Here is a 72089-nt window from a genome sequence, read left to right as displayed (position 1 = left end):
AATGACATTAATGGTTTTCTCGTAGTCACGGTAACAAAACTGTTGGGCGTGTTTTGTATATTTTGTATTGACATTTGGTAAATGCAAGCATTGTTTCGGCTTGTATTAAGGTTGGACTTATTCATAATTACGTTGAACAGAATATTTGTTTATTTTGGTTTGGAAGTTTAAAAAACAAACGTCCAATAATATAACTATAGCATGTCGAACATTCTCAGAACAGCCAAAGTTTTATGTCAAATTAGTGAGTTTTAACAGGAAAATATTTAATGTTATGCGGTAGTTTAAACTAAAAGCGACACTTTTAAGTCCTTCACTCCTCCGGTTCCCTTTTGTAAGTTTTACTTATTGTAAATCTTTGCTACTCCTTATGGTGTTCTTTCGTCAAGGCTTCTGCTTCCCATGGGACCGATTTCCTGGAACCGTGCCTTCTATTTTCATCTTTCCCAGTTCCTTGTGAAATATGCCCAGAACGTATCTCATATTTCTGTTCTTGACTGTACAACGAGGAGACGCGACACTCATAAATTCCTCACAAACTAAACCGTTGTTCGCTAAGCTAGCGTATAGAAGCGTATGATGTTTATATGATAGTATTTTTATTTTGGTAGAAAACACGACGTTGGTCTGTTTTCTTTGGGCATACTAATTTACTCTGTTTATAAGTTGTTGCTTGTCAATTTACTATTGCCCATATAAACTGCAGAGCAGCTTGTAACATGTCCCAAACCCTCCAGGATTCAACATATTTCAGTGTCCAACTCTTCCCCGTGTCCATATGTCGTCCCCCTCATCAATTCTACCATTTCCTGACGGTAGAATAATTCTTCAGTGTGTATATAATATTCTTACTGCAATCGCATCCAGACCCAAAACACATTACTTTAATTACATAGATTGCTCACACACACACACACATTATTTATTTATTTTTTACCTGTACGTAAATCTTTTTTTCTATTTGCATACACGCGATAACCGTTGGCACGGTTCTGATATTGAAAAACTTCTGTGTTATTGAAAACAACTATTTATACCGCGCTGTATACGTTCCTGTAGGAAAACTCATTCACAAATGGATGTAGACATTCAGACATTCACAAACGAGGTTTTAAAAGCCATTACTTCGAACTATGCAAATACATAACCAGCTTATGTATAGGTCGTCGTGAACCATACCGATGAGGTTCTCTCTCTCTCTCTCCACTTCATGAATAACAAGACGCAGGAGGGACAATGGAACGTGGTTGTATGAAAAGGTTTTAAACACTACGTGAATCTAATACCATCTTTTACACATATCTGCTTAGTTACAAAATGTGTAAATGCCTTAGGAAGTGAGGTTTTCGTCCCAAATGAGAGGGTGTGGAGCTTGTTCGCCCGTTATTACTAGCTTCCGGATGTCAGCTAAGAGATGCACGCACGTATCATGGCTTCTCAAATGACAAGGACATTGACTCCATGTAGTGTGCGTTGCTCTACGTACACGGGAAAATGTGGAGAAGTGATACGCCTATGTTATATAGGCACTGGCCTGCTGGTCGCCGAGCAGACGTTAAAAAAATATTCAAAAAGGAATATACGAGGGATAAAAAAAAAAAAAAGGTCCAGGGCATCCTTTTCGGTTGGAGAGGGTCATTGTCTTGTGCCGTCTTGGTGGTCCAGGATGAAAAGAGAGAGTTTTTGTGACCACTAGCCACAAGTAGGTCGCCCTCACGTGAGAATTAATGCAGTGGCGATATGTGTAGCGTGTTATTTTAGTTGACTGCGGAACACTTTCTGTTCGTGGGTTGGAGAAGTTACAAGTTCCACTCTGTTCATGTGGTACATGGCCCGTTACGAGGCCGTAATGACATAGGACCCAAATCCAACGCATACATGTATGGAGTTAATATACAATGGGGTATCATGTTCACGTAAAAAAACAAAGGAAACATCCTAGTGCGCGTACACTTGTTTTAATGTACTGTTTACTACGTATAACAATATGTAATGTACTGTTTACTACGTATAACAATATGTAGTAAATTTAGAAACGTGATTTTTTTTTTTCAAATCTATGTGCGTGTTTCACCATTTATCACTTGGCAGGTTAGGTCTGTAGGCCTTCACTATACAAATTAAAAAAAGCTGAAGTATGTTGGCTCTCGCGCGAGGGAGGCCCAAACTACAAGTCTGGGGTCATGTGAACCTGATATATGTGATTTCAGTCTCAAGCAGTGAAGCGTGGGTGGGGTAGAGGTTATGGTTTCTACCAGCTGTTCTGTTCAGTGGTTTGTCAATAGTGCAATGAACTGTTATATATATATATATATATATATATATATATATAACTGGAAAGCTTTCTTTACAGGTTATGGCTTCTACCAGCTGTTCTGTTCAGTGGTTTGTCAACAGTGTAATGAACTGTTACATATGTAACTGGAAGGCTTTCTTTACAGGTTATGGCTTCTACCAGCTGTTCTGTTCAGTGGTTTTCAACAGTGTAATGAACTGTTACATATGTAACTGGAAGGCTTTCTTTACAGGTTATGGCTTCTACCAGCTGTTCTGTTGAGTGGTTTTTCAACAGTGTAATGAACTGTTACATATGTAACTGGAAGGCTTTCTTTACAGGTTATGGCTTCTACCAGCTGTTCTGTTCAGTGGTTTGTCAACAGTGTAATGAACTGTTACATATGTAACTGGAAGGCTTTCTTTACAGGTTATGGCTTCTACCAGCTGTTCTGTTCAGTGGTTTCTCAATAGTGCAATGAACTGTTACATATGTAACTGGAAGGCTTTCTTTACAGGTTATGGCTTCTACCAGCTGTTCTGTTGAGTGGTTTTTCAACAGTGTAATGAACTGTTACATATGTAACTGGAAGGCTTTCTTTACAGGTTATGGCTTCTACCAGCTGTTCTGTTGAGTGGTTTTTCAACAGTGTAATGAACTGTTACATATGTAACTGGAAGGCTTTCTTTACAGGTTATGGCTTCTACCAGCTGTTCTGTTCAGTGGTTTGTAAACAGTGTAATGAACTGTTACATATGTAACTGGAAGGCTTTCTTTACAGGTTATGGCTTCTACCAGCTGTTCTGTTCAGTGGTTTCTCAATAGTGCAATGAACTGTTACATATGTAACTGGAAGGCTTTCTTTACAGGTTATGGCTTCTACCAGCTGTTCTGTTGAGTGGTTTTTCAACAGTGTAATGAACTGTTACATATGTAACTGGAAGGCTTTCTTTACAGGTTATGGCTTCTACCAGCTGTTCTGTTCAGTGGTTTGTCAACAGTGTAATGAACTGTTACATATGTAACTGGAAGGCTTTCTTTACAGGTTATAGCTTCTACCAGCTGTTCTGTTCAGTGGTTTCTCAATAGTGCAATGAACTGTTACATATGTAACTTTCTTTACCACGTATTAGCAGTTAATTTTTACTTTTGTGTGCCAAAGTTTTTTTGCTTCAATGTTAAATTCAAATTTCCAACATCCATTTCATGAAACACGCATAATGTTTACGAATGTTGAGGTTTTCGCTGGCGTTATGCGAGTCTAACTTTGTGTAAGTTCAGTGTTCATTTATTAAATCTTGAAATGTCTTGCGGTACGAACAGTTCATCTTGATAATCTTATAGATTTCCGCTTGGCGACCCATAACCTCGTCTGGCGAAGTTGTACACAGTAACTCAGCTGTGGTTAGTTCTGTGTATAGGTCTACAAAAAAACAGATGCGACACGTTTCTTCTACATTTTAATGGTTTAAAACTCGTGAACAATCTCGGTTTGTAAAAACAAGCTACATAAAGTGCTACCTGCGCTCCGTCCCCCACGGGTATCGAAACCCGGTTTCTAGCGGTGTGACTCCGTAGACATGTCGCTGTGTCACTAGAGGGCAGCTATAAAAAATATTGAGAAAGTTATAACTCAGTCTGTTGACATAGATAATAACAGTATTTCGTGTTTCTTGTTTGTTTTTTTATTTCAGATTTTTGAGCTAAACTTACATAGGGCTATCTGTACGCGTCGACCATATTCTCTAACAGAGTAGAGAAAAGGCAGCTAGCCATCAGCACCCACCGTCTACTCTTGAAAAATTACTCTAATGGAATAGTGGGATTCGACTGTCACCTTTATAGCGCACTTAAGGGCTCAAAATGCGGATCGCGATATTCCGACAATGGGAGATCTTCGAATGCACAGTTCGTCATGTTAACCCTAAGGCCATGCTCGGCCCATTATTTTATTGTAGAATATAAGTTTATTACTGCTTCACTAACTTTGTGTACGACGTAAAACTGCTGAAAGGTCCAATCTTTTGGGACTAGATAGATGATGGTTGGTTACTGTTACGTGTCAGATGTACACGTATTTCACCAAGTAAGTGTTAATAGTTAATATTCCACAGTAGTAATTTTATATTTTATATTGGCAAGATAATTATTTTGTGATATTAGACGTGGATATAATGGGGGGGGGGGGGAATATTCCTTTTGTGTGTGTGTGCGCGCATCTGAAACCGCGCGCCAAACTTTAATTGCTGCAACACTTGGTATTCGTATATAACATTATCATGGATGGATGATAGAGCGGAAACGTTTTGTTTAACGTTGCGGCAGGTTAGAGACTTCCCAAAACGCATAAACGATGCCGTTTCTTCATGAATACTTGTTGAAAACTAAGAGAAAAAAAATCCGAAGGTAATTACGAGCGAAAAAACGCACTTAACAACTTTCGATCTGGTTTCGCGGGTACCCTTTTCACGTCGGCGTCTGACCAATAAACAACAACAAACAATTACAATGGTAGCAATAAATCTGAATAGACAGATGGCTGCTTTCCTGCACAAAGGCGTTTCGATTTACTGCACAGAAGTCTTTTTTTTTTTTCACGTAATTAGTCCTAATAATTCCTGTTTACCGATTCATTTCAAAAATAAATGGAACATGAAAAAACCACTTTGTTTAGTGGTTTTAAACATCCATTATTCATCAACTTTGTTTAGTGGTTTTAAACATCCATTATTCATCAACTATGTTTAGTGGTTTTAAACATCCATTATTCATCAACTTTGTTCAGTGGTTTTAAACATCCATTATTCATCAACTTTGTTTAGTGGTTTTAAACATCCATTATTTCATCAACTTTGTTCAGTGGTTTTAAACATCCATTATTCATCAACTTTGTTTAGTGGTTTTAAACATCCATTATTCATCAACTTTGTTCAGTGGTTTTAAACATCCATTATTCATCAACTTTGTTTAGTGGTTTTAAACATCCATTATTTATCAACTTTGTTCAGTGGTTTTAAACATCCATTATTCATCAACTTTGTTTAGTGGTTTTAAACATCCATTATTCATCAACTTTGTTTAGTGGTTTTTGCTGGTGAAAGAAAACACTGGATTAGAAAAAAGTCTTGTATCAAAACTATTTTAAAAGTTCAAGTAATGACTGAAATAATTAAAAACATCTTTTTCTCCATATTCTATGCAACGTAAAGCTATAACATTGGAAAGTTCTCACCAGTTTTGTACCCAAAAATAACCAAATCTTCGAAACGTCCGTATTAACTTTCGAAACAAAAGTGCTAACGTGGCCAACCAGTGCCCAAACTCTCGTATGTTATCAAAAGTTATTTCAAACTAAAGGTGGCCAGTCAGTACCCACACGAATAAGTTTTATCCACAGTTACGTCAGAGTTTATTACCGTCCATGTAGTAGATATTATACGTGCGTATTATTTTTACTGCATTAATAGGATGATGAGAATTACGATTTTGATTTAACAGCAAAAATAAAAAATAAACAGGGGGAGCCACTGATGTAGTAAACAGCAAGACATAGAATAACGACAGTGTGTAAAGAACTTAAGGCTGTTATCGCTTACAGTAATTTAAGATTATTGGAAAACATTTCTGTACAGTCTAATTTTCCCAGAGTATGTAAATCTAAGTAAAGACAAAAATGTATGTAAAAAATTTACGCACAGTACATTAAAAGTTAAAACTTGCAAATAATAACAAATCGGTGGTAATATTATTCATATATTTGTTTGGTTAGCGGAAAAGCTACACAATACATTATCAGTGATCTCTTCATCATGAGAAATCAAATTCCGGATTTTAACGTTGTAAGCTCGAACATACTGCTTGGGGACCAGTAGAACTCGCTGTTGTTGTTTGTTTTCTTAATGCAAATTGGTTATCTGCACTCTCGTCCGCTGCGGAGTAATCGAACCCCTCGATTTTAGTGTTCCAAGTTCGTAACTTTATTGCACAGTCATTGGAGGACTAGTTATATGTATTGTATACCACATCTGAGGAGATATAAAGTTTTTTTGTTTTGTTTTTCCTTCTGCGATGTATTCTAAGTTCCTAAATGTGTAGGGGATGCATGGCTTGAGAAATGTATTTTAATATAACGTTAAAGTATAAATCAAACTAACAGAAAACGAACACTTACTTAAAGTACATTTCAAAAATAGAAATTAAAAATCTGCATAAGGAAAAGATTTAGAATTTTGGGAACTACTTGAAATATAATGAGTTAAACCTAATTTGAACCATATGCTTTTAGAACATCATCACCAAATTGTATTCACAATGAGTATATCACTATTCAAAACCTACAAAACGAACGCATTTTAACAACACAAGTTAAAAAAAAACTAAACACCACCACCACCAAAGACAGGGAAACAAAATCACGTGTCTAAAGGACACATTTCCCCTAATGTTAATGTGTGTACGTGTTTTCGTTTAGCACAGCTACATCGGGCTATAGGCTGTGTCCCAAGAGGGGAATCGAACCTCTGATTTTAGCATTGTGAATCCGTAGACTCAGTGATATTCCAGAGTAGAACACAAATTTTAGAAAGTTAAAAATTGGATAGTAATTCAGTCCATGTTTAGGACCTGGGAAGGCCCTGTTCATTTATACTGCTTGTTTGAATTTCGCGCAAAGCTACCCGAGGGCTATCTGCGCTAACCGTCCCTAATTTAGCAGTGATGGGCTAGCGTAAATACAATTAGTTAGTCAACACCACCCACCGCCAACTTTTTGGTTACTCTTTCACCATTCAACTACAATGCCCTTACAGCTAAAAGGGCAAGCATTTCGACGACTTGGGTTCGAACCACTGATCCGCAGTTGCAAGCCAATCATTCTAACTACCAGGCCACGCTAGACGTTTTCAATGATATAAACAAACTATTAGGAGCTTTACATAATGGGGCTATAAATGTGAGTTTTCCTTAACTTCCTGTGGCCGGCATGGCCAGATAGGTAAAGGCGTTCGACTCATCCTTTGAGGGTCGCGGGTTCGAATCCCCATCGCACCAAACATGCTCGCTCTTTCAGCCGTGGGGGCGTTATAATGCGACAGTCAATCCCACTCTTCGTTGGTAAAAGAGTAGCCCAACAGTTGGCGGTGGGTGGTGATGACTAGATGCCTTCCCTCTAGTGTTACACTGTAAAATTAGGGACGGCTAGCGCAGATATCCCTCGTGTAGCTTTGCGCGAAATTCAAAAACAAAACAAACCTGATGACTACGCATTAACGCCATATTGGGAATTTTAAGAGAGGGTACCACTTTTTTATTTGTGCCCCAGAAAAGAAAGACGACGAAAGTGACAAACAGCCTTGTTAAACCCAACCCCATCTTCGACTGTAAGTTACCGAAGAAGGAATGAGAACGCTAATACTGAACTAGGAAACCACCCAACCTTCCGAAAAACATTACAGCAACCCCATATTAAACGTGTATTTGTGTAAAAAATTAATGTATTTTTGTCTGTATGAAGGTTGGTCAACAGTCACAGCAACCCCTGTTTAAAACGTGTATTTGTGTGACAGTGAATATGTTTTTATCTGTGTGAGGCTTGGTTGACAGACTATTTTTTTTAGAGCAGTACATCCATGACGGTCCTCTACGTTTTCTAAGAGTTTTACAAGCGACCAAAAACCTTTGCGTCTGTAGTTTACTACTACTACATGCTCAGCACTCGTTGCGGTGTCAAATTTCGAGAGGCCCACACCGGTAGATTCTGAAACCTCGTCGGTCCGACAGATTCTCACGTTCTTCAGGACTCAATTCTGCCGAAAAGGTCCTGCCCGGAACTAACCTATCGGCCCTTTTAGATCAGCTCCCGGGTCGTGCTACGGCGGAAGTACTCTCCTCCCAAATTCGGGTTGGGCAAGGGCGCCAACGCCCTGTAGTGTAGACTAAGTGTAGCTTTTCCATTGAGAACAAATGATGCCACGTCCTTGAGACTCGAAATATTCAAAACCAAAGTGACTTCCAATAATAATAACTGAATATTTTTTTTTATTTTATATTTCAGTAGACCATTGTCCCTCTTCTGGAAACTCCATTTTCCTTAATGTTCAAAAAACACGAGCTAAAATTAATTTGAAAACTGGATTAACAAATTTTGTGCAGCCACTAGAGAGAGTGGCTTTCAACGCAACCACTTTTATTATTATTATTCTAATTTCTTGCATGGATGTCGCATACATAGTTATTAGTTTCAAAATGAATAACGTATGTTTTTAAGACATTACAATAATATTTAATTTATTTTTAACGAACGTTTTATGAAACTTCAGTTTATAATTAACAACGTTTTACTTTAACAATTAGCAATATATTTAATTCAATATTTTATTCTCATTTTAATAAATTGTGGTTAGAAAAAAAAATCCTTTAGTTACATGAATAACGAATTGGATAACCACGTGCTTCCTTCTCGCGACAAGTGCGATAAACTACTCGTATTTTCTTTCTGTTTAAGTTGAGTGAGAAGTCCTGTTTTTTTCCCCGTGAATGAAATTGTTTGTTTTGAGACGACAAATTAAAAATTAAAGAAAAAAAATTAGTGGTAGCTCGAGCGAGTAAAATGTAAACAATCATCTATCTCTCTTCGTAGCGATAGATTTTTCCGATAACCGCTCCCTAATAAGTACTTCTTTCAGGGCAAACTCGATAGTGACTCATGAAGACGATAGCAATAGATGAGGTTAAACTTCCAGTTGCCATGGCGCAAATAAAAAGGACAACTCTAATCTTTCAACCTTCACGTCATCCGGAAAATATTTGTACGGCAACAGCAAGAGAATCGAAGTGTTGGACTTCGCACGTGTATCTCACCAATGGATTAGTTCATGGATTATGATCAAAATTAGGAACAGCTAGCGCAGATAGTTCTCGACCTCGAGTTGTTTGGCGCGAAATCAGACAAATAATAAATATTTGTGTCCACAATACTTGAAACAAAGTTTTAGCGCCATCTAGGCTAATGTGAATTATGTTGATGCTCCATCTTGATTCTGTTTTCGACACAAAGTATTAAAAATATAGGTTAAGCGATGAAGTTAATCCTTATCTCGACTGTGATTGCACTTACATTGGAAATAGTAAGTCGGTTACAGAAGTGAGATATACGAAGTGTAGTAATGATAGCGACACACCAGTTTGCAGGAAACGTTTATAACTCATTCAGTATGTGCCCAAACAAGAACACATTAAAATATAATAACATTTGTTATATTATCGAATGCGTATTGAACACTTAAGACGTGTAACCGCATAGTCTTAGACCCATATTGTTGTTGTTTTTTAGGTTTTCCTTTTGAGATTAATATCTAAAGATATTATAGAAAAGGTTTAACTTTCGGTATGATCCCAGTGGTTCAGTGATAAGTCAGCAGGCTTACGAAGCTAAAAATAGGGTTTCAATACCTGTTGTGGGCATAACACAAATATCCCATAGTGTAATATTTTGCTTAAAAGCAAGCAAGTAATCAACTTTCGATGTTAAAGTTACGTAGTGTAATTATGATGCAAAACTAAATCGATAGATGGCACTACATACATTGCAATATGATTTGTTACTGGGAGTTGTTTCAAAACTAATGATAATGTAAAGCATTAACCTGTACATGATGACAGGTTTATTACTTTTCTCATAACAGATGTTTAAGTTTGGCGCAGTGAAACAATTTTGTTTTATTAATAATCTAACTGAACAACGGTAAGTTTACGAACTTATAACATAGAATACCAGGTTAGATTCGTCATGGAGAAGAGCAGGTAGCTGGTGTGGTATTGTTATAAAACAAACAAGATTGTTATTCGTTGTCAACTTTTTGTAAGTTGTATTTTTAATTTAGTTGATTTAATTTATTTTATTATTTATTTATTATTCGCCTACTTATTTTTGAAAAGGTAAATACACTGGATTATTAAGAAACAGATACAAGTCACTTGATGCAAGTGCACTTTAAAACAATTTTTTTAAAAAATTAATATAGTGTAGTCCATGAAAACGCTTGTGTTGTTATAAATAGTCAAATATCAAAGCTTTTCGTGAACGTGTTCGAACCTAAACGGATATACATACTTTACACATTATATTTCGAAAATTTGAGTAAATTTACACAAGGTTATCTGCGCCACCTGTCGTTAATTTAGAAGGAAGGCAACTGTTTAACAGTACTTGCTGCCATTCTTGTGTTTCCAATCGAACAGTAGGATTTGAATATCTTTTATAACACACTTACGCGACAAGAACTTTTTCAGTAACGGAGCGTGAACTATGAACCCTGGGATTCGCAGTACAGAACTTTAACTATTAGACTCCACATTCATTACAAAATATTAATTCAATTTTTCCTGTTGCAATAAACGCTCGATAGTGTACAGTTCTAAATAATTTAGTAAAATAATAAAGATCTTCGATGGGGAAAGGAGGCGTCAGTTAAGAACAGTTTGGTAGAAATCCAAAATTACGTGTAGTGTTGGACTTTAATAAAAAAAAATCAATACTCATCATTGCTGTCAATATTATTAAATACGCTATCATTACGAATTATTTTCAAGAATTGTATCGGCATAATTACGTTGCAAGATTAGTGTTTCTAACTTCTGTAGTTATATTATCTGTTTATAGGTGGCGCTTCATGCGAAGTTATTTGAATTGTGTAGTTTTTCTCTTGATATGCTATTAAAATAATTGTGATAGCTCTAGAGATATTTTGCCCAAAATACTTTACACCAGCACCTATTCAAACTCTTTTTATATATTTTTTCTGTTTAACTTTAGATGTTTTATATAAAAAAAATCTACATTTTAGTAGCCCGCTATTCTCACTAGAACATTTATTTATTTTTACACGGCTAATAGAAACCCTTGAATGTTATCTTTTAATAAAGATTATTAAATGTTTATTGTTTTTTATTTATTTTGCGACCAAAAAAAGTAGACTTGTCCTTAAAAAATGTTATTATTAGTCTATTTTATCCTGATACGTTTATTTCTTGGTTGCTTGTTCCTGTAAAAAGAACAGGTTTATGTTTAAAAAAACAACACGTTTTTTAATTAATAAATGCAATCATTACAACCATTACCATTATTACTAATTATAATTGGCAGCTTTTAGATTGTACCTGTATAATAGTTGCATTTTGGTTTTTATTCTCACGAAAATACTAACTGCCGTCTTAACGTGGATGCAAGGGTAAAAAGTTGTTCTAATGGTTTTCACTTCACGAAAACAGGTTTTTAGAAATCTTTCGGTACAAGTAATATAGAAGTTACATAAATTTGATTTTTCTCAAATGGCGGATATTTAATTTAAAATTTTTCTCTTTTTACAATTGGAATACACATTTCGTACTTTATTAAAGAACAAATATTCACGTGGATTTTTTTTTTCAACGTGAACGAATTATTACTAATCTTAAAGGCTAAGACAATCAAAGTGAATAACCCGATATACTCTCCGAAATAGTAAAATAAATCAGTTAAAGCTTTAATATCAACTACGAAGATATAGTATAATACATTTAATTAGGGTGTTAATATAATCTATTACAAATTAGCATAATAAATCAATTGAGGCTTTAATGTAATCTATTAAGAACTAGTGTAATGATTAATTAAGGTGTTAATATAATCTATTAAGAAATAACATAATGAACGAACAGCACGAGGTTAACTGTACAAGGTGATATCTAGACATGCTTTTATAGTCCGTTTCATTCAACCAATACTGATTTAGTTTTTCTTTGGCACTATTTCTTTTCGTGTAGTTTTACATACAGCATTTATGTGATAGTTATATCCTTCACAAACGAATATGCACCGTATCCTAGGATCTGTTTGAAAACTTTATGTACAAAGATCTGTCATTACGATGTAAGCTAGTATGTATATACGATAGCATTCTATGTAGGAAAGACCAGAAAGGCACCCAGAGAATAAAACCCCGGCCTTGCAACAGTTTTTAGTTTTCACAGTAACCAACTTAAAATATACAACATTTTCTAATGTATGTACCAATGTCAAAATACTCTTTCAAATTATTCACGGGTTTTTCAGTTTTTTCAAAATTTTCTGTTTGCTACCATTATAACGAAATTGGGTGATCTTGACCTCTGAGTTCCATTCACCAAAACTTAAACAATTGGCCATTTAGATGAGAGTGAAACAGTGGTAGGTTTACGAACTTATAGCGCTAAATTACAGGGTTTTATTCCCCTAGCCCAATGTGACTTTTTATCAAAAATAAGTCCTTGGGTTAAATTCAATCTTTTGTGCGAAGTTTGACAAAATTACAAACTTTTCGAGCTATGCAGTTGACATTTGTTTCAATCTTGACCTTTGACCTACGTTTACCGAAAGTTAATGAATTGATCCTTGAGGGGCAATCAACCTTTTGTGTCATATTTATTAAATTAAGATATAAACATTTCGAGTTAAACCCTTCACGTACAGAGAATTGTTTCTTTGAAAATCAAGTGCAAAGCTAAATCCATAGGCTATCTATGCTCTGCCCACCACGGGTATCGAAACCAGGTTTCTAAAGGTGCGAGTCCGCAGGCACACAGCAGTGCCATTGAGGGGCAACAGAGCAGCGGGTGGTGTAAAAGTTAATCTGAACTGTGGTACATATATCTTGTTCATTATATATTCCTGCATGATATTTGTATGGTTTATTTTAAAATGTATGTATTATGTATGCAAAGTTCTCATTAAAACCCATGAACTTGATCTCCGAGACGAAGTTACGTTAACACATTCATTGTGTTTAATGTGCACGTGACTCGCGAGCTTCTTGTAATACGTAGCGTTTGACGGTTCATAGAACCAGAACTAAGGTACAAAGTCAAAATTTGTAGTTTTACTGTTACATCAGTGAACTTCTACGCAATAATTGTTCGGGTAAAACAAATATAGGATGTCCATGTTAACACCAAGATTGAATAAGCTGCCTTTTACTATTGTGTTGTCGAGATCTTGAATGATAAAAAAGACAACAATAAATTTATACATTGTTATTCATAGACTATCTGAGGTTGCAGTACCCATGTATATCATTGTTATTCTTTGTCTACAACGCAGTAAATGTAGACGTTACTTATCAGGCAACATGGTTACAATGTATCATCCACCTAGGTTAGAGTATATTGAAATGTTTTTTTATGCATCTGTTCAGGCTACGGTACAATACTTGATACCACTGTATATCTCCAATTGACAATATGGTATATCCAGGATAACTTTCTTGCAGGAAATTAACAGTTATTCATATATCATTATTTGTGTATACTTTGTTCAAAATGGCTTCCATGTGGACCATGTCTTACATAAAGCTACAGAAAAAAAGAAAAAAAAAACTGCCCAGTTACATGACATTACAAACTACAGCATTTGTTCATGTTATGCATTTACTAAGTCCAGTACCATTCTGGAGTTCTGTTGACCAAAAATAACTGGAGACTCTCCAAACTTAACTGTTGGCTTGCTACTGTATGTTTGCAATAGTTGTTTTGAATGTCTTTCCTTGTTGCTGATTTTTGATAATAGGAGTATTTTTTTTTATTAAAACAAATATCAAACTGTATTTACATGGATGATTTGTGAAACATGTATAACTAAGATTATTCAAGCTCACTTAACAAATGAAATATTTTATAAAATTCAGCTACAAGATATGAAAATCTGTATTCAGTAATAATTCAGTCCTTTATTACTGAAAATCAGTATAGTTGTAGATATAATTATAAAGTCGTCAGTGAAAATTTTGTACCTTGAATTACATCAGGCAACATCAATAAATATTAATCTGTTTGGAATATCATACGTTTATATTTAAAGTTTGTAATACACTGATAGTTATTATTATATCAGAAGTCTGGGTGAAGAACACTGGAAATGAGAGAACTGCATTATGGGAAGCTACATTATTTATTCTCAGTGTAATATTAGCCTGTGCTATATGAACTTAAAGCTCCTGCATGTTCTACAGTGTATACATTCAGTATTATCTTGTGAGCCTGAGGCACTCCCATTTATCTCTGGGTCACCATATTATCAACTCTGATAGCTTTCCTTCCTTCCTACCACTTTCCTTATTGCTTCTTTTATACCTTCTCTCTCGCCCATGTATCTAAAAATAGATTTTCAAAACCAGTGAATTTCCACTAGTTGGTTAAAAAAAACAACTATAAAAATTAAAATAAAAACATCGTATGTAAATCCACAATGTTTCCAAATGTGATGATTATATTATTTCAATCACATGAAAATGCCTTAGGCCAATAGATAAGTCAACAAAGGGAACATTTATTATCAGTAATGTCATTAATTTGTGTTTATAGTACATCTAGGTTCATTAACGTTTTGATATATCAGCCAATAATGCAATGAAAGTTATTGGTACCTCATTAACTGGTATTTACTACATATGGAATGATATTTTGTGCTTATATGCAGCCTATAATAAATTTTTTAGTTACTGTTATATCAATAACTTTCTGTTGTGAGCTATCAAGAAACAGTTTCTTCTAGTGAAGCATGTTCCAGAACATTTCATAATTTCTTATTTAAGATCAGATCTGTTGAACAAGCTTACAGTACATTTCCAATTTTAAGTGTATCTATCATTTTTTGATACAGTATATCGAGGATAAATTATGTGTGTTAAATCTGCCATCTGGAAATTCTTACCGTTTAGAATATTCCTAAACCTGTCTTATGGCATCTATAAGATATTACTACATTAATTTGTACTGAACCTTTCCTCTTCTGCACAATATTTTAGTTTTTAGTATGTTAATTTATGTTAGTGTCTCTAGGATCTATTCTTTGTATCAAATCTAGCTTCTTTCATTTATAGTTTTTGTATATCATTTACTCTGTTACATTTATTTCTAGAATCCATTATCTGGGTTCAATGTGCCTTCTACACATTTTTAGATTTTAGCACGTTCTCATATTTAAGTTTACAGTATGTATAGGGCTCATTCTGTAAACTGAATTTGCCTTTTGTCCATTTACACTTTTTAATATAACACTTAATTTATGCTTTTGGTTTTTCTAGGATCCATTATTTATGTTAAATCTACCTCATGTACCTTTTTAGTTTCAAGTATGTTACAAAACTTGCATTTATAGTATCTCTAGGATATTAGTATATCGCTTCATGTTGAATTTCCCTTCTGTATATTTTAGTTTTTAGTTCATCACTTAATTTGGGTTAGAGTATTTTCATAATCTATCTTTTATGTTAAATCTGTCTTCTGTATACTTCTATTTTTAGCATCTTATTTTCTCTGTGTAGCAGCACCTCTTGGATACTCTGTGTGCATTGAATCTGTCTTCTGTACACTTCTAGTTTTTATGTCATTTATATTACAGTATCTCTAGAATCCATCCTTTACATTAAGTCTTCCTTTTGTACCTTTCATTTTTAGTAGGTCACTCGATTTTTTTATTTAGAACCATAATTTGGGTTGTATATCTCTTGTGTACATTCATAGTTTTAGACCATTGGTAAATTTGTGTTTTTAAATTATCTCTAGGACCCATTATTTGGGTTAAGCCTGTCTTCTGTGCATTTCTTGTTTCTATCATGTCCTTAAATGTGTGTTATGGTATTCCTAAAATATTAGCATTTCACTTTATGTTTGATCTCCCTTCTGTATATTTCTAGTTTTTATTAGGTCACTATGTGTGTTATGATATTCCTAAAATATTAGCATTTCACTTTGTGTTTGATCTCATGTTTTTAACTTTTGAATGTTTTTTGTATGTCATTTAATTGCTAAAATCCAGTTTTACTGCTAATTCTGCCTTCTATATATTTCTTGCGTTTTAATGTGTTGTTACATTTGTATTACAGTATTTTTAGGATCCATTCTTTGTGTTAACTATGCTTTCTGTACATGCCTAGTTTCTAGTATGCTACTTAATTTGTGCTACAATGTCTCTAGGGTCAATTTTGTGTTAAATCTCACTTCTATACATTTAGAGTTGTTGGAATACTACTTAATTAGTATTAGTGTATTTCTAGGATCCATTCTTCATGTCAGATTTGCCTTTTGTATATTTTTAGTTTTTAATGTACCACTTAATCTATGATACAATATCTCTAAAGTTAAATTATTTCTTTTGAATTAGTCTATATTAGACTTGTAGTTATTAGTGTACCATTGCTCTGAGCTGCAGCATATTTGTAACTCAAAACATTGTGTTGTGTCAACCTATAGAACACTTCCAGTCCTAGGTTTATTTCTGTTTGTTTTGTAACATTTCCAAGACTCATTGCTAAAGTTTTATGATAGTACAATATATTTTAATTATTAGATTAATACTAATTTTGTTACATTTATCTAGGTTCAATTTTTTGTTTTGAACTTTCAGTTGTTAGTATATCACTAATTTGATGTGTGTGTAGGTAGGACCATTTATTTAGACTAAACCAACCTACAATACACTTCTAATTATTAGCATATCACTAATTTTCTTTACATTAAGCATATGAGCAGTTCTTTTATGTTGTATCAATGCATGGTATGTTTCTAATTATGAATATATCATCTCATTGTGTCATGTTTTTAAAAACCTTGCAGCACATTTCCAGTTAAGAGTATATCACTAATTTTGTGGCTTCTTAAAATTAATTCTATGTTTTATTAGACTACAATATATTGAATGTTATTAATATAACCTGATATTGTATTTTTCTGTGTACTAGTATATTGTCAGACTGTTTACACACGCGCACACACACACACACACACACACACACACACACACACACACACTTATCTGTACACTTGTAGTATTTAGTATATCACAATTTTTTTTCTTTTGATTGGTTCTCTGTTGTACCAGCCCACATAACATTTTTTAGCTATTATGATTTCACATAGTGGATTCATTATATGTACTGTATATTTTTAGATGTTTTAATGTATCACTAGTTTCATATACAACAAACTTTTGATGGGTAATCAACCCACAGTAACTTCTAGCTAATAATGTATCACTAATGTTGTACAATATATCAGAGAATAATTCTCTATGCTTAGCAATCCCACACTGGATTCTAGTTGTGTGGTATACTATACCACCAAATATTGTGCTACATCTATGATTCATTATTTTTCTTTTATCAGCCAACAGGACTTTTCTATTTATTAATGTATAGTATAACCAGTCTGTGTTATAGTACATGTATTGTAAATTTGTGTTGGTATGAGTTATACAACACATTAACCTAAGATCAGTTTTTGTAATGAATAGTATATTTGTAATTTTGTATCATGTTATAGTTACTTGGGGCATGTTCATGTTGTAAGCTTACAGACCATTTCTGTTTATCAGTAATGTTTTTTTCTCTGTATATGATCAGCTTACAGTATATTTGTGGTTAGTATTATACCACTAATTTTGTACTTATAAAATACCAAGTATCAATGGTTAGTAATTCATAAAAACCTTGCTACATTTCTATATTTAGCATACCAAAAATATTTTTCTAGTGTATATCTATGATCAATTATTTGATTTGAAACAGCTTAAAGTATACTTTACAATCATTAGTATGTCACTAAGTTTGTATTACACTATATAAATAATTAGTTCTGTCTGTTAAATTATCTTGTAGCACATTTTTAGTTACTATTATATCACCATATCTACTTGTATATAACAAACTTGCAATAGCTTTCTTCAAGATTAGTGTATGAATTACATTATACCAATTTTTATGTTGTATTGGTTTACAGTATATTACTAGCTATTATCATATCATTAGTTTGTGTTTTAGTATATCTGTATTTCAGTGCTTTTCTTATATCATCATTGTGTATTATTGTATACCTAGGGTCAACTTTTTCTAATTAATCTAACTTCAGTACATTTTTAAAATTAGCATTCCACACAATTTGTTGTAAACTACAACTAGGATAAGTTATCTGTGTTGGCTTAACCTAAACCACGTGTCATTATTAATATGTCATGATATTGTGTTACAGTTTTTTTTTTCCAATGAGTTATTTATGTTATATCTGTACAGAGTACATTTCTAGTCAACTGTAAGTACATTACTGATTTTGTTATGATACCTGAGGTGAGTTATTTCTGTTATATCAGCCCACAACACATACTTAGCCATAAGTGTATCATCAGTTTATGCTAAGTTTTTTTACTTTGTGTTGTCTCAGCCAGCATATCATCTGTATGTGTCATATCTAGGATGTGGTAAGTGATTAATACACGATAATTAATCCAAGATGACTTCATCATGTTATATAACGCTAGTTTTTTCTAATTGTTAATTCCAATGTGTCCTCTATGCCAACAGCAAACTGCTGTATACATACTGAATTTGGTTTATAGTAAATTCAAACTTAGCGCATAAGTCTACACTAGATTCTCAAGTTATCAATATAGATTAAAATCATAATATACCATGTGATTAAACCACAGTAGTGGTTCACGGCCACTCGTCCACAAGGAGAGTTCAGCCAGTCTGTAAGACGATTGAGAAAAAAATATGGAAGTTATAACACAGTTATTAGTAATATATTGTTTGACAATGTAATTCAAAAATAACTAAGTTTTAATATTATATAAAGCAGTCCACGAAATTATGGGATGGAAACTATCTGGTTTTCAATTGAAAACCACTAGATTATGATACATTACTCGTGGTATATCAATAAATTGTCAGTAGCACATACATCTATGTATAAATTTTTAATTATTATTTATCATTTTGTGTTATACTATATCTTTTAAATGGCTCTGGATAACCATATCATTAACAAGCAATTACTATTACAACAGGATGCAGCAATTTTCTAATTATGAAAACCTCATTATGTCTGGCTATAGTATATTTATTAATAAATCATCTGTTCTAGTATATTAAGGATTATTATATTGTTTTGCTGTACATTGCAGTATATTTCTAATTAACATATCCACATAGATTCCACAGTACTTTACTGTGTGAAGTTAAAGTATAGTATATCTTTTTAGTATATGATCACTTATTGTCACATTGAACAATCTGTTGCATCTAGCTAGGACATATTACCAGTCACTAATGTAATTTGTTTTGTATATTGTTTTATCAGTCTGTAACACTGACCAATATTACAATGCTCATTGATTCTCTGTACTCTTCTTCCTCAATTACTGGAGCAAGGAGGTCACAGAGAATCAATGGACATTCTAATATTGGTCAGTATTCTAAGATAAATTAATATGAGAACATTCTAGTATCCAATCTTAAGTCAGTGTTATCAGAACTTTGTAATATATTTAGAACTAAGTACATGTGAAATGGGTTATGATATGTTATTTATAAGTTACTGGAATATTATCATTCTGTAAATAATTTGTAAATAAGAGTAAATGCTTTTGTCCTATTAAATCGCATCAGCTTTACGTGTTTGGATAAACCCAGCATAAATACAGAAATCGAGATATCTCAGAGAATCAAGGCAGTAATGTAATACAAGTCCTACTTCGGTTTAAAATATTTAAAATGCAGCTATAGTATGTTATTTAATACTGGTTTGGTATCAGCTATTGTTTTAGAGCATTATGTGTTATGACACAATCAGATTAATTTGGTGTGAATACAAACAAGGCTACAAAGTATTACAATCTTGTATTTCATCTGTGTGTTGTAGGAATTAGGCAATCTGTGATATCCATTACAAAAGATTCAAAATGGGATAAGTAGAAAAAGTCAATTTATTAGTATAACATGGACATATGTTTGGATCAGTGTGCGTTCTTTCTCTATTTATTAGTATAACGTGGACATGTGTTTGGATCAGTGTGCGTTCTTTCTCTATTTATTAGCATAACGTGGACATGCGTTTGGATCAGTGTGCGTTCTTTCTCTATTTATTAGCATGATGTGGACATGCGTTTGGATCAGTATACGTTCTTTCTCTATTTATTAGCATAACGTGGACATGCGTTTGGATCAGTGTGCGTTCTTTCTCTATTTATTAGCATGATGTGGACATGCGTTTGGATCAGTATACGTTCTTTCTCTATTTATTAGTATAACATGGACATATGTTTGGATCAGTGTGCGTTCTTTCTCTATTTATTAGTATAACATGGACATGTGTTTGGATCAGTGTGCGTTCTTTCTCTATTTATTAGTATAACATGGACATGTGTTTGGATCAGTGTGCGTTCTTTCTCTATTTATTAGTATAACATGGACATATGTTTGGATCAGTGTGCGTTCTTTCTCTATTTATTAGTATAACGTGGACATGTGTTTGGATCAGTGTGCGTTCTTTCTCTATTTATTAGCATAACGTGGACATGCGTTTGGATCAGTGTGCGTTCTTTCTCTATTTATTAGCATGATGTGGACATGCGTTTGGATCAGTATACGTTCTTTCTCTATTTATTAGCATAACGTGGACAATGTTTGGAGCAGTGTGTGTTCTTTCTCTGTCATAAATATCCTCGGACAGTATGAAAATTATAACATCAGCATGTATAAAAATTTATATAATTATTATTGTACGTCCAGCATAACTCACTTGAAATGGGACAAGATATACAATTAAATATTTATATATTAACATCGGACGATTTTATAAGCATTATATTCTATGGCATATCTGATGAAAAGTTATTGAAATTGATTTTTATTTGATGTTTTAATATCTTATTTCAGGGTTAAGGTATATGAATCATATATAAAGTGAACCAAGCAAGCAAACTGTCACATAACTTGTGTTGTAATCTCTTCTTTGTCTGTTACTTAATAATTTTGTCTAATTCTCTGAACTGTACATGAGTATTGAGTCACATGGACTATATTTACTTCCTATCTTATTATTATGTTTATAGTATCTCAAATATGAGTTGCTAACACCAATGTACTGCTTCCCTGTCCTAGTTCTTTTCAGGGTGTACAAAAAAGTGTGGTCTAGTGGACATTGGACTAATTAGCACAGTGCTTAATAAGATACAACATTATCAGTATTTCAGCTCTTCATCTTGACAAATTGAAGAACATGTTATGGAAAATCCAGTCTTTTTGTCCATTACAACAAAACGTGGTTCAAGTTTTATTAAACGTATGCTATTAGCTTATCCTTTTGGGTGTGATGGAAAGTAGAATTGTGATTCCTCAAACTGCCAATAGCTGGTATGTGTTATGGATATGACATATAAGTACCATACTAACAACTGCTGTTTCTTGTCATGGTATATTAACTATGTATTGAATGAGGTTGTAATACATCAGCAGTTGCTAATAACGAAAAAAATTCATTTCATACATTAATTCACGTGTCAGTACAACATCAATATAAATAATCTATGTCTTCAGAGGTCACACTAAACAAATGTCTGTCTGGCAGTCTACAACTGACACTAACAGTTATTTTGCATTGTGCAGAGTAAGGTTGCACTTACATTAACAATGTAACGCGTTAAATTAGTTTACGTGTAAAATCTGTGTGTGTGTATTACTGTTGTATGATATACCACATTATACGGCTAGTGGTACAATATATTGTGCAAACATACTTGTTTATACCTGTCCAAAGTATTTTTTACGAATTAATGGCGTATTCAAAGCCACCTACAAGGCAAGTTTAACTAAGCTGTAGGCGTGCAACAATTAATCACATGTACACAATTTACTAGGTTTTTGTTTTGTTTATGTATATCAATTAACGATTAATATAATAATAAACCAGCTATCTATACAAGTTTCAGGCAAATCAGTAAAAACGTCCTCGTGTCTCTCGTTTCTTGAACAAGTAAAAGGTGAAGAGAGATTTCGTCAAAAACTTGCTAAACAAATGAAAAACACATTGTTTGTCTTTGTAGATTGCATAATGTCTTCAAGAAATTAGTAAGGGGAAATTTCTGAAGGTGTCACATTACACGATAGATGGCGCCAAAACAAAAAAATCCAATTTAGCATAAGTAAAGACTGGTAATCTCTTTTATTTCGATTTTTGACCAGTTGACCCTAACCTTATATTCTGGGGTCATATAAAAATGGGAAATCAAAGTGTCCAACTGCACAATCCGACCTTTTATTCGTTGTCTGTTGTTCAATCGCAAATTATGTGACCTTGACCTTTAACCTTAACTCCATTCTTGATACGTAAGTTCGGTGACACTGTTTCATAGCTGTGAAAAGTAGTGTCGTTACCCTTGACCTTTAACCCCACTCTCTCCAAATAACACATAGACACAAGATGGACACTATGGGATGTCTGACTAAAGCCATAATACAATTCAACGCATCTTGTGTGCAAACTAATCATACAACAGTTCCACCACCTCATTAATCATGTTGCCATGACTACAGGTAGCGTGTATTTTAGAAACTTTGCGGTGTTAAGTATCGTGCACGAACTTATCGAGGTGTGCACAGCTCTGGTAGATTGGTTTATTTGACTGTGCGACGAACGTGTTGCCGTGTAACACAGGAATGTGTTACAATATTAATTCATGTGCTATTTTTTTCTTCAGTGGAACTAGTCTAGAGTGAACTGTTGTAACACACAGGTGTTTCATGTTTCGTCATCTACCAACGCAACATGACTGTGTTGCCCTAGTAACATAAACATGTGTAATGTAAGAAACTTGGTCGGTATTTTAATCCTGGATTTTGATTTCACAACCTATACAGTACTGCGTAACATTAGCGTGGTTACAAATCTCCATAACCTCGTAACAATTATAATACTAGCATATTTTTTAACTGCCCGTGTAACACACCACCTTGTTACATTACGCTACACTGTCATTTCAGAACGTCTGTTGTGTCAGTATGGTTCTTAACTTACCTTTTGTTACGATACACTGTCATTTCAGAACGTTTGATGGCTCAATATGGTTCTTAACTTACCTTTTGTTACGCTACACTGTCATTTCAGAACATCTGTTGTGTCAGTATGGTTCTTAACTTACCTTTTGTTACGATACACTGTCATTTCAGAACGTCTGTTGTGTCAGTATGGTTCTTAACTTACCTTTTGTTACGCTACACTGTCATTTCAGAACATCTGTTGTGTCAGTATGGTTCTTAACTGACCTTTTGTTATGCTACACTGTCATTTCAGAACGTCTGTTGTGTCAGTATGGTTCTTAACTTACCTTTTGTTACGCTACACTGTCATTTCAGAACATCTGTTGTGTCAGTATGGTTCTTAACTGACCTTTTGTTATGCTACACTGTCATTTCAGAACGTCTGTTGTGTCAGTATGGTTCTTAACTTACCTTTTGTTACGCTACACTGTCATTTCAGAACGTCTGTTGTGTCAGTATGGTTCTTAACTTACCTTTTGTTACGCTACACTGTCATTTCAGAACGTCTGTTGTGTCAGTATGGTCCTTAACTGACCTTTTGTTGCGCTACACTGTCATTTCAGAACGTCTGTTGTGTCAGTATGGTTCTTAACTTACCTTTTGTTATGCTACACTGTCATTTCAGAACGTCTGTTGTGTCAGTATGGTTCTTAACTTACCTTTTGTTACGCTACACTGTCATTTCAGAACGTCTGTTGTGTCAGTATGGTTCTTAACTGACCTTTTGTTGCGCTACACTGTCATTTCAGAACGTCTGTTGTGTCAGTATGGTCCTTAACTGACCTTTTGTTGCGCTACACTGTCATTTCAGAACGTCTGTTGTGTCAGTATGGTTCTTAACTTACCTTTTGTTATGCTACACTGTCATTTCAGAACGTCTGTTGTGTCAGTATGGTTCTTAACTTACCATTTGTTACGCTACACTGTCATTTCAGAACGTTTGATGGCTCAATATGGTCCTTAACTGACCTCTTGTTACGCTACACTGTCATTTCAGAACGTTTTTTGGCTCAATATGACCCTTAACTTACCTTTTATAACATAATCGTGTTAAATTATTTTTATTTCAAATGTCTATACTACTAATATAGTTTCCAAGTCACCCAAGTACCTTTAGCTTGTTACAAAACACCACGAATTGAGAAGTTGTATGTCATTATAACTAATCTGTATAATAGTTTATCGACAGCTATCAACTTACAAGTGTTACACGTTCTTAGGAAATCTGTGTGCAGTTTTTAAGTTCAGCTTCAATAATGAAACGAATTATCTAACTTATAATTATCTTACATCAGCCAGAAACATTGTAGTGTTGGCTAATATTACTAATTGAGAATCCTGTAATATAGGTTAGGAGAGTTATATGCGCGTCCTGTAGTTACAAGTTTGTGTGTGTTTTTTCTTTTAGCAAAGCCACAAAGGGCTATCTGCTGAGCCCACCGAGGGGAACCGAACCCCTGATTTTAGCGTTGTAAATCCGTAGCCTTACCGCTGTACTAGCGGAGGGCTAGTTATAAGTTAATAGCGCTTTGAGCCATCAACACATCACGTATAAGTTATGCGAACTCTTGAATATATTAAAATAACTTTTATATTACATAATTTCTTTATTTGGCTTCTAATTAAATATTCTGAAGTAATTACGAGATCTCTTATAATTTACATTTAAGAATCTTTTTCATAAAATAGAATTGCAAAGTGACACACAGTCACGTAACGAGTTGAATTGCAGTTTCCAAAACGCCGTTCACTCGTATCTGTCTGCCTCTAATCGGATGGTAAAACTATTTTACAAGTTCTACATACGATAGAGAAATCAAATATATCGATTATATATCTGTGAAGCAAGACGAAGTTTATGGGCATTTTCTGCTCATAAACACAAATATCATATTTTAATCGAAATATGTCAACAGACTGGTATTTTGTTAACTTCATAGTTAATACAAGTACACCGTAAACATTAATCAGCGACGTCAAATGCGATGTTAACAGTATGTTGATTTCTAACAGACAGGTGTAACAACGTTATATCAAACGTTTACAACAGATCCACTTCCATTAATGTTTAGAATATGCTATTCTGAGAGAAACCTATTCATATGAAAAATTTGGTTTACCTGATAAGTTAGGATACGTAGCGAAAATTTAATAAATAAACTGGAAAACGTTATACGAGGACCTAGCTGCGAAAGTTTGAAACTGTTTGTGCATGTTTGTTTTGTTACGCTGGTTTATTGTCACTTTTTATGGCTAAAGGAAATTTGACCAATTCAGGACACTAAAACAGAACGTGGCAGAGATAACCTTACTAAATGAACTTCAAAAATGTTGTTGTTAACATTCCGTAAACGAATTTAATCGTGTAATTATATATACGTATAACGACACGACTCCCCTTAACAGTGCAATTGTCTTAAAGACGCGCGGTTTTCATGAAAATCTGACTATATTCATTTTACAACTCGCTTGCAAACGATGTGTAATTTAGTACAACACCAGTAAAGGTTAAATAGGTTATAAATTTTTAGATCGTTTATACGGTGTTTAGAATATGCTCACGCAAGCGTGTTAACGCTTATCCCAAAACAATACATATATATCCCGTAATGCGCGTGCAAGCTGACAAGAAATGTAACTTACACAAACTATAACAATAGTTACTTTATCAGAATAACTACTGAGAACCTATTAACTTGCATACATTTCTCATTAGAGTAATCGAGGTTATTAAGTTGATAATTTCAGTCCGTTAATCAGACACTGTCAGTCAACACTCCATGGTGTTAACTGAAGCAGGTAATTCATTGAAACCGTTCTATCTATTTACGTCTGGTTTCAGTTTTCGCAGACAATTATTTGCATTTACCTTCAGGTTACGATCGAATGCTTTTAATACGTCGGTAATTTGTACAGCAGTTAGTCGTTTCGTGGTTAAAGTCATTTGTTTTATTAATCCAGTCGAGTTTACGCATAGGATAATTATATCTGTACAAAATCAACATCCACCTGAGTGTAGTTGAAGTCACTGTTATTACAGTAACTTTAACATGTAACTTAAATTAATTTGAAAAAAAATATAGGACGAACTGACTATGATATTTTCAATATGGTGACACGGACAGACTATACTTTGCATTTGACCCAAGTTTAACTGTGACTGTGAAATAAACATGTCACATAATCAATTATTTTAATATCGAATAAACAGTAACTTTAACGTTTACATAATTAATTGTTTTGATGTCATATTACTATTTACTTTAATGTTTCCAAAGTTTTTATTACCAATGTAAAGTGGAAAATGCATATTGACAGCTGTAATTCAGTAAATGTTTCGTCTAAACTCTTGAACTGTAGCGTATATATATGTAATGAGATATATCCAACATGTATTATTTCATTTAATGTTGTGGATACGCTGAAAGTCGAACACAATATACTTTTAAATGTTGGGAGACACACATAACTCGCTGTTAATTTACTTTTCTACTATATTTGGCAATATTTAACCTGCTTTTCATATTTTGACACATTATTACTAGTCAGACTGAGAAAAGTGTACACATTTTACCTACGTGTACTTCTGTTGTAAGAACGCAATTAGAAGAGAATTATGAAGCTATTCGATTCTAGAAACCGTATTTTAGAGCCAGCATAAACACACTTTAAAAGGTTCTGTGTGCTTGAAAGGGTTACACACATGTTTGAATTGTTACACGTCTGGAAGAAAGCTCGACTTGGAGACAGACAGACAGAGACCAAAAAAAACCAAAAAAACTTAATTGGCAGCTTTCCAGAGTGTTCTAAAAAAATTACATTATCCATTGGAATATTTATATACTTCCCCACCGATTTAAAATTTAAAATTAATAATTTAACATGTTTTCTGATGTGGTTCCGGCCCTTATTAAGAGTTATTTGTACCTGAATAAGTTTTATACGAGTTTTTGTGAGGCTGAATTCTTGGCGTTTATTTACTTGAGTGTATAAATACATTTAATCTCTTCTGTACCTTTGGTACTATTTTAATATTTATAAAGTTCTCATACTTGAAATGTCTATTCAGAATATAAACATTTTAAGCCATACGTAAACTATTTTATGAATACTTGCTGTGCCTTTTGAGGCAAGTACAAGTATTATACTTTAATACCACTTTCTTCAATTTATCGTGCCTTCTTGTCTTTCCATTTAATATCCCGTCGCTGGGCGCCATCTTGAAATGATTGACCCTATCTTTTACATTCGGCCATTTAAATCGCGCGTTCGTAGTAGGCACCACCCACCCGCTTGGTCCATAGGCAGTGTTTTCCAAGTTCTCTAGTTGCTAAGAGCCCTACCACTTTCTTCTGTGACGACAATCTGAGATTTCGTAGCCAAACTTACTAAGGTTCTCATTTCTGGTAAGCCATTTTGTAATTTCACTAGTTTATTGAGTGAAATTCTAGAAAACGGTTCAGCCTTACATCGTAACTAAGTCAGATTTGTTAAAGGAACAACAATCGCTAACTTGTAGTGATGAAGTAGGGGAGTCTGTCTGGTCTATAGCTCAGCCCTTGTGAAGGTCACTCATATCCTTACTGTCTACAAGTGTACCTACGAAGTCTATATTCAGTGATGCAGTATTCAGATGTTGACTTAAATATGAAAGCTCTAAAATGTTCTAACCCTTTAGAATAACTTTCAAGTATTTTAAAAGACCCGTACTAAGGAGACAACGTACGTTTTATTGTAGTTCTTATTTGCGATTCTTCAGTTTCGTTCTCGGGTATTTGCCGCTAGACTTTCCCGATTATGAGGCTGGGCTTGAACGAAATGTTAGATTATGGACGTGTCTGAGGCGTACCGAAGATAAGTCTTTTGTCTTCCTTAACAATAGAGGATAGACATATCTAATTGTTCTTAAAGTAAGTAAAACATCAGATGGTGAGTTTAAAATAATTTTTAGCCTTTTTTCTCCTTTAATTAAACTGTTTTTGTTGCGAACGCACCGAGCCAATCACGTGCATGTAGCAATAATAACGCGTAATGATTTTTATACATACGTTACAGTTACTACGATTTAAAAACTTAATGGGTTACTAAGAATTTATATACTTCGTACATACTTACGTTCGAAGCGGTCGGAACTCCGGTTTTCTCAAATCAATATTTCCACCACAACAGGGAAAGGTGGCCGCTTTATGGACGTTAAAAACAAGCCCTAAATTAGTTCGTTTTTGCAAATAATGTTTGAATACAAATAAACCTTTTTTTTTTTTAATTGTCCGCCTTATTAACTAAGCGTCATAAGTGTTCCGAACCCTTAAATGGTAAGCATTCCGGAGATAAAATACCAGTCCGTATTTTTTCCGAGCATATTATTTTTTTAAGTAGAATTCTAGCTAATGTTTGGAAGCTGAATACCTATTAATGGTTTGTTCTTTTCGTCCACAGCTTCTCTTGTTAATTAATTTCGTCTGTTGTCGAATTTAACTTATCGTTTGCGATCATCAAGTCCGTACGAAACAAAGAAGTAAAGGAGCGCTTTTATAGTTAATTGAGCACGTGCCGAGTGTGCAAACATAACTTTTAGCTTCTGTATAATGTGTGTTATGTTATTCATAGCTTCAGTGTTCATTTATAAGCTAAATTTAGTGAAATTATTTCGAAAATTTAGCCGACACTTTGTGTTTTGTACGGCTTCTTCGAGTACCATTGCATGGAGCTTCTTACGCGCGCGCTCGATCCCGTGTAACAAATTGTCGTCATGTCGGTCGATTTATCAGAATTAAATTGATTATTTATTGAAAAACGAAAACTTGTTTTATCATTTGAAGGTATCTTAATCCACCAGTTTCGGAAATATTTATATTTTTCGTTTAAAACGGGAAATATTGCATGCGCTCTGCACTCGTTCATGACGTCATATAGATTCGCGAAGGACCCCTTTGAAAAGTCGGCAGTTTCGGAGCTTCATATTAAAAATTTCGACGTAAATTATAAATATTACTGTTCTGTATAGCTTTCGTACATAATGGTAAAACCATAGAGCCAAAAATAGTTAACAAAATACCTATTTTTACGGAGAAAATAACTTTTCATTAGCGTTACGACAAAATGTCTACAGCGGTTGTATAGTGAGTGTGCGGCACGGATAAGCTGAACGAGCGCGCGTGTTATAGTTCGTTTTCTCAACTTCCAAACCGAATGTACATGGCGATCTTTTTAAAGTCAATTAACGTGGATTTAACTATGTTTATCATAAAATTACAAGGGCTTTTGTTTTCTTTCTTGTAGCTTAAAATCATTGTTCGATAAAATTACTAGTGTCGTCAATAGTAGCGAGTTATCATACGCTTGTTGATATATTGAATAGAAAGTACGATATCTTTGCTTGCAGTTATCTAATTCTAAAATATTCTGTAATATAAGATATTTACGCACACACACATATAATATCTTTTTATTTAAGTCGGTCATAAGAAGTATATAGTTAAGACCTACTCGACGTAGACTTGCAGAACTATTTATCTGTACACGAGACAAATGTGCGTATTATCAGCCAAGAACCACGTGCACTGAGTACAGTCGCAATGCCAAATTTGAATACATTAAAATTTTAAAACCTGCAATGAATATTTATTTATTTACTGATTTTTGTCTTTCTAGTGCATATTTAATTCGTCACAGACAAAAAAGTTTTTCTGTATATTTGGTGTTCAATTTATTTTTGTATAATTTATTGAATATCTCAACAAAGAACTTTAGGAAGAAAATAATTAAGTTTTAAGTTTAGTATTTTCATTAAAGTTTCCCAAGATTCTAGTATTATATGTATCCACACACCGTCTTGAAATTGCGCAGAGACAGGAACGGCACTCGAAAATTATTTCACGTGGTTGGACCAGTACAACTAACGCCGCCTATCTTTCGATTATTCTATAATTAAAGAAATAAAATCGTAATAGAATTTTTGCGTTTATAAAGTACATGAGAAGCAGTGAGTTTCCACCGCGTGCTTTTAACGTAATTCACAGAGCACCGCCACTATAATGGTTTGTTTAAAACGCTGTTGAGAATTCAATAATTGAAACAGTTACAGATATACACTTTCTAGCGTTCGCGTGCCTGTTTCTTTACCCAGAATTCCCAGTTCGCGATTAAATTCAACTCTTCTGATACTTAAACTGAATCAGAGTCGCAGATATTAGGTTGATCTCTGTTATCGGTTTCCGTTAGTTTTAGTATTTACAAAAATATTCACACACTTAAAACTCCGTGGGCTTTTTTTTTTTATCTAGGGTAGAAATTATGGTAAACTGTGCACAAAAAGCTTAATAGATAAACATCGATTAGTATCTTTGATTGATTTCTAGTTATCTTTGAAACTACGTACATCGTAGTTTATTAAACTAATCGACTTCATAAACACGTTATACGTAGTGTTCAGGAATTTTGTTCCTAACAACACCAGTTTATGGTAGTTTAAATTTTAAATGTGTAACTGGGTGTTTGTTTGTTAAGTACAAAGTCGTTCAATTGGCTGTCTATTCTCTCCCTACCGCGGGAAAATTGTTTGTTTTTGTTTTGTTGAATTTCTTGCAAACCTACACGAGAGCTAGCCGTCCCTAAAGTAGCAGTATGAGACTAGAGGGAATACAGCTACCCACCGCCAATTCGTGGGCTGCTCTTTTACCAACGAATAGTGAGATTGACGGTAACATAATAACGCCCCCACAGATGAAAGAATTAGCATGTTTGGTGCGACCGTGATTCGAACCTGCGACCTTCAGATTACGAGTCGAGTGCCTTAACCACCTGGAGGGAAAAATTGAAGTTTAACACCATAAATTTTCATGTTTCATATTTTTAAAAAAATACATACTTATTAACGCTGCCCTTCCTTTATTGCAGAGCGGAATTTCTGCGGACCTAACGTTAAAATCTGGATTTCGATACCTGTGATGGACACAACACAGATAGCTCACTAAATAACTTTATGATTAACTACAAATAAAGAAAGAATACTTATTAATGAAGTTGTGAGTACCTGTTGTTATCACTAAAATTTTATATTTTAATGTTATTTTTACTAGCACCACCTGCATTGCGAAAAGGGAAAACGTATACTGTATAATCCACGTATAATGCGACTAAGATAACATTCTGTTATTAAGATGTGAATGCAGTTAAACATTCCTTTTACAATATATCATAAACTATTACATTATTGTCTCGCGGTTTCGTGTCTTTGGAGTTAAGCACAATGGGCTATCTCCCCACCACGGGTATCGAAACACGGTTTCTAACATTACAAGTCCACAGACGTGCCGCTGTTCCATTGGGTGATGGGGGACAAATACCGTGGAAATGTTTTCAATGCTGTTAATTTGAAAGTTTCTTAATTATACTCTACTAACATATAAACATGTGCAGTGAATTTATTCTAAATGATGCGCACGCACACACACACACACACACACACGCGTTGCGTGCATACGTGACTAATGCTTTTGAACCCATGAGAGAAAGCACAGAAGGAGAGAAAGCACGAAATAAATACCGAAACACATCAACCGTTTTCCATTTTCCGTATCCAGTGGGTCCCCTTGTGGAACAGCGATACGTCTTCGAATTTACAACGCCAAAAATCAAGGGTTTGATTTCTCTTTGTGGACACAACAGATAGCCCGATACGACTCTGATCTGAAAACAAACGTATCCAGTGCCGACGAGGCCTTTCGCCTAATACTAGGCCTCATTAGAACAGCTCGGAATACGATAGGCATAACAGTAGTCCAGATTGGTATATATTTAAATCGCCAGTTTTCACGTGGAAAAACTGTTCAGGTGTGACTTAATTTATTTCTTGCCCAATTTATCATTCGATCATCTGTTCGCCGACGTAACTACCGTATCCGCAAAACGAAAGGTCTTGTTGAAATCGGCATGTGGTAAACACCAGTGGCCTAAATCATTAACCAGGAACATTCCGTGGCACCAAATATTATACAACGTCGGAATACGTTCCACTGATACGCATGGACTATTATAAACACGTTATAACTATAACCTTAAGTCTCATCTATGTAACATCATCTTCAACGATTTCTTTCTATCATCTCTATGAGTCAGTATCCTAAATCCACGCCAGGAAAGTTGGTAAACATTACGATACTTCACCCTAAGTGTGTTAAACGTAACATATATGTACAAAAATGCAGCGACATACAAATGATAATTTAGGTTATCTTGTGTTCGCTTCATTCAAGCGTAGAAAGTGTGTGTGTGTGTGTTTGTATTGTGGGTTGCTAATGTGACGTCACTTGTACTAGGGGACAAAAAAAAAATCCTAAGTGATAGGCCTGAATTCTTATTAACCGAGTCATATGGTTATATTAACTTTACAGTATGCTATAAAGAAATAGGGCATCGACTGTTTGTTATTGGCTGGGTGTTATCTCAAAGGTTGCTCAGTTTCTAACCCACTTTCATAAAACGAAGGATACTGTATTGTAAAAAATGAGGTGTCACGTGACCGGTCAAGGTCTTGAGAGCCAGAAAGAAGTGCTCGCTCATATTTTATGGTGCCCCCATTGGCGCCCAGACAGTACGTGCGCCGAATGGCGCGCGGGCCATCTTATGCACAGTGACTGACTGGGATGTCGTAGGTGGAAGATTCTCATTGGCTAAAAATTCTAAAGGCGCCATCGTACGGAAAGACAGATAAAAGAAATACAAAATCTGTATGGAATTGTATTTTATGATTGGTCTAAGCATAATCATTGTTAGACTTAAAATCTAAAATGACGTTCAAAAAAGACGCGTATTTTAGCTGGGGTGTTATTCTCTAATTGAGTCAAAATATACATAAGAATGCATAATAAATGAGCAGCGACTCTGATTAAATCACTAAAATTTTGTGGTTGGTTCATATTTTGACAATCATTCCAACTAGCACCGCCTTACTAGAAACTGTCATGACGTAGAGAGGATTGACTGGGCCTTTTTCGTTATCGCAATCAAACGTCACAGGAACAACAGTTGACGTCACAGAGTTAAAATATGGAAAACAACAAACGTAAAAACTTTTTATACTTTCTTTATATTAACGCAAATGTTGTTTTTTTGTCTACTCCACCTCTGCATCTAGTCAAACGTGATTAGTCCGACATATTCAGTGCTAAAAACAGTGAAAAACGGCTGTTTTGAATTCCTAGTTCTGGAAAATTCCTGGAACATCAGTTTCAGTAAAAAAAAAATCTTCTATAAAGAAATCGGCTTACTTCAAAAAAATACCATACAAACAAACAAACAAAAGCTCCATTAAAAAAAAATGAGTTTTTATATTTCGTGTCGGCCATTGTTAATCTCGTTCATCGCGAGACTTGTGACTGTTGCAATCTCCAATGGAGAGCACATGAAATGAACCAAACTGTCAGAAAAATGCATATTTTAAATCTTGCCCGGTAGGATTCGGAAATCTTGGATGCTCTGTATGAATCCTAAATTATATAATTACTGGCACTAGCGCGAAAATATCTAAAAATAGCGACCCTGAGAAACATATACGACTTGCAACGTAAAACTTCGTGTTCATTTTGCTCTCTTAGCTGTATACGACTTGCAACGGTAGAAACCGAGTTTCGATACCTGTAGTTGGAAAAGCACAGATAGCCCATTGTGTAGCTATGTGCTTAAATTCAAACAGTAAATACTCGTAAAATAACATTTATGTATAAAGTAATGGCGCACAAAGTTTTTTATTCATACGGTGCTCATTTAATAAATTTCTTGTTGTGAGTAAGCACCCCTTTAATATATTTTTGTCATTTTACAATGTTAATTACTGTTACCTTAACACTTAATAACAGTAATATTTATACGAGTTAAATTTTTTGTTTACTTTCACATATAACTTATGTGCTCTGATAGTCGCTGCTGTGCGTCCCTTTATACCGACCTTTAGTTCACCTCGCAGGGGACTCGCCCCCACAGTTTATGCATCACGAATGTAATACATTAGTAACATAAACACACTGCTCATTATCGTGGAAGGTTCTAGTGGAGGGGGACACGATACATTTTGATAATCTACCAATGGATTAAAAACAATTTTGTTTACTGCTCCTGCTAAGTTACAAGAATATTCCGAAGCGCTATCTTCTCAGATTAAAGAAAAGTAACATTTACTGGTGTGTTCCATGAATTTTCAAACTATACAATATACTGGCTTTAGACTTCTTAACGTATTTATACAAGGAAGCATCTTTTGTGTAGTCGGGATTGGTACACAAGTATTTGAATACCTAGCGTTGCAAGTGTGTGTGTGTGTGTGTGTGTGTGTGTAAAACAGTGATTGAATCATCTAGGAGTACAATATCAACCCTTTTGCACTTCACAGTAGCTAGGACAAAAAAAAAAATTCGCAGATGCATCGAACGCTTGTTAATTCCCAGAAAGGTGACACGTCACCAAAATGTTGGCATTCTATTAAAAAAAAGTTATTTAAACATTTGCTGTCAGTTTTAATAACCCATAAAGTTGGACAATACCCGCCAAATAAAATGACTGATGGATTTTGTTGTTTTTTTTTTTGTGTGTGGACCTTTAATTAGTTCGTAAACCCATAGAACCACCTCCTCTGCCCTCCCACACTTTCGAATATGCCTCACGACTCCTGAGAGGCTTGTATATGTCTGGGTTTAGGGTCATTGACCTCACTCTGCTTTGATTCATTCCTATTTACCACTAGAGGACGCTGCACTCAATCAAGGTGTGATAGCTAGTCACTGCATATTAGTCCCACATAAGGAAAATTGGAGCAATTTTTAATACGCGCCTTCCTTGACGTAATTTATAAATTTTGATGTAATCTTATTTGATAAGTGAAAGTTTCTGAATATTCTTTATTAAAATAGCTCTTAACTATTTACCTAGGAATCCACAGGACATAACCGTCGCAAGTCGACAAAAAAACCAACACATTTACAGATTACAACACGGTATATTAGGACGCTAGGAGGTACAAGAAATCAGTATATTTGAATATAATTTATAAACTTAATGTTCATGTCGTTTCTAAAAGAAGCAAGAATGACAGACAAGTTATTCTAAAGTCTAGATAAGAGCATCAAAGTCTGTTCGAGGTACTTCAGTCAAATTTATTGGTAAAATTACGTTGAATACTTAGCTTCGAATGTAAACGTGTCGTTCAAACTGCAATTTCATGTTATATAATTATCGTATTCCTTGTTTCTAATCGTTTTAATATTTATTTATTTCATCTTTGAAATACAAGTGTATTTCATGATAACTCTATAAACTACTGGTCTTATTGTTAAGAGTAACAACATTTAAAAGGTTTAGTGTTACCTACAAAGAAACTCCATTGAGTTTAATACACGTTACAACTTTGTACCAACATTTAAAAAAATATGTATTTTTTTTTAGAAGCTGTAGTTCTTCTTCAGGATGGGAAAAGTGTTCGTTACGCCTTTAATAATACACTTCTCACGATCATAAGCCACCATCCCAACAAACCAATGGTGATCGAAGCATAATTTTCACTTACATTCTATTTGTAATTTTTTTCTTCTATATCTTAGTAGCAGTGACGATCACGTGAAAAAAAATAACAGTTACTTTTACGTAAAGAGATTTGTTTTCCTTAAGCATCTAGGACTGGAAAACCGATTTTCAAATTACTTGATAGCTCATATACCATTAGTTTGTGTAATACTATACTCAGGTTAACTACCATGTTTTCATGAATGGTAGGCTTAGTATCAGCATTAGATATAAATATTCATATTTTATCTAAATATACATCCTTTAAGAGTAATATATGTTACTAGTTCAATGTGCATTATATCATATATGCACAAAAAATAATTGAAATTACCTTTATTTATGTATATTACAACAAAGTTATACGCTAGGGGAAATATAACTTTCAATATTGGAAGTAACGTAATTTCAGATCTCGTCTGTTTTGATTCAACGTGCTAAGTTTCGAAATAACTTCTGCGTTAAATAAGGTTACGTAAGTTCTGATACCTCAAAGTAATGGGTTGATTATCTTTTTTATTCTATCTTTAATAAGAAATATAGTACAGTATGCTTCTTTCATTAAGTTATTACGAATACAAACACAAGATTTGTACGCGAACATGTTAGACATGTTTACGTCTATAAGAAAGCTAAGCCTAACTAACAAGCACGAATTATTTTTGTGAAGTGCACTTCTGTCATGACGATAAATTACAAGCACCTGCTTTTTTTGATGTTAACTACCCCGAGATGAAGCACTGTCTGAGAACGATGATACGATGGACTAATCTAGTAGTAATATTTTAGGAAGTTTGAACTTGTTGGATGGTGGCCTCGTAAGGAAAGACAAGTATGTTAAGTTTAAACTTAAAAGTGGACTCGATGATATATTAACTTAGAAGTTCCCTGAGTGCTTACCTTGTTTAAATACGAATCTAGAGTTGCCTATTATAACTCTAGATATGAAGGGTGTGTGTACATAATATTAGTAATAATATGAAGTGCTGGATGCTGTCGTTTTCCATCTCCTTGTGGCACGCGTCGTAAAGCCGGATGTTGTAAAATGCAACATGTATACACACTTGACACACAGTAGCTCCCGTTTCGGTAACAGTGTGAAGAACCCGTAGTTTAATAAGTTCAAAGTTGGGTTTATTTTTAGCTACACGTGAATTAAACGTCTACGAGCAGATCAGAAGCACGTGGGAATCATACAGAAGCTAAACTTTACACAACAGGCTTTTGTCCGTTACCGATAGTTGGCAGTATAATCGGCTCGAGCGTTCCGCCCCCTGGAGAGTATACATATTACTATAAACTTGTATATAATAAAAATGATATAAAGAAACTTTTTTTTTGGCGCCATATTACTGTTTTGAGAAATTTCTATAAAAGTTGGTTATTAAAAATGCATATAAATTATTTTTATAACTATTTTATATTTTTTCGTACAAAGCATAATCAAAGCCAACAGAAAATAATCGTTAACGTATCCTGATTGATTGCAGAAATATTTGGTTACCTTATTCTTGTTATTTTGGTCATGATTGATGTCTTGGATGGATAAGCAAAGTTCCACGGAACAACTGTGATCTTAATGGACCCGTAAGAGTGTGGTCGCGGGTTCGAATCCCCGTCACATCAAACATGCTCGCCCTTCAGCCGTGGGGACGTTATAATGTGACGGTCAATCCCATTATTCGTTGGTAAAAGAGTAGCCCAAGAGTTGGCGGTGGGTGGTGATAACTAGCTGCTTTCCCTCTAGTCTTACACTGCTAAATTAGGGACGACTAGCGCAGATAGCCCTCGAGTAGCGTTGCTCGAAATTTCAAAAACAAAACAACATAAGTGTTGTAATTCACTTTAAAAGAATTGTAGAAAATGTGTTATTTTCATTAGTTCTGTAGGAAACACCTTCCTTTTTTCTTTCTTATTAACACCCATAGAAAATGTATGTTTGTTTTGAATTTATACGATACAAAACATGCGTTTATTGGCGTTAACTTTCAATAAAACGCATGTTTGTTTGAATAAACCCTGTACAAAATGCGCGTGTAAATAAGTGTTTTTATTATCTTTACCCGAGTCAGTGTTAACTTTAACATATTATAATTGTTCTAAAAGTACCAACTACAAACGAACAAACTATGAAACAATTATGTTTCTTTTATAAATTAAGACTTTAATGTATAAATAAAGCAGTTGTTTGTTTGAATTTTCCAGTTCATGGAACTGCCCCAGAAAATCTGTTATTACAAAAATCAGCGTTTTTAAATACTATGTTTCAGTTCTTAAATACTTCTACAAGTGTTAAGTTAGACTTGTAACAAGACAGCCATCTCTAATTATTTTGTAAGTTTTCCTGCAAAAGTCTTTAATTTTTATTACCTGTTTATTTGCGTCATTAACGGATTTTTTTTTCAGAAGACTTTACCAATATTTTCAGAATGTGTGCTACACTGTTTTCCTATATGACTGTTTTTTTACCTGTGCCCTTTTAACACTGTTTTAAATGTAATTTTGCCAAATTTAAACTTATTAGCATAGGACTGTTACGCCCCCTATAATTTTTTCTACTGTCTCATTGCACAACTTCTATACGTATTCCACAACGTAATCTGAGGGTCGCGGGTTCGCATTCCCGTCGCACCAAACATGCTCGCCCTTTTAGCCGTGGGGGCGTTATAATGTTACGGTCAATCCCACTATTCGTTGATAAAAGAGTAGCTCAAGAGTTGGCGGTGGGTGGTGATGACTAGCTGCTTTCCCTCTAGTCTTACACTGCTACATTAGGGACGGCTAGCACAGATAGCCCTCGAGTAGCTTTGTGCGAAATTCAAAAACAAACGTATTCTACATACTCTAAAGGAAACTAAATGGAAGATATTGTGGTTATTACTTCTTTTGACAGCTTTAATTAGTAATATTTTAATTATCTTCTAACCTTCTATCGTAACCAATGTCTCAGTAGTTTTTTAAAGATTCTTCAAACTGCCACGAGAAATATGACAAGCAAGCGTGAAGGTTCGTATTTTTACCTCATTTTCGAACCTAGCTGGATGGCCCAATCTCAATGGGTCATTTTATTTATTACCTACTGTTTTACAAAATTTAAACATAGTTTATTATACTTTCACGTGATTTTATAAACTTAAGCTTTCTTTATAATGTAAGAAGGAAAGATAATAAACGTGCAGGTTTCTTAGACGTGTGTCTTTGTGTAAAACCTTTCCTTCACTAATTAGAATTAAACAAATTACTTATTATAGTAAAACACTAAATATATATTTTTAAATATCTAGCCATTCGAATAAGCAAGTCCAACCATTTCAGGTTATTAAAATGTGCGTACACGTGCATGTACACACATTTAGTGCGTCTACGTGTATATGTATTTAAAACATTTTTACATGCAGGTTATTGAAACTTGCGTTATGGAAGCAGTATCTGTAGCGCCCTCTAAAGGACGCACTACGCATTTCTACAAATGCTTTAATGGTGCTGCATAACTCATCGTTTCACATATTTATATCTGCTTTATTTTCTTTTTCGAATGCAACAATTCCAATGTCATTATTGTGGCTGTAAATTTTCTATGCGTATTCTAAACAACAACCTATGACAGACCATAATATTTAATGTATTTGTTAGTAAATATTAATTTTGCAGCAACAGTAGCGACAAAAAGTTGATTTGAGAAACATACTAGAAGGATATTTTACAGAAAACATTGGTCCACTTTGGTATCCTCCTGATAGTTTAACCGATAAAGCACATCTCACTTAACAGCTAATGCCTCGAAATGACATATTATCCAACTGTTAATTAGGGGTAGCCAGTCTTTCTCTTGTTCTTCTATTTTTCGTTCAGGTTTCTTTTGTTTTTTGTTTAATTCTTGTAGGGCCCGGCATGGCCAAGTGGGTTAAGGCGTGCGACTCGTAATCTGAGGGTCGCGGGTTTGAATCCCCGTCGCGCCAAACAAGCTCACCCTCCCAGCCGTGGGGGCGTTATAATGTGACGGTCAATCCCACTATTCGTTGGTAAAAAAGTAGCGGTGGGTGGTGACGACTAGCTGCCTTCCCTTTAGTCTTACACTGCTAAAATAGGGACGGCTAGTTCGGATAGCCCTCGTGTAGCTTTGTGCGAAATTGCAAAACAGACAAACAAACAAACACTTCTTTCTTGTAAATTTTCACTTAGATGATTCATAATTGTCATCGGTACGAAGATAATAAATCCATAAGTTTAAATATCAGTAGTAACATCCTTAGATAGGTACTGCTAATCCTGGGATAATTCACATCTTGAATGATACAATCGATGCCATTTTATTAACAAAGCCATATCTGCGCTAGCAATCCATAATTTAGCAGTGTAAAACAAGACGGAAGGCAACAAGTCATCACCGCCGACCGTCAACTGTTGGGCTACTCTTTTTAACAACGAATAGTGGAATTGACCGTAACATTATAACGCCCCCACGGCCGAGAAGGCGAGCATGTTTGGTGTGACGGGGATTCGAACCCGCGACCTTCGGATTAGGAGTCGAGTGCCTTAACCACCTGGCCATGCCAAGCCAAACTATAAATGATTGCTGCATGTTCTATATACACTCGGCATTAGTGGTAAGAATTTTTGTTTTATTACGAAACCAAGTAATCTGGAAGATAACTAAATCGACTTGTTCAGATAGCCGCTTTAACCGTTTATTATTTATATAAATTTTTAATTTCTAATTTAATTACTTTGATTCAAAAATGCTCTTTTAGCTTGTGTTTTTCATATTTCATTGTATTTATAAATTATTTTTATGTCATTTGTCAACTGAAACGATCCTATATCTCAACTTGTAATTACTTGAACGTGCTGATAGTTATATGTTTTCTGGTAGTTACGTTTTATGCTCAGATCCACGTAATAACGCCATTTTTCAAAGATAGGAAATTATTAAAATCCAACCAAGCAACATTTCTAAAAACACGTGATTTAATGGTAACAACACTTTCAATAAACTTGTTTCTAACTATACAACTGTAATTAGGTGTCATAAGTGGTAATAAAGTAACAGTAAAAATAAACGTCATTTATTAGTGCGATTAGGTAAAACCATAATTGACAAAATTTGATTTGTTTTTCCAACACTTCTAAACTAACACAGCTTTAGTATATAGTATAATTTGTAGCAGGTTTCTAGATAATTGTAAATTTTTTAAATGCATGAAATACTGGATATTTACGGAATTCAATATCATTAATGGATATATAATACTAGGGGGATTAATGTAATTTGATATTATTGATGGATATATAATGTTGAGGATTCGTGAGACTCCATATCAGTAATAATAAACATAATACTAGGGGTAAATTCAAGGAATTCGATATCATTACGAAATATATTCAGGCATGGCTAGGTTGTTAGAGTGCTTGACTCGAATCCCCCTTACACCAAACATGCTCGTCCTTTCAGCAGTTGGGGCGTTATAACGTTACGGTCCATCCCACTATTCGTTGGCAAAAGAGTAGCCCAACAGTTGACGGTCGGAGGTGATGACTAGCTACTTTCACTCTGGTCTTACACTGCTAAATTAGGGACGGCTAGCGCAGATAACCCTCGTGTAGCTTTGCGCGAAAACTTAAAACTAACAAACAAACTGAACGTATAACATTACTGTGATTGGTGTGATTCAATATAATTAGATTATATCAAAGGAATATGCGGTACTCCATATCACCACTGAATAAATTAGAGATATATTCCATATTCCTAACGTTACATACATTTTAGGCGTCACGTGCGTGAAGGAGTGAAGATGTGTTTAGCTTGCGTTCTTGAACTGTAGAATTTTTAGATTAAATTAGCGATACATAAATATTATCCAGTTTATTGTTGTTGTGATGTGGGGGAGGTCATGCTGTTAGTTAACCGGAGAATTGGGACGTACTAACTGAAGCGAGAGGTCAGCGAAGGTCAGGCATCTTGAGAATTTGACCGCATTATGAATCCTCGGGGACAAATATCTAATAGCACACAGTTAGTGATAAAAGTACCATCATGTTGCCATTTATCTTCTTGACTGGTAAGTTACCGCTAATATCACACGAGACAATGTTTCTGCTCAATTTTTAACATTCTTGATAACAACCCGACGAAGCTACCTCTGTTAATATTTTCAACGTTTTTACTTTCTTCTACAAGTTTTTAATTTGTAGCTTTGATTATTCTTTAATTATCTGGTCTCACAAAAACAAAACGAAATTTAAACGTAGTTTAACATAAAACCCAAGCTTTAAATAGGTGGTCTTACTATTACATCAGTTGCATAACATGAGATGATGGATAGAGAGACACTTGTTACAACACTTGGTTAATATTTTAGACGATGGCTAGAGAGGCACTTGTTACAACACTTGGTTAATGTTTTAGACGATGGCTCTCTAGAGAGGCACTTGCTACAACACTTGGTTAATGTTTCAGACGATGGCTCTCTAGAGAGGCACTTGTTACAACACTTGGTTAATGTTTCAGACGATGGCTCTCTAGAGAGGCACTTGTTACAACACTTGGTTAATATTAACTAGAAAGTTCACATTTGTATCTTTTACGCATTTTCATATTGATTCGCATGTTTCAATATTCCAGGTGTTTTCCAGGAGGAAGCCAGTCATACTAAGGTCAGGATAAACCTTTACTTAAGGTAGGGTTTATTTTCTTATAGTTTTAAAACTTATTTTTACACCATAATGAAAGTCAGATCTCCTTATTGAAATCATACCACTGAGTGTGTTTGAAAGGAATAGTAAATAGGAAGGATAATCTCAGAAGCGACACCTGGTGGATGAGGTGAGCTCAATAAAAAAAAAAAAAAAAATTGAGAGGTCTTCACTCTTCATGTTGTGGGTGTAAATACTGTGGTATTTAGGAACTAAACTAGCTTTAATACCAAACATAGTTCCTGCGGTGGGTGTGGTTGAAGACGAGGCTGGGCGCATGTTAAGATTCAGCCCCACTAAGCCCTCTCCCCTCCTATACCGTTGCCTCTTAATTTGAACAGTGATAACCATACTCTTAAGAAAGCGCCATAGTACACTGAAATAACCAAATAAGAGGCAGAAATAAAACATTCAGTGAATGCCTGCAACACGTTTACTTTGTAAGTACTATCCGTTGTCATGTCATTATTGTTTGAAGTTCTATGTGCTAACGCAACGGTAAGTGTATTGTTTTAAATGTTATTTCTTTCACACTATATTATTTCCAATTAGCGAAATAATATGAATTCCAGTTAATTTTTAAAGAGTTTGTGGTTAAACAGTGACGTGAAATAGAACAAACATGAAACTTCATATTCAGCCAACAATGTGTGTTTTTTGTACACTTAATATTTAATGTTATAATTAGTTAAAAGTATTTTAAAACGTTCTGTATATAAATACCTATACTTCATCTTAAGCAAAACTGAACGCGACACGTGAAATAGAAAAGGCCCATTAGAGAAGCTTATTGAAATGCGATTACCATTATATAAATGCTAACGATTAGGATACGCTGTGAACACTGATATTTAATATTTGTTAAATTTTGTGATGTAACTTAGAAAAGTCGTAATATTTGCCGCTGGAGGGCGTTATCTGGGGAAGACTGGATTTTACTTACCTGTTATATTAGAGCTTTTGAAACTGTACAGAGAAACAAACAGAAGTGAAGTTTAATTGCATGTTACGTTTCTCACATTATCACAAACAAGTATCTTAGAACCGCTATTAGTCGTATATTAAAAAACAAAATCAATCATCCTCGGGTCCTTCATTGAAATACACTTTGTAAACAACGTGAAGTGAACGTTGTTGGTGAAACGATAATTGTGTTTAATTGATATGTTCAGTTCTTGTTTTTTATTTTACAAACTGAGTGAAAAACCACCCCTCCTTATTTGTTCTAGCGTAACTTGAGAAGGACCATGGGTTATTGAAAAGGTGCGTTGAAAAAGTTTTGTAAATTAACCTGTGCCCTTTGGTCAGGCGTTGGGTTTCGGTCACCTATCATGTTATCCTTTGTTTTCTAAAATATTAAGCCTAATTTTTATAGTGTACATTTAATTGTAGATGAGTGCGTATTTCATTGCAAAATAAGTAAAATCGAACTCTTACTATTTGTTATAAAACATAAAATGATGATATTGTTGTATTTATCGCCATCTATCGACATTTGTAGAAAACAATTCAAATAACCTATTTGACATTTATAAAATCATTAAATTATTTTTCGAATACCAGTTTAATTTATAGGAATTATGGTGTGTATATATATGTATGTGTGTGTGTGTGTCATATAAGCATTTTGACAACAAAGTATCTGTTTGAAAAAAATCCAATAAGCCTAAAATTTACCTTAAACTGTAAAATAACTTTATATTAAAAAAAACAAAAACTTTCAGCGTGAGTTGTGTTTGGGAAAATTCATACATTTTTATTTATGGTAAAGCTACCTGTCGCTGTCCCAAGTTCTGAACTACTAACCTGAGGTCCACTCAGCGGCTACTACCATCCCACATTCACACTAAGGAATTGAATACCACTCGTATAACGCACACACAGATGAAAGTGCGAAGGAATATTTAATGGTATCAAACGGATTCTGAATCTAGCTCTCCATCTCTAAAATCCACAGGTTAAATGCAGGGCGAATCCTTCCTCGATTATTGATAAATGTTTCACCTTGATATTAGTGTACGATATTGTAACAACAAAACACTTGATTTAGTTAACACACAGGTAAAATATTATTTTCTGAGTTCTATTCCTGCACTGGGTATAACACAATAGCCCATTGTAATGCTTAATGTTTATTAACAACAAAAAATATTATATATACATATTTATACATTTCTGACCATTGTTTTTATCAAAATTTGTAAAATCTATCACGGGCCAGTCAGTTTCAGAATTTCATGTATTGCTATACAAGGGCTAACCGTGCATAGTCACCCCTAATTTTAAATGGAAACACCAAAGGAAAGGTGCTTTGTTATCCGTACCCGCTACCAACTGTTGAGCTGTTCTAGCCTGATCTAACAGTGGTATTCGAAAGTTTTATTTTTATAGCGCAACCACACCCCAAACGGCGGTGCGTGTTTTCATCAAAGAGGTGCTAAACATGGATTGTCGGGTTCACAGTACGGGAACGTTAACTATTAGACCACACCCGGTCCCTGTACGGACCGATATGTCTTCGCAGTAGGAAGAACAGAGCCTATGTTAATCTTATAATTAACAACGAGATGAAATTCATCCGCTATTTCAATATGCTTTTGTAAATTGTGTTTGCGAGTCGATGACTTACTCAGTTGCAATTTCTTAATAACAAATAAATAGGTCAAAAACAAAATGTAATATACTACAAATATTGCAATCAGTCTCAGTAATGGTGATTTATTCATTGTTTTAATTGAATTGAAACTGTTAAGTAGAATTGTTAAAATAACGTGACCATCTAAATTACCTTTATCTGAAAATGTAATCGTATCAATTATAAAAATTTCTCCCCTACCCTAAAGTATCACATTATTTTCATCCATTATTAAAATTAGCGCCACTAAGGAATGAACGTCGTCTGTTTTGTGTTCTAACGCGCCTTTTACCATTCGAAACAATTGTTAAATAGGCCTAGAAGACTCTTAGGCCTAAAATTGATGATAAAAATCCTCAGGTAATACAACTGATACCAGTTACTAATGTGAAAAATAAACATTAATTAATATAGCACAGTATCTCGGTATCATCGGTCTATTATATCTTTTTCTGAGACGTATGACATCAAAGTTTTAACGATTATTTACGCTCTTGACCTGTGTAAAGAATTGCCTGACATGTAAGTTGGAAGACTATTTCAACGCGCTTATGAATGTTCCCGTCAGCTCAACAGTATATCTACGGACTTAACAACGTTAAGGATTAGATTTCGATACTCGTGGTGGGAGCCAGTACAGATAACACACTGTGCAACTTTGTGCTTAACTATAAAGAAACAAAGCTGTGGTATTTACTGTTTTATTTTCACTTTTTCGTAGGATAATCAGGAACTTTTTTTTTAATGTTAATCTAAGGAAATGATTCAACTGTTTTATTTTAATCTCACTAAATGTGGTAAGCGTAACTTCAAATAAACGTCTACACAAACTCGCATACTATTTCGACTTCCTACCTCTTAATTTCTCTACTTAACTATCAGATTTCTATATAAATAAGCCCCCTTTCCTCTCCCATAGCAAAAAAAAGTTTCTACACTGACCTCTAGTTTTCTTATGGGAATTTTGGGGAAGGACAGTGAGTTAGCAAAGCCACTTCACTTGTCATCCACCTCAGGCACTGTTATTCAATCGACTAGAAACAACTGGTCTACTCGGCTATGCGGAAAATGCACTCAAATGGCATGCAATGGGTCTAAGCCCTACCCAACACCGCCCTGCTGAACTTGACCAACTAGAAGAAAAAAAAAAAAGGAAAAAAAGAGCACATCCTGGAAGGAGTAACGTACATATTTCCCACTAGATGGCGCGTATGTTTCCTTCTACATTCCTCGGGTTTCATTCTCCCAATATTACTTTTCCTCTCAATTTTATGTTCTAACTTCCAATATCTCAAACACATTACTTCCTTTGACACCCATAACGAAGTAAGTTACGGCTCAATTTGCAAAATATTGGTGGTGCTGGAAATCAAACTTTTATGTGAAATTTTTTTTGTATATTCTAAATAAACATTTTAAAATATATACAATATTTTAATTTCCTCGTTCGAATGAATGTCATTTATCTGTGACGTAATGGGAGTTGTGAAGAAAGTTTAAAACGAGGCTTAGTGGGAAGTGACCATGTTTGTTTTAATTTCAGTTATTAGTTAGTTTCAAAAATTTAAGAAAATTTATTAATCAAGTTAGAACGTCATCGAGCATGTATATTACTAGATGTTAAAAAATTCACTATTTTGTTTTATCGGAGTTGAACACATACATTATATATACATGCTTTCTCGCATTTGTATTAAGTACCTAAGTTATAAATGTTGTGCTAGTTTATTTTGTCTTTGTTAGATGGCGCAACACAATTTTTTTTTTCAATGCTCGTTTTATAAAACGTAAACAATTACCTCAACTTTATAAGTAATACATAGAACTTTGCTAATTATAACAAAATGTTTAAGTGTTAAGAAATGGCGAAATCTATGATCTGCGCATGCCATGTATACTAAATGCAGCACTTAAGAACGCTTTAGAATAACAATCAAATGATAACTTCCATTTAAACTAAAATAATAATTACCTTTAATGTACTTGTAGTTTTTATTATTTTTTGCTTGGTTTTGAATTTCGCGCAAAGTACACAAGGGCTATCTGCGCTAGCCGTCCATAATTTAGCAGTGTAAGACTAGAGGGAAGGCAGGTAGTCACCACCATCCATCACAAACTTGGGCTAATCGTTTACCAACGAATAGTGGGATTGATCGTCATATTATAAATTCCCCCACGGTTGAAAGGGCGAGCATGTTTGGTACGACGGGGATTGGATCCCGCGACCCTGAGATTACGAGTCGAACTTAGGCGCCTTAACCCATCTGGCCACGCTGGACTTGTTTTTATTATTATTTCACCGTGCACATCTCCAGGTTACACGTGAAGTAAGAAAGTTTTGAATTAATCCATCTTGCTTGTTTTAAGTACAGAAATAGGTTGTTGTTGTTCTTCGGAAATTAAAATATTTTCTTCGCAGAAAGTTGATTATTAATGACAGTTACTTTATAAAACGTTTCCTGGTGGGCCAACTGTAAACTTCTTAATTTACAACGCTAAAATTGGAGGTTCGATTCCCTTCTGTGAAGAGAACTCAGATAGTTCTTTGTACTTTTTACTAAAAGTAATTTAAAACTTTTTTCTTTATTTTATGAATACTCTTATTGGATAAACTAATTTTCATTGTTTTTGTGACTTAGTTTTTTAACACTCCTACGAAAAGTGGGGCCTAATAGGCCCCAGAGCAACTTGAAAGGTTATTAATATTAGGCTAATAATTTTGTATTTAAATGAAATTGCCATTTAAATCCATTAATGAATGGATTAACGAGATTCCCACTGTCCCTATCTACTCTCTAGCGAAACCACAGCCAGGGGAACGGGCTTGGAGAAATCAGGACTAGAAACGTCTTTTCGTAGGAGTGTTAAGTCTATTTGATAACTTACAGCTAGCTACTGCATGCTAATTTAAAGTACGACAAAGGAGAAAGCTCCTTTATTGGAGACGTTTTTAGTTGCGAGTTCTCCTATGTTGCTCAGTAATTTCTAATTCTTTCGTAATAGTATTTACGACACTTAAGGACTATTCTTTTATTAGTGCAAATATGCAGAACTGTATGTTCGTTCTCTCTCCAGCACGGGGATCGAACTTCCAAGTGCTAGTATTGTAAAACTTCCGCTGAACTATCGGGGACCCAAAGGATGATGATGCTTTGTGTATAATGCGAGAGTTAACGATTGGTTCCTTCTTGAATAAGATTTGGTTTAAATAATAAATCAATTATCTGGTTAGAATACCAAAAGAGCATTTGTTATTTATTAATATGTTTTTAATATGTTCACGGTCAAGTAGTTTCTGCTTATTTTTAATTTTCGAAGTAAATAAAATAAGAAATAGTTGAGGCTGTAATTAGATTTCAACTCCGTCAAGAGATGGAGTTACGAGCTAAAAGTGATGTATGTAAAATAGAATGGCTGAAGGTTTTTTTGTTTTGTTTTTTTGAGCCACTATGCCGTGGCTTCAAAAAGAACAACAAACATTTGTGCTTGCTATTTATATCTGTATTTTTTGTGTACCTTGTTGGTTTTTTCAATTAATATCAATATTATTTGTTACTGTTATCTGTTATAAGTGAGTTGTAGTTGTTTATAGATATTTTGGACACTTGGTTTTTGCACTAAAAGAAGTTTGATATAAATTAGGCAGTACGTATGCTTTACTTGCTGTTAACATACACTCGCAGTGTTTAGGAGTGAAGTACTCGATTCGCAATCCGCAGGTCGCGAATTTTAATCCAGTTACAGCCGTGGGGGCGTTATAATGTTACGATCAATCTCGCTTTCTTTGGTAAAAGAATAGCCCAAGTGTTGGAGGTGGGTGGCGTATATCAGCTGTCTTTCTTTTAGTCTGCTAAGTTAATTAAGGACGACTATCTCGGATTGTTCTTGTGTATAGATTTGTTCAAAGTTCCAAAAATAAAATAAGTCTCTTATAAATGAAAGCTTAGCTCGCATTATTGGTTACAACTAATGACTGTACGTCGTTTCATTTGATCTGAATGTTTCTAATGAATAACAGTTGTTGTTACTTTTGGTTGACAGGTTACGGTTCTTTCCCTTATTGAGGTCTACAAAAATGACGGTTCTTGTACCCCTAGATAATGACGACATTAAGACAATTTGATTTTATGTTGCACATAGTTTTTCATGTACATTTTTGGATTATGTTAGATTACCTACAACATAAGTTCGATTTTTTTTTTCCTCGTTTCTTTCGGTATCGAAATTCAAAATTTTCTAAATTACAAACAGATCATGAAATGAAGTAAATACAAACATTGATTTCCTCATCGATTATTAATTTTATGTTCTTTCTTTGTATATTTATGCAAATAAGTTGTGTGCATCCCAGTCTAGAAAGTTAATTATAGAATTAATTAACTTGTTAACTATCGACAGTAATTGATATATTTGAGTACTTACGAACGTTGGTCAACTTCCTAAGCTAATTATTATTAAGTAATAACAAATAGTTAACCTGACGTACGATAGGTTTAACTTTCTCACACCCGCAAAACCTTGATTTAAGATAATCGCACATCGTTACGTTGGGTGTTGTATTTAAACATAGAGATAATTTCCCAATGCTAGATGAAATGTCCTTCAAAATTATCGTCTGGTTTAAGGGATAGATATAAGTATAATAAATGACCAGTTTTTGTGGAAATGTAGATTACAAAAGAGTAAAAGTATCATAGTTTCAAAGTTTACCGCATGTGTGAATTATAGTCGCCATCTTGCGACTGAAATTGTATATATTGTGCTCATTCTTCCACCAGATCTATAAATTAGAAGTGGGTAGTTTACCTTACTATACATAGATGGCAGCACAAATAATATATTTTCTAATACACGTTTAGAATAAAATATGTAAAAAACTCAACTTTATAATCACTATACACCATGTTGTGTTTTGAAAATTGAACAATATACAAGCTAGTTAGGTTTATTTGTATTTATTTTTAGTAATATAATTAATTAACTCAATGCCATTACATAATTGACTTTCAAACGTAGGTTATGCAGAATTTGTAAAGTAGTTATTTTCTTTAATTATGTATGTAATTTATATAATATTTGAGTCTCATAAAACTATCTATGCATGTATTTTGGTTGAATATTAATTACGTTAATCTTGGAATCCATTTAAAATACATTTTTAAGAGCCTTCATTTTAATCATTGGCAAAGTTTAGAACACTAAACTTTTATCTATCCTCAGACTTGCTGTTGTAATAGAATTATGTATACTAATTGTTTCTCAACCAATACTTTGTTAGCGAAACTACAGTACACTTGTCAAAAGGTATTTAAATTTTATGTATACGTTTAGAAATATCAAAGTGTAAGTTCTGTGAATCATTTGCATGAAATGCAACATTGATGAAAATGTTTCGAAAAAATTGTAAAAAAACTATATTTATTAAACAAAAGTAGATAAACTAAAAACGTTACCTATTTTAAAATGAAATGAGTATTTATTTAACTAAACTGTAACTAATGTAACCCACTGTGGCTGTTCCTAGATTCTACAGGATTACAATATACTTTGTGAAAGGAGTACCATTGTATAGTTATAATTCCTAAAATTATTCATATTGTTTTTGTTTTTAGAAATACTGTTTACTTTTTGAAACAGGTTTTAATCAAATAATATTTGAAACATCTGTTCTAGTTCTTACAAATTTATCTATCGTATAAATAGATTATTTTTATATTGTAAGATATTAAAAAGTTACTTTGCCTTTATACTATAATACAAGATGGCGCTACAAATGTATATGTAGTGCTTTTTATCAAGGTATATTTAAGTCACAATAGATGGCACTACTTCTGTTGTACCTTCAGCACAAGATACATTATTTTAAAAAATGTTATACGTCAGTCAAGAAGGCGTGTGTAACTATAACACGTATCAACACGTGTATGATATACAATTTACATAAAATAATGTATTTATATTAATCTCTGTTTTTTTCAGTGGAGTTCTCTTCGTAAGCTGACCTGAAATATTTATTTTTAATTTGTTTGAGAAACCAGCTTTCTTTCCAATGCAGACGAATGACATTTTTTCTTAAGTAAGAAGGTATATATAAAAACAAACAATGTTTATATGCACACGATTAGCTTTAAAATACTAAAAAAGTTTCTCTTTATCCAATAGTTTACCTCCATGGTGGCTCTGAGGTTACAATTCCGGCCATCCAATTGATTGAAATCTAGTAGAAGTGAGTATATTACGATATTGTTATTCACGGCTCGGGTTTCTTCCATAGAGCCCTAGACGTACAAACATTGCTATAATTTTTATCTGTTTTCTTAAAATTATCGTCGTCGTTTGTATATACGGTTGTAAATATTTAACTCAACTTCGTTAGTTGGAGGTCATTTTACCTTCCACAAATATCTTGATAAACAGGTTGCTCTACAAGTGTATGTGAAAAATAAAATTCATTTAGAAATACAGTTACGATACTTAACATGAGGATTTATCTGTTTCGTTCTTCGAAGGGACATTGGTAACTCTAAGGATTTAAAATACTGAGTCCGAGATTGGGTTCCCCTCGGTGGACACAGCAGATATTCCAACGTGGCTTTGGTCTTTTTAAAGAAACTCTGAACTTTATTTTGTTCATGATCAGATTAATCGGTTTACTTCATCATTTATTTAATAATTGATGGGTTTACATCATTTTTACTGTGTAATTTTTTTTTTCTTTTGAGTGTTGATATCCTTCAAAATTCATTTCTTTGTATCAACAGTTCACGTTTCTTATCCTTTGCACTTTTCATTACTAATTGAGGAAATCCGAGGTTTAATTCCCCGTGGTAAACACAGCAAATTGTTCATTGTGGCTTTGCTCTGAAACAAATTATTCAAGGTAAACGATGAGCTGGCGTTGTGTTTTGAGAGCACTGTCAAGTGCTGCCCTCTATGGGGAAGTACTGAATCTCTTTGCAACTTTTAAACAATATGTATATTTTCTTATCGTGATCAAAAAAACAAAAACAACACAGGATATTGTAATCGATGATGCATTTGGTTTACATTCACACAATTCGCATGCCTCAAGGTAAGGTAGTTGAACAGATTAACGAAAAACAGTGTTGAACTTTAACCCATTCAATTCTAAAAACAAGTGACTTTCGGTGCACGTTAAAATAAATAGTGTTATAAGTGAAGAAATGAATTTAACCGCTGAAGTATCTCAGGAATCAGTATCATGACTATTAATATTTTAAAATGATTTCTGTGAAAGTACATTTAATGTAGAAATGACGCGTTTTGCACACCACTTTGTATTACTTTATAATGAAAATTCTGTCAGCGAGCTCATTAAAACAAACAATGATTTAAAACAAATGAGCACGTGGTTTAATGAAAATTGATTATGCTTAAATGGAGAGAACACTTTCTGCACGTGATTTTCTCTTAAATTAATCTGGTCGAATAATTTTGAACAAGCCAATAATGGATCAGAATCGCAGTTTCAAACGTTTATCGATTAAAAATAATTCATTTTATAGAAAGACAGAAAATGTCACGTGTTTTAGAGTAATATTAGATCGTGAATGAAGTAGGAAGTAAATAATATATTCAAATAAAATATTTGTTTTAGAATAACATGAAAAATATTTATTATGCTTGGTTTGATTCGATTATACGATTTAGTTTTACTTGTTGGAGAGGTACCTATCTTACAAACTTAAGAGTTATAATTCAGTTACAAGAGAATAAGATGCGTATTATCATTATTATAACGTGACCACAGTAAATTACATTAAAAAATATACCACCATTTTACAAATTATATATTTATAAAATACTAACATATACAGTAAAGATATTCAAAATCAAAATAGAATCAACTTGCAAAACAGTAAATGAAGTATATAGGAAAGTAAAACAAGGAATGTGTGGAAAGCATTATTTGTATGAAATACCAAAATTATTAAAAAAAATATTCCAAATATTACTGTTAAGTATTAACAAATGAAAATATTAAGGCCAGGAATGGCCAGGTGGGTTTAAGGGCCCCGGCATGGCCTGGTGGGTTAAGACGTTCGACTCGTAATCTGAGGGTCGCAGTTTCGAATCCCCGTCGCACCAAACGTGCTCGCCCTTTCAGCCGTTATAATGAGACGGTTAATCCCACTATTCGTTGGTAAAAGAGTAGCTTCAGAGTTGGCGGTGGGTGGTGGTGAGTAGCTGCCTTCCATCTAGTCCTACCCTGCAAAATTAGGGACTGCTCGTGTAGCTTTGCGCGAAATTAAGAAAGAAAGTTTTAAGTTAGCATTAGAGAAATGGATATCTAACATATGAGAACCAGATCGTCTTATTAGTGTTTATGTATAAGATAAAAACGTAAGAGCAGGTCAAAATGTAAATAATTTTGTGAAGAAAATTAATAATTTATTTATTTTTCAATAATACATTCATTTTGTGGATCTTTTCGTTTTCTATTGCGTGTATTTTGAATTGTGAATTAAACAGAAAATAAAATGTAACAAAAATGGGCGTGGCAACAAGTTCACGTGATATGTACTGAATGAATTGATGTCTGTTGTTAAATCAGTCATCGTATGACTGTTGTATAACACTCGAAATAGTCTAGTAGTTAATGTGCCTGAAGATCCATGGTTCGCTTTTCGTTGCAACAAAAAAAATGCACTTTGGGGTCGTGGGGGCTCTGTTAGAGTGACAAACAAATACCACCAATAATAGTGACTTTTAACTAGCAATGTACCCAATAGTTCACGTGCAGATGTCGCTCTGTTTTCTACAGAAATTATTGAGGGGGGGGGGAATAAACACTGTCAGAACAATATTCCCCTACAGAAAAATTAAATAGTAAAGCTTCACATTGATAAAGTTGTTTCACACCAGACTTATGGATATAATATTACTCAGCACTATTGTTCAAACTTCTTACAAATTAGCAAATCATCTGTGTGGAACTTGAGAAGTTTGTGGTACCAAGTACCTGCAGCCCATAAGTAGTGGAAGTGAGATTTTCTGTTTCACTAGTTATATATTGAACAATATTTATATGTTATTTAAATGCAATTTGTCGAGTTAAAAACGTTAGTTCGAGAATAGAAATCAAATATTAAACAAACGGGCATGTCTGACAGTTGTGAAAATATGGGAAGAGAACCTTTATTTCTGTCAGAAAATTTTCTCCAAATTAAAAAGTAAAAAAACAAACAAACAAACGTATAAATTAATCTTAACAGCATGCTACCTGGGCGAAGAATAGAAAGCCTTGAATCACAAAATATTTTCAAGAAACTAAGATACAAAAACGATTATTATTACAAACGTAATACGTAATTAATAAGCCATAATTATATATCAAATAAAGTTACAAGTAAACTGGAGAAACCTAAATTGACTCTCACCAAAATGCAACATCCTAAACCATATTAGTGCCAATATGCATCAAGAAGAACATATCTCCAAACGTATTAACTCAATGTAATAATAGGAATACACAGCGATTTGATGAACTTCGGTGATTCGCCTCTAGTAAAGAACATGTATTATTACGCGGAAAAAATGAATCCAGTAATATTTTTTTAAATGCTACTTTTTCGCCTCTTTCCAACAAAATTGTTGTTTCGCAGTCACGTTTAATCTACTAAAATATACAGTTGTCATTAACAGTGCAAATAAGTCATGGTTTCATACTCTACGAAAGCGCTCGCTAATCGTGTTTGTTTCTTTAGTTATTATTAAGCACAAAGCTACACAATGGGCTATATGTGCTCTGCCCACCACAGGAACCGAAACCCGGTTTCTAGCTTGCCAATCTTTAACATAGATAACTCTAACAGTAATACGCATGTATGTGACGTAAGCGAGGCATTATCAAAGTTTTGTCTTTAATGTCGTATTTTTATTATAAATTACATGTTATTGACGTTATTTTCTGGTTATTACATCAGTTTATTGTTGCTGACTCGTAATCCGAGGGTCGCGGGTTCGCATCCCGATCGCACCAAACATGCTCGCCCTTTCAGCCGTGGAGGCGTTATAATGTGACGGTCAGTCCCTCCTATTCGTTGGTAAAAGAGCAGCCCGAGAGTTGGCGGTGGGTGGTGATGATTAGCTGCCTTTCCTCTAGTCTTACATTGCTAAATTAGGGACGGCTAGCACAGATAGCCCTTGTGCAAATTTGCGCAAAATTCCAAACAAACAAAATTCTTCGCTTGTTGTTAAGCGCAAAGCTACACATGAACTTTCTGTGAACACATGGACTAACTGGGGACCGTGGAAGGGGGAGGGTTAAATGATGTTGGGGTTTTGACCCCACACTATTACACTACTTATAGCTTTATTTTATTTTTCATCATTTTGGATCTAATTTTGAATCTTACTACTTCAGTGGAAAAAGCTCTACAATGGGTTATTTGCGTTCTTTCTATCGCGAGGAATCGAACTCCAGATTTTAGTCATTCTAAGTAAGGCGTGATTGCAGGTACTTTCTATCTTTCTTGCCCACGGTGACTTCTAATCAGAATGAATTTGGATCTCAACGCTGGATTACAATCTCTTAAAGAAACCTCAGAATGTTAGACAAATTTTCTAAAATATTAAGTATACATCTCATGGCGGGAAAGTTTCGGGAAAGGGACGTGATTGGCTGTTATCGTCCAATGGAAGAAGATAGAAGATGAAGTTAATGTTCTCGCTGATATTTGTCAGAATTAGGCTAGAAAGAGACCGGAAGTTGTGTGAAAATTCTGTATTTCGGAACTGATTTAAAACTATCCTTATTCGTGAACGTGTAAGTATAGCGTAAGTGAGTTACAAGAATGCGTGATGTGGATAGAATCTATGATTCCATAATAAGGACGCTTGATATCTTCCTCTTGTATGGTGTACTAAGGCCACGACGTTACTCTTGGGCATTTTCTCTATGTGTAATTGAAAGAAAATGTTATTACCTCAGTGTTAGAGTGGAACTATTACGTCTGCACGCCGTGTACTTCTTACAAGAAAAATAACTGTTAGTTAACAATAATGTGGGGAGTAGATCCCCTTGATTACGAGTGAGAAGTGGAGGCTGGCTGTCTTAAAAATACACCAACATAAATAAATAAAGCAGTTCATTATATCCTAAGGTGTAGTTTCCTTTTATATTTTTCCGACACCAAAATTTGTAAATAATAGTAAAGTGCTTATACAGTTGATAAAAACAATAAAAAAAACAGACTTTAAGGGATAATGAACTAAAAGGGGCAGTTCGTAATCTTATCAGTAGAGGGAGATACGAACGTGGTTGAAAAGACGTGACCTGTTAGAAGAGGTTATTATATTGTATTATATTAGGCCTGGACGTTGAACTAAATCAGTGGCTCGATCTTCGCGGAAATGAATATTTTATCATGCTCGTGGAGGTGGTAGGGACGTACTGGAAAGAAGAATGCAATAATCACAATACGTCTCCCTCGAGATCAGAGAGATAAAATAAATAATCAGAGAAGTTAGGCGAAAAGCGTCCTCTGGCGGGTTGACGTCGCTTTAAGGAACTTAGAGAATGTGGAGGCAGAAAGGTGAAAATAATGGTCTTAAAACCTGTATTCAGTGTAGTTTCGTTCCGGTAAAATGTTAAAAAAAAAAAAAAAATTTTTATAATGCATAGTTTACGATTTTCTAAATTGTACTTCTAGATGGCGCCACTATCTAAAGCAGTTCAGTTTTTGCTATAGCTTGCGACATTTAGAATGAAAGTTTTATTGGGAGGTATAAAACCAGCGGCATAACTGTGACATTTGAAATTTAACAAAAAATCTTTTGTAATGTACAGTTTTGTTATCATTGCTACTGTTGTATTGTTTACTAATGTCTTTGTAAATTGTCAGACTCTAAGCCTTAATTTATATTGATACTGTTTTTGAGCAACATTAATGGCTGACTTACTGCAACAATTAATTAATCATTTCTTACTTAACTGAGGTATAATCTAGAATATCTAGTTTTGCAGCTCTACTTTATGAATTACTATAAGAAGGATATCAATTAGAAGTGTTATCTGCGCTTGTCGTCTCTAATTAAGCAGTGTAAGACTAGAGGGAAGGCAGCTAGCCATCACCACCCACCGCCAACTCTTGGGCTACTCTTTTACCAACGAATAGTAGGATTAACTATAACATTATAACACCCTCACGACTGAAAAGGTGAGCATGTTTGGTATGACTGACGGGGATTCGAACCCACGACCCTCACATTACCAGTCGAGGCATTAGAATTGAAGCAATGCTCGGTCCCAGTTTGATAAGTCTGTGTTCTGTAATAATGACGAATCGAAACGTCGACATCGCAATGACATGAGTCGATCTCGCTTTGACCGGTAACAACATCAACTATTGCTGAAGTTACAATCATTTTTATGGTGAATCTAAAATATTTAACAAAGTTTGAAATATCCAAGACAATTCACGCATATTGAGAAAATTGCATCAGACATTTCATGACATTTTCGAAACCAAAAACTCTCGTATCCTTTTTTTGTTACCAGTTTGTTCTGACTTTTATGGTCGTTTAGTTCTTTCATGTTATGCATCAGGTATTACGAGAGTATAGGATAAATGATTTATGAACACTTTCTGACATTAGGGGCCGCGTGGGATTCCAGAGGCTGATGCCAATGGGAACCTGTGTTGTCCCGAGTTTCATCTCGGTTTACACCACGCATGTGTTAGATTTAAGGGATAAACCATAAATTTACGACGATCCCACAAGTAGTTATTCTCGTTAACACGAAGAGCTAACAAAACGTGTTGATTATAGAGTGCGACTGTGGCCCACGATTTGATGTTTAACGTTCAAATAGCGCTGAGCTTCGCCAACGGAGTGAATCCTTAGCCCTGTTAAAAGTAGCCTACTGAACAAAAATAATCGTAATTAGCATTAAACTAAAGAAACTGTTATTTCATAAACCAGTATCGCATGTACACTCGTACATTTCACTGAAGTGACGCATGCGTAGATCAGTATTTTCGAATGCAAATAGTTTTAGATTTTAATCTGGTATTAATATTTGTCGCGCAAAGATACAAGATGGCGGACTATGCGTCACCGTTTCTAATTTTGGATAAACAGACTAGAGATAAAACATCTAATCAATAAAACCCACCGCTATCTCTTGTATGACAAAAAAAAAGTGAAATTTGAACATATTTCTATCTCGTACCAACTTCTCCCCTAAAATTCCAGCAAAGAGACGTGAACTATGACTTCTTTTGATTCACAGCTCGTGCACGCTACCCATTAGACCACAGCCATAAAATTGTTAAATCTATAATGCACAGAAAGAGGAACGGTTAGCTGCTAAACGTTGAAATACCCTCCTGCTAATCTAATTATCTGTTGCTGTTTAGGTACTGTAGTGGGGAATTCCTATCCGCTTTGAAATCTAAGTTTTCCTCATGAGATTTTTAACTTACGATAAATTTCTTAAGCATAACATGGCCAATATGTTGCTTACGCAATGACAAGATGTGTGTGTGAAGTGTACGAACTCTTTACCGGAATGGTGAGTGTTCGTTTAGGAGACAAGTCTAGTGAATAATTTATTAATCGAGAACATACACAAACTATTGTTTTGTGGACTATTTTATTGCAAGCAAAGAAGTTAGTAGTGTCTAAAATAATTACCTCCATTGATTTTAACTTATAACTGCTTCTGTTGACCTTCGTGACCTACAAGTATATTTAACTTGCAGAAACGTTCGCCATCGTTACAAATAAATAAAAAGTTATTGCTTATTGTCAGAGGTTAATTATGGTGATAATAACCATATTGCCTTGCGTTTTCAACGGACCGCAAACAAACTGGACGTACTAACTTACTGTAACAAACTGATGACAAAACCACAAAAGATCCATGTCCTCTGAGAACCGAACTCTGACACCTGATCCTGCTTCTTACAGAACTTATTGCAAACATAATTTATCGCTGCCACAAAAGGAAGCCATTGAAAGTAAAGGGCACATCGAAATGCCTCCTACAGTGCTGATTTATAGATGTGCAATGTGCTATCTTGGTCTTTCACACTTTTTTTTCAGACAAACACTTGACGATGAACAGACGCCAATGGCTGTCCGTGATAAAATTACACGCCAGAAGTATACGTAACAATTCGTCACGTGATAGACAGGAAGTAAGTATCGCTAAGGAAACGCAGGTTGTTTATAGAAACAAACCGTTTCAACTGATTTTTACCGCGTTTCCATCATATTGTTGCAGGTGTCGTAAGAACTTCGGGCTTTGACAAAATTTTTGTATTTCCGAAAAATTTCTAGAAGGCACTTGACTGTCTCTCTCAGTCATATGTATCCAGACTTGAAGAAAACGTACCACTCCTTTGGGGGAGCAATGACATTCACAAATACGTATCCTAAACTCTTATTTGGGGTAATGACGTAAAAGGACTATTTATCCTGCATGTAACGTCGCATTCTTAAGAACTAAACCGATTCTTTTTTGTTCCCACATGCTTGTTTTAGGTATTAGTGGCAAATAATTCTTGACATCATTCTGATCTGTAAATCTTTCATATAACACTTCACCAACTTCATTTGGTTCACGGCATAAGACTTGATGTTCGTGCAGTTCGATAATGTTAATAGTGCCCGATTAATAAGCGTTTATCACAGTTACAGCTTCCGAGGTTTACAGTATACTAACTATAGGAAACCAACAATATAAACCGTCTGTCGATGGTTCGGTTTATAAACGTTAAGGCTGGGTTCTAGAAATTTCAGTTGGCAGTAACACGCCAGAGCTTTCTTAAAATATATATTGTTGATTCTTACACTCGAGAATCTTCTACGAATTTCGAGAATTGGCGGAAATTTCGTAATACATAGTTAACAGTATAAGTACCATGCATTTCTAAGTATGTACTCAACTAAAACATTTATATTAAAATAAATAGTAGATCCGTTACAGGTGGTTAGATTCGAAGCAGCGATTCACAAATTGCGAATCGAGTGCCCTGACCACCAGGTCACTTAATGTAGATGACACCATAACTGTTATAATGAATACAGCGCCTACACCACTGCTATATCTGTTGTGTTCCAACTGGTTTGAAGTGATCTGGTAATGAAGGAAAGTTCTTGTCGGCACTGGATATGACAGATGTAGTATCTTGGACATATTATAACATATTTTATTTTGCTTTGACTTATAATTTCGAAGAACTGTTTCAGAAGTGATACTACTTCTTAGTAACGACACTTTTGATATAACTTTTACTAATTCACAACAACCTACTCTATTGGCTGGTACATCCACCATTCTAGTCGTAACTTACGAACAGTCTAAAGCAATTGAAACTTTGTCATTCACATTTAGTCAGGCGGTTAGGGCGCTCGACTTTCAGTTTGAGGGTTGCAGGTTCGAATCCCCGTTCTATCAAACATGCTCGCTCTTTCAACCACGGGGATATTATAATGTGACAGTCAATTCCACTATTTGTTGGTAAAAGAGTAAAGCAAGAGTTGGCGGAAGGTGGTGACGATTAGCTGCCTTCCCTCTATTCTTTCACTGCTAAATTAGGGACGACTAGCATAAATAGCCCTTATGTAGCCTTGGGTGAAATTCCAAACAAATCAAACCGTCTTTTCACCTCAGTGCGACAAATGACGTAAATGACCACTCATTTGATGCCTGATTTGCATAACATCGAATTGAACTGGACATTTCATAACGGTGGTTTTACCCTATCGTAGCTATGATAATAGCAATTTAGGTTATCGTTTGTTTGTTTTGGACTTCGCACAAAGCTACACAAGGGCTATCTACGCTAGTCGTCCCTAACTTAGCAGTTTAAAACTAGAGGGAAGGCAGCTAGTCATCACCACCCACCGCCAACTCTTGGGCTACTCTTTTACCAACGAATAGTGGGATTGATCGTCACATTATAAGGCCTCCACGGCTGAAAGAACGAGCATGTTTGGTGTGACGGGGTTTTGGACCCGCGACCCTCAGATTACGAGTCAAGCTTCTTAACCACCTGGCCATGCCGGACCGGTTATCATTTAGTTGCCTTGTGTGGCTTACACTTTTGGTAATACGCCTTCGATTCCCATCGGTGGACTCAGCAGATAGCCCGATGTGGCTTTGCTGTCAGAAAACACATACTTTTGGTAACACGCCAAGCCTTGTAAAATAACTGTTTTGCTCTTTACGTTAGCATAAGTTAATAAATAATGTATTGTGGCTAGATACTTATTAATCCACATTATTTAATATTTTACTATTCTGTACGTTTATGGTTAATTAAAGTTCGACTGTCGTAATGGCCATTTAAATCTTTTACGAGCAGGTGGAGTTAAATGGAAATTTTTATTAAGATTTAGCGCCATCTTAAGGGTGCACAGCCTTGACTTTGAGAAAGTTTAAGGTTCAAAATCCTATCCATGTCATTGGTTTATATTCGTTGTCAAAGAAGCCGCAATTTGTTTTTGCTGTTATTTAAGAAAGGAATTTATGTAAATCTCACATAAAACATCCGTGTCGATCACAGCGCCACCAGAGAAGGTGTCAAAATGTGTAATTTTAATTGCTAGCAAACCTGTTGTATGTTGGGATTACCCACTGCCGAGTTTTTTGAGATGTAAAAGGACTAGAAAGGAACTCTTGCCGGCGGCAGTTTAGGCCTAATTAGCACAAACTCCCTTGACGCGTATACATCATCTGCTATCTGACTTGGCATTGTTTCGGAATTTATATCCAAAGCAACGAGCTACGCCGCTACGCTAGTTTAGTTTGACGATTAGAAGTTTGTAATTAATAACACCATACTCTGTAATTCAAGGCCTTCTAGAAACGCCACAGTCCACATCAAAGCCTTCCGCACTTCCATTCATTGATGCTGCAAAAGCGAGTCCTTGCAAACTTTGCGCATGTTAGTGGCGCCATCTCACGGTAGTATTAGGAATATATTTATGCACGAAATAATGTTTGTTGAATATTGTTTTTTTTAATAAACATTACAGAAATTTAGTTACATGTAATATAAAATTATCGCTAAAATCAACAAAACATATTTACGATATTAAACTGAAGTAGACGAAAAAAAACTAATTGTTTGTCAGTGCGTTTAGTGTATGGCAAATAAAACGAGTAATTGGTTTGATAAATTAAGAATCGTGATTATTAATACAAAAGTATGAGAAACTTCGTGATATGTTTATCACAATAAAAAAAAAATCCCGTATTGAATGATATTGATATAATAATGTACATTTTTTGTCATTTCTAATCTAATATTATTTTTGCGAAAACCCTGAAAAATTCCGAATGAATATAACAAGGGTGCTTATAGAAACATTGAAACGTTCTTATATGCAGTTGAAATTAAGCCAAGGATTATATATATGTGCGTGTATGTTGACCCCAATTCTTTTCCCGGGCAATATCTACTTGAATCTAGAAGTATCGATTTACTTCCTTTCCAAGAAGTTTCGCTGTATTCAACTCTTAACAGACAAGCTGTTGAAGGAAAGCCAAAAGGGCGTGGTGCTTTTTTCACCACGTTTGTATTAAACAGAGAATTTTATGAGTAGAACGTGGATTGTGTGTCTAAACAACCTGTCACGTTGGTCAGAGTTAACGTTTGATAACACACTGTGTTAACAGCCAGTGTTTCCATAGTCACATTTTTCAGGCTTTATGAAGATGGAAGGATACAAACGCGCACGCACACACACACACACACACACATACATGTGTCCGACGTTCTTTACGTACGAAAAATGAGTGTAAGGTTATTAGACGTAAACACGTTACTATGTATGTATTTAGGACTAACTCTTAAGTGTGTTATTAACTTCTTGGACAGTCACTTGATCTGCTCAGTATTAAGTTACTAGGGCTGGAGTTGAATTTTCTCGAATGGCATGGTTTGCGTCTCTCCTTTCTTCTCGACAAAAAAACCAAAACCAAACTATTGTGGAATTATATTCATCACATATTTAGTGTTTGGAAAGAAAACTGATACGTTTTTTTTTTTTTTTCATAGAGCTACAAGGAATTAATTTACAGGTCCGGCCATTGGTTGAAAAAAATTAATGCGGAATTTTTTACATAAAGAGCTGTTTGATAAAAAAGTTTATTTTTTCATAGTGGATAATATGCTTACTGTAGTGTTCATTTTTATATTGCTATTCATGCGCTAATAGATAAGCATTAGGTTAAGTTAGCTCTTTATATCAACTTAATTTATTCTTTATACGATTACTTGAAAGATTAAACATTTAGTGGATTATTTGAAAAGCAGTTAGTTTAGAGATCACATTATTTTTTTACTTTGTGTCTCTTTAAGTAAAACATTCCATGATGAACAATTATTCATGAGAATAAGGAATACATTACGTCTTCCTGTTCATGCCGAAAAGCTCTACACTTGTTATGGTGTTAAACAGTGAAACGTATCATAAAGTATTCTATATTTTCATTTCAAGCTGTTTCAAACTTTATTCTAGAGTACATTTTATAATATAACTTCTTTATCTTTAAACCATAAAACATCTATAGAGGTTTGGCACGGCCAGGTAGTTAAGGCACTCAACTCGTAATCTGAGGGTCGCGGGTTCGAATTCTCGTCACTCCAAATATACTTGCCCTTTCAGCTGTGGGGTCGTTATAAAGTGACGGTCAATCCCATTATTCGTTAGTAAAATAGTAGCCCAAGAGCTGTCGATGGATGGTTATAACTAGCTGCTTTCCATCTAGTCTTACACTGCTGAATTAGGGGCGGCTAGCGCAAATAGCCCTTGTGTAGCTTTGCGCGAGATTCAAAACATCTAAGCTTTCTGCGACCAAGTAAAACTAGTACACTGGAACAACCATCGCTTTTCACATTTGACGATTTGTTCTCTGAAATGCGTTATTTATTTTTTTATAAAGCTAGACTTTTTACAATCTGAGGAGCATCGTTTTTTACGACAATTGATTGTATTCTCTAAGAAACGTTGTGTTTTGTAGCACTTGAATATTTATACTCTGATAAACAGTTGATTAGAAAACCTAAGTATTTGTACGCTGAGAAATATTTATTTTATCCTAATGAGAGTGTTGATTGAATACGTTTTATACATAATTTAGATAATTTATGCTATTTTTATGAGCTGAATTAATACATTTCTATAATTTTTAAAACTCGAATTATTTATTGGGAAACATAAAAATGTCTTTATTTAGTACCTATTAGAAACTACAAAAAATTCAATTACAGAAAAGTTATATAACCTGAGTGAGTTATCCATTCCTGTCTCCAGCTCATTCTGATTTAATAATAAATTACCTGAGTGAGTTATCCATTCTTTTTTCCAGCTCATTTTGAATTAATAATAAATTACCTGAGTGAGTTATCCATTCTTGTCTCCAGCTCATTCTGAATTAATAATAACTTACCTGAGTGAGTTATCCATTCTTGTCTCTAGCTCATTCTGAATTAATAATAAGTTACCTGAGTGAGTTATCCATTCTTGTCTCTAGCTCATTCTGATTTAATTATACATTACCTGAGTGAGTTATCCATTCTTGTCTCTAGCTCATTCTGATTTAATTATACATTACCTGAGTGAGTTATCCATTCTTGTCTCTAGCTCATTCTGATTTAATTATACATTACCTGAGTGAGTTATCCATTCTTGTCTCTAGCTCATTCTGATTTAATTATACATTACGTGAGTGAGTTATCCATTCTTGTCTCTAACTCATTCTGATTTAATAATACATTACGTGAGTGAGTTATCCATTCTTGTCTCTAACTCATTCTGATTTAATAATACATTACGTGAGTGAGTTATCCATTCTTGTCTCTAGCTCATTCTGATTTAATTATACATTACCTGAGTGAGTTATCCATTCTTGTCTCTAGCTCATTCTGATTTAATAATACATTACCTGAGTGAGTTATCCATTCTTGTCTCTAACTCATTCTGATTTAATTATACATTACCTGAGTGAGTTATCCATTCTTGTCTCTAACTCATTCTGATTTAATTATACATTACCTTTATTATTCGTTGTTGTTTTAAATCTTGGCAAGTCGATAAACCATTCATTTTCAGAGAAATAACTGGAAATAATTCATCTGAGTAGAACTGAAATATGTTGTTACTGTATGTTTCGAAAAGAATTAGTCCAGATACCCGCAGCATCTTGTAAAGATACAGCTATGAGAAACATACAAACCAAGTGGTAGCTGAAACCGATATTCAGAAGTTGACATATTTAAATCATTTGGGTTATCAAGTTCTTCACTGTCTGCTTACAACTGAAAAAAATTAAATGAAATATATAAAACCATGATTACTTTAAAAAATCAAAGTAAACAATGAAACATGATGTGTTTTGCAAGTCTTCCTTCGAGTGCAGTTAGGGATTCATTGTTCCCTATTAACAGTATATGTCTTCCAGTCTCAGTTATGGACAACTAAGTTCTACTCAACGAAAAAGAATCAAAAACTGAACATTCTTTCATACCGCCTGTGTTGTTTTTTGTATCAAAGCCTGATCAAACTATCTGCTATGTTCACCAACAGTAATTGAACCTCTGATATTAAGCGTTGTAAATCCGAAGACTTACCGCTGTTCCATTGAGGGGACACTTTTTATTAGGGTGTTTTAAAAATGGATGTAAAATGATGATTCACTCTGTGAAAAGGAATATTAGACCCCCCTCTCTTGGTGTGCCAATAAATATTGATTCATTTTGTTAGAAAAGGCACTGGATCCCCTCTTGTTGTTACAAAAAGTGTATTAAATCATGAGAAAGAACATAAAATTCCATCTAATGGTTCAGAGATACGTTAGAGGATTTATAAAGCTAAAATTTGGGACTCGATCTGCACGATGGGCACATTATAGACAGACACTACTGCGCAGTCATGCATTTAACACGAGAAAATTTGCTTATTTTGAATTTCGCGCCAAGCTACACGATGGCTATCTGTGCTATTCATCCATGATTTAGTAGTGGAAGACAGCTAGTCACCACCACCCAACGCCAACTCTTAGGCTACACTTTTTCCAACGAATAGTGGAATTGACTGTCACATTATAATGCCCCCACGTCTGGAAGGGTTAGCATGTTTGATGGAACGGGAATTCGAACCCGCGACCCTCAGATTGCGAGTCGAGCGCTATAACCGTCTGGTCATGCCGGGCAAACACGAGAAAAAACAACAACGCATTTCTAAGCTTAAAAATACAGAGAAAACACCAATTGAACAAAATGCTTGTAGAATTTATTTACTGAACTAAATGTATTGATGACAATTGTCACCGGTGGGACAGTAGTAAGTTTACGGACTTACAAAGCTAAAATTCATGGTTCAGTTACCCGCAGTATAATAGCAGATAGTTCAATGTGACTTTTCTCTAAGAAATAAACAAACAATAATAATCAGTAGACATGCAAGTGGTTTCAAAACTTGTTATCCCTTCACACCAAACATGTTCGCCCTTTTAGCCGTATGGGCGTTAGAATTTTATGGTCAATCCTACTATTCATTTGTAAAAGAGTGGCTCACGAGTTGGCGGTGGGTGGTAATAACTATCTGCCTTTCCTCTCGTCTTACACTGCAAAATTAGGGACGGTTAGTACAGATAACTCTCTTGTAGCTTCCCGCGAAATTAAAAAAAACAAACAAACAAACAAAGAAAACTTTTGTTACTGGCTTGCCTCTAAAGCACTTCAACATTTCAAGTTGTAGTTTCATTGCTTTAATTAATAAAGAAGTGTAAACACTTGATTGGAAAATTGTCGTATACCTTGTTTGTCAAGTATAAGTAAAATTAAAGTAGAATCGCGGAATAAGTTGATTAAATTTGAGTTGAAATGCTTTTTCAACCACTAGAGGGCACATAATTTAAATTATAAATTTAGGGCTTGTTTGTTTGTAGTTAAGCCTAATAAATCCTCAGACTTACTGCTGAATCAACAGAGGGATTAAATTTATAGAACTGTGTATTTTAATTTATCTAATAATTAATACTAATTTCTATACCACTTTATGATAGATTAAATGCCACCTGTAAAACTCTAAGTGGATTTATAATCCACGTTTTATCACAAGGGCGAGTAGTTACGATTGTGACTCCTACATGAAATCGGATGAAATGTTTAAAATTTAAGTCCACGAAAACAAAAACAGATGCACGTGACAGTGTTTTTGTTAGTTTTTTTTTCGTATTCTCAAAGAATCGCAAATATTAGGCAGGTTGTAGCACTGTCTGTGTAGATATAACCCGGATTTTCGATCGAAATTGTCTTTCAAGTACCTTCTCAATAGGTCTTTAAAGCTTTACAATACTGTACATTGTTTCCTTTTACAACAATATCTGTGTAATGACTGAGTCACAAATTCTTATGTCTGTAAATATCAAAGTAAAAATTTTAATTTCTTGTTATTATTTGTTCTGCTTCTTCATTCTTACTTCTTTACTACGGGATTGCTGAAATCCAAGATAATGGCCTCAACAAATTTCAATGTTTGTTTGTTTGTTACGCACGCCTTAACACGCTTGGCCATGCCGGGCCCCAATTTCAATGAGGTTACATAGTTTTAAATGGGGTGCCCGCTTTTATAAGTATTACTAGGGCTCGGCATGTCCAGGTGAGTTAAGGAGTTCGACTCGTAATCTGAGGGTCGCGGGTTCGAATCCCCGTCACACCAAACATGCTCGCCCTTTCAGCCGTGGGAGCGTTATAATGTGACGGTCAATCCCACTATTCCTTGGTAAAAGAGTAGCCCAAGAGTTAGCGGTAGGTGGTGATGATTAACAGCCTTCCCTCTAGTCTTACATTGCTAAATTAGGGACGGCTAGTGTAGATAGCCCTTGAGTAGCTTTGCGCGAAATTCAAAACAAACGAACAATAACTGCTAGTAATTAAAAATAAATCATAATTCTCGTGTAAATGATGTTATCATTACCCCTTGTAACTAGCTTCCTTACAGACATTTGGTGTTCCTTTTAAAATCGTAACTACAGGATGTAACGGTAAATACCAGCTAAATGATTGGTCAACAATAAATCTTACAGCTGGAACGTCATTGTATTTAGAACTTGGTTATAAATACAACCTTTCCATGTCTACTGAAACACTGCATTATAAAACAACTAAAGAAAAACCATTCAAAACAGGAAGAATATGAAAGGATGGCTAATATGAATCTTTCAAACCTAATGTAAACAAGATGGTAGGGATGGTATTTATATCATATCCACATAATACCACAGACAAAAATTAAGATATAGTATATATATATATATCGCCACTCGGTTTAATTTATCGTATTTTTATTTACACTCTGTGCCCTCCTTATAGTTACCTTCTTTGTAAAAGTTTTATTTTTCCTTTACTTGCTAGAAATGTATTAACTATTCATCTGGGAACAAAGTCTAACCAACCAACGTCTAAAAAGTAGAAGTGTATTGTATGCCAGCAAGAGGATTACACATTCGTTTTAGGCTTACCAGAATCAAATGAAACAACTGTATTGGAATGACTGTATTTTATTTGCTATAAAATTTCGTTATGTCCTGAATAATCTTTTTTTTTGTCGTTTCCGACTTGAGTTGACACCTGTCTAACTGCATAAATCAATTATATGGACAACTTGTATTTAAAAACAATCGTTTTTTTTATCAATTAGGGTGATGGACTCCCAATATGAGAGTCGTGGATTCACATCCCTGTCACCGAACACACACTCACCTTTTCAGCTGTAGGGGTGTTATAATGTGCAGTTAATCCCACCATTTGATGTTGAAAGTGTAGCCCAAGAGTTGGTGGTAGGTGGTGTTGATTAGCTGCCTTCCATGTTGTTTACTACTGCCAAGTTCGGGACGGCTAACGCAGATAGCCCTCGTGGAATTCGAAACCAAACCAGAGCAAAATATTTGTTTAAAAATAAATTCGTGTCATCAAGGAAAATCTCTGTCGAGTGAGTTTCGCTGAATTGTCATTGTGGATATTAAAACTGAAATTGTTAAATATACACCATCGGTTACATTGTGGATATTAAAACTGAAATTGTTAATTAAATATACACCATCGGTTACAGTTTAGACACTTTTACATATGAATTGTCTTCTGTTACGAATTGCCCGGCAGGTGAGTTAAGGCGTTCGACTCGTAATCTGAAGGTCGCGGGTTCGAATCCCGGTCGCATCAAACATGCTCGCCCTTTCAGCCGTGGGGTGTTATAATGTGACGGTCAATCCCACTATTCGTTGGTAAAAGAGTAGCCCAAGAGTTGGCGGTGGGTGATGATGACTAGCTACCTTCCCTCTAGTCTTACACTGTTAAATTAGGGACGTCTAGCGCAGATAGCCCTCGAGTAGCTTTGCACGAAATTAAAAAAAAAACTGTTACAAATTATCAACGCATGCGCAGAGCATTCATATAGTTGGTAAATTTCCAGAAAAGAAAAGACAAACAAAATAATAGTGAAATAAAGTGTGGAATTCACTGCTGGACTAATTTACATAGCAACAAAAGGTGTCATCTTTAAAAGTCCAAGCAGGTCCTGTATGTTGAGATGTAAACACAGTCAGATTTAAAAAAAAAACAAAAAAAAAACTGAAAAATGGTATCGCTGAGAGTTCTAGGAAATTAATTCGATCTCAAGCCAGACCCGATTTGTAAGTACCGCCCATCTGTTATTACAGTGCCCCACACTCATGAATCACGTGTCTCTAGAGTGACCCTGTTGGTGAACTTTAATGTTCGCCACCTTTGCAGAAGGTTTTTTTAAAAAAAATCTTAACTCTTGTCCGACCTCTGATATACCAATCAGGCGGTTAAACTTGTAATAAAGACTTCTTTGATTTAAGAATCAAAGCGTTCAATTCCCGGAAGCCTACTGTTATCACTGGTGACAGATTGAACTGTTTGAAAGGAGAGAAGATTCCTCAAAGCGACATCTATCGGGTAGAGCTGATATCACTCGACGCCACTTTATCACTGAGGTGTAGAATGTGCTGATGGATTATTTAGAAAATAAATCGCTGATTTAAGTCGAGAAAGAGTTAGATTCGAGGTTCAAAAAGATAGTTTTATGAAATTGAGTTAATACCTACGTCATCCACGAGTTTAGAGTGATAATCGGATTTTTTATTTATTTATTATTATTTTAAAATCTTTAAGAAAAGAAAACTTTCCGTCTGGACCAACCTCGATGACAGGTTGATTGTCGACAGGACACGATTTTCGTGATAAAACCCTGTCACTCGAGTCCGATGCATTACGCCCAGTTCCTGATGTTTTTCATAGTTCGTTGTCAATGGTTGGTACTTTGTGAATGAAATAAATGAATTATTCGTCCAGTTACTCGTGACGTTAGCGAATTAATGTGACGTCTGTGAAGTGATAAGAAAAACAAAACTAAACAGAAAACATATTTATCACGAGACCGTGTTATAAAATGATGTAATTTAACTCGCACTAGAAACACGATGTTAAAAATTAAGAAAAGAACACAAGGTTAGTTTAGTGAATAATATACACTGTTTTTAATGAACAGATGTCACTTTCTAGGAAGTGTAGAAGTAGCTAATTTAAGCCGGAACTTCCATCTTAAACATCTTCCGTATTAGGAATTTCATTCTGATGAAACATCTACCCATATTCGTAACTTTTATCTAACTTCTCTTTACAACAAATGCAGAAATTTAACTGCAAATAAATCAGTAACTTACCACTAGAAACATCTTTCAATGGTAACTTTTCCCTTAAGCCTTTTTTTTTTTTTTATAATACAATACATTAGGCTTAGCTACTTAACACAAACGGTGTAATTGTTGGATTAGTAGTAAATAAATTATTTTGTTTCATTACTTTAAAATGATGACATAGTTTGAATCGCAGATCAAGCACAGATCTTTCGAGTTTCAGATCCGTAGTACACTCTAGCTGAAGCCATCTTTCCCAGAATATTGTTATAACAATGCGATATAACTCAATCTTCCTTCAACTTTGTGATATAGATTAAATGGATTATTTCGATATATTATAGATAAACTGAAACTCTAATAAAATAAACACATGTTAATTAAAAAAAAACAACAACATTAAAGCCTCGCAGGTTAGTTGAACTTCATTCTTGGAAGCTATTTCTAAAAGAAAATAAAACAACAATAATAATGAATATTATATTTTTTTTTACTGGTTCGACGATTTTTTCTAAAGCTTTTTCCCTGAATACATTATGTTAACACAATATTCAAAGAAATTTCAAATCACTTATTCTTGCCATCACACTTGCTAGACTGAATTAATATTGAAATAATGCTATATTAAAATTCATTAGGATCATGGCCAGGTGCGTTAAGGCGTTCGACTCGTAATCTGAGGGTCGCGGGTTCGAATCCCCGTCGCACCATACATGTTCGGCCTTTCAGCCGAAGGGGTCTTATGATGTGACGGTCAACTCACTGCTAGTTGGCGGTGTGTGGTGATAACTAGTTGCCTTCCCTCTAGTTTATCAGTGCTAAATTAGGAACGGCTGGAGTAGATAGCCCTCGTTTAGCTTTGTGCGAAATTGCAAACGAACAAACAATTCATTAGAATCATAATTAACTTTCCGGCCGATGTCGCTAGTAGTAGCGCGTGAGTAGCCAATTACTTTCGGAATTTTTTTGACTGTCGTGTATGGGAATATAATACTTGAAATAAACGTAGTAATTCCGTTAGATTCTCTTAGTTTCTCACAAGCGTTTGAAACCTAAAAAAAAAACACTGGCATAAAATAATAACGGTATATGTAGTCCAGTTTAATAAGCTTTACTAAGGTTTCCTGAGCTGCACAAACAACCATGAAGTATTCGCCATGTGGACCAAAGATATTAAAACTAATGGTGTGATTACACAACGAAATCTTACGAGTTTTGTTGAAACGATTGTATCCATTCAAGTTAAGCACAAATCTCAACAATGGGCTATCTATTTTCTGCCCATCACGAGAATTAAACCCCGATTTCTAGGATTGTAAGTCCGTAGACGTACTGTGCTGCTAG

The 72089-nt window shown here is 34.6% G+C and overlaps 2 long non-coding RNA genes across 3 annotated transcripts; one reads left to right on the top strand and one right to left on the bottom strand.

Moving 5' to 3' along the window:
* Positions 1 to 13885: 13885 nt before the first annotated feature.
* LOC143224801 (uncharacterized) lies at positions 13886 to 46165 on the bottom strand. The gene is made up of 3 exons (XR_013013446.1): positions 45983 to 46165; positions 18747 to 18807; positions 13886 to 14436 (listed from the first exon to the last, which is right to left on the bottom strand). It is a non-coding gene; the product is annotated as an uncharacterized LOC143224801 (long non-coding RNA).
* On the top strand, positions 27365 to 70372 carry LOC143224802 (uncharacterized). 2 transcript variants are annotated; one of them, XR_013013448.1, is made up of 4 exons: positions 27365 to 27560; positions 42335 to 42389; positions 51203 to 51266; positions 68726 to 70372. It is a non-coding gene; the product is annotated as an uncharacterized LOC143224802 (long non-coding RNA). The 2 variants fall into 2 exon arrangements; XR_013013447.1 differs by lacking the exon at positions 68726 to 70372 and adding an exon at positions 68440 to 68611 and having other exon boundaries at positions 27366 to 27560.
* The last annotated feature ends 1717 nt before the right edge of the window (positions 70373 to 72089 follow it).

This window comes from Tachypleus tridentatus, chromosome 9 (genome assembly GCF_004210375.1).
Source record: "Tachypleus tridentatus isolate NWPU-2018 chromosome 9, ASM421037v1, whole genome shotgun sequence".
In the NCBI taxonomy this organism is placed as follows: Eukaryota; Metazoa; Arthropoda; class Merostomata; order Xiphosura; family Limulidae; genus Tachypleus; species Tachypleus tridentatus.
The sequence above is the reverse complement of the archived record's forward strand: the minus strand, read 5'-3'. Positions and strand labels throughout refer to the sequence as shown.